The sequence below is a fragment of the Hemibagrus wyckioides genome, linkage group LG02, assembly GCF_019097595.1.
Source record: "Hemibagrus wyckioides isolate EC202008001 linkage group LG02, SWU_Hwy_1.0, whole genome shotgun sequence".
Lineage (NCBI taxonomy): Eukaryota > Metazoa > Chordata > Actinopteri > Siluriformes > Bagridae > Hemibagrus > Hemibagrus wyckioides.
Genome location: NC_080711.1, coordinates 20,384,288 through 20,456,376, shown reverse-complemented (window position 1 = coordinate 20,456,376; position 72,089 = coordinate 20,384,288). Strand labels below are relative to the sequence as shown.

The 72,089-nt window shown below is 38.8% G+C and overlaps 1 protein-coding gene and 3 long non-coding RNA genes across 4 annotated transcripts; all 4 read right to left on the bottom strand.

Moving 5' to 3' along the window:
• Positions 1 to 23,019: 23,019 nt before the first annotated feature.
• Positions 23,020 to 30,107, bottom strand: LOC131365175 (uncharacterized). The gene is made up of 4 exons (XR_009206565.1): positions 29,719 to 30,107; positions 24,992 to 25,309; positions 23,981 to 24,662; positions 23,020 to 23,263 (listed from the first exon to the last, which is right to left on the bottom strand). It is a non-coding gene; the product is annotated as an uncharacterized LOC131365175 (long non-coding RNA).
• A 6-nt stretch (positions 30,108 to 30,113) lies between these two features.
• On the bottom strand, positions 30,114 to 38,699 carry LOC131370227 (uncharacterized). The gene is made up of 7 exons (XM_058417446.1): positions 38,653 to 38,699; positions 37,430 to 37,531; positions 36,157 to 36,179; positions 35,306 to 35,542; positions 35,006 to 35,107; positions 34,685 to 34,768; positions 30,114 to 33,339 (listed from the first exon to the last, which is right to left on the bottom strand). The coding sequence occupies exons 1-7, from the start codon at positions 38,697 to 38,699 to the stop codon at positions 33,236 to 33,238; spliced, it is 699 nt and encodes a 232-aa protein (XP_058273429.1). The 3' UTR covers positions 30,114 to 33,235.
• A 26,772-nt stretch (positions 38,700 to 65,471) lies between these two features.
• Positions 65,472 to 66,978, bottom strand: LOC131343307 (uncharacterized). The gene is made up of 3 exons (XR_009203132.1): positions 66,746 to 66,978; positions 65,943 to 66,059; positions 65,472 to 65,764 (listed from the first exon to the last, which is right to left on the bottom strand). It is a non-coding gene; the product is annotated as an uncharacterized LOC131343307 (long non-coding RNA).
• A 377-nt stretch (positions 66,979 to 67,355) lies between these two features.
• LOC131364053 (uncharacterized) lies at positions 67,356 to 72,057 on the bottom strand. The gene is made up of 4 exons (XR_009206417.1): positions 71,919 to 72,057; positions 71,027 to 71,144; positions 69,459 to 70,365; positions 67,356 to 67,655 (listed from the first exon to the last, which is right to left on the bottom strand). It is a non-coding gene; the product is annotated as an uncharacterized LOC131364053 (long non-coding RNA).
• Positions 72,058 to 72,089: the final 32 nt, after the last annotated feature.

Below are 72,089 nucleotides of genomic sequence, written 5' to 3'. Positions count from 1 at the left end.
AGGAAGTCTATGGACAAGTGAGACCAGGGTCAATGTGGGATCGGCAGTGCCTCTAACAGGCCCTCCGGTAGTTGGCGGCCCATTCGGGATTGGGCACATACTGAACATGATCGAACATACCCCTCTACGTCACTGCTGAGAATCTCTGACCTAGCAGCTGGGCAGTTCTGTGGATGCCTGGATGTCCCAAACAAGCACAGAGGGTACATACAACTTGGAGAGTGGACATGTTGGGGGAGGAGCTTCAGATGAGTGGGATCGTTCATTCTCCTCCAAAATGTCCCATTGTACCGGGGCTACAAGAACAGAAGGTGGGAGGATAGGTTCTGGGCATGCTGGTGGTTCGAGTGTCTCGTGGATTCTTGACAGCATGTCAGCTGTCCCGTTTTTGGAACTGGGATGATATGAGACAGAGAACAGGACAAAAACAGGGTGAAAAACAGGGCCCACCTGACTTGGCGCGGATTCAGGCGTTTGGCTTCACTGAGGTATATGAGGTTTCAATGATCAGTGAGATCCAGGAACGGGTGTTGGGACCCTTCCAACCAGTGTCTCCATTCTTCCTGATTCCCCATGTCGTGGTTGCTTTCTGCCGACATGAGTTTTCGGGAGAAGAAGGCGCACGGGTGCAATTTTCTGGAGTCTGGTTGGCATTGAGAAAGTACTGCCCCAATAGCACAAGTATGGGAGCTGAGGAAAAGCTTTGCTTTAGACTCTGGAATGCCACACTGGCTTGGTCAGTCCATCTTAGTTTCAGTGGTTTACCCCTCAATAAGGAGGTCAATGGGCTAGCTATGGAACTATAATTGTGAATGAATCATTGGTGCAGAAAACCTCAGCAGTGGTCGGCGGATTGATCAAACTTTTCCGGGAATGCAAAACATGGTAATTCACTGCGTGATGGCGGCGCTGGGGCTGTGGCAGCTGCTTGGTTCTGTGGCTGCTGCTGGAGCTGTTGGTTAGCGGCTTTCAGAGAACCCACTGCCTGGTAAGCACAGAGGAGAACTCCCTGTCGCCACAAAGCCGCTGTCCTGTAATGACTCGTCCGAGTCAGGAGTGTTAGAATCCATTCGCAGATCTTTATTAGAATATGCCCATTAGAATGCCCGAGTAAAACCAGAAATGAGTCCATGAAAGTTAATACTCGGGTGATGGCTCCCTCTGGTGTTCTGGCTTTGCCTGCACTGTGACAGGCACAAACACACATACAAAACCCAGACATTTTAGAGGACATTTGTTAGATGTCTCTGTGGTTGTCCTTTATGATAGTGACATTCATCCTGCCCATGTTCCTCCTTAAGTACATGCTACAGACCATAGAACAATCTAGACCATGTGCATATTTAAGTGTTATACAGTAACGCAAATAAATAAATAAACAAATAAATAAATAACTCAGATGGCTTTTATTTCAGCATTCACATATACAGTACATAGGATTTACAAATTGGGTTTACATGTCAATAATATAATTGTAATTAATATAACTATATGTATTATTATATTAAATATTTAATATTACATTAAATTGTTGCCATGACTTTAATAGTAACATCAAAACATTACATTGTGGTTAGAACATTAGAAGTAAAATATAACATTTTTTTCATGTTTTTTTACATTTTTTTCATGTTTCAGTCTGGATAAGACAGAGAGTTCTTATAGAGAAGATCAGTCTGCCTCTTCTCATCCTTGTCCAGGTTTACAGAGCTTCCTGCCTGGTCCTGATTTTTGGATGGAAAAAATAATCCTCTGGTGATCAGCTTTAGACATTAGATCAGTTTTAAACATTCAGTTTCCTAGTTGTTCATGCTCTTCTGTTTTCACATGTTACATACTTTATTTTTCAATATGGATTTTGGTAATATACTAATATACTAAAAGCTAACAAGTACTGAAGTCTTACTTTCTGGTGTCCTCCATTTCCTGTAGATTCTGGGGTAGATGTATAATGTTCCCACTAACACAGACAGCAGGATGATGACCTCGAAGAGCCACACAGACACAAACACAATCATGGAATCTGAGAGAGAGAGAGAGAGAGAGAGATTTCATATGTTTTTGCTTTGGTTAGTTTTTGTCTGTGAGTAATCATTTGTCTCAGAGAAGGAATTAACAAATACAGCCATATGAAGACCCCAGAAAACTGCAGAACCTGAAAGACTGCATGCAACTGGTCATATCATGAAATCAGAAACTGCTAATCTCCTGGAATTTTCACACAAACTCAAATATAGATGAGACAAATACAAAATTTAAGCTCCAACAACATTAATAGCCTAGATTTTTTTTTATTGTTTTTTGTTGTTAATATGTACATGTCTGCATTTTTAATTAGATAAAGCCTCATTTGCATGAATAAAATAGAAAAAGCAATCTTAAGAGAGACTGTAGAGTGGCTGAATGTTTATGTTTTATATATTTATAAAATATCTAGTTGTAACTAGAAGTTGTGTGGTCTTACCTTCAATGTTCACCTGGAGAGTATAACTGCCTTTACTTCTCCCATCTACATCAAAGATGTTTAAAGTGTATGTTCCAGAGTCGTTCCTCTCTACACTGGTTAGTATCATAGTTACTGCCATCTTGGGAGATGTGGTGTTGGTGGGGAACTTTGGGTTTTTCTATATCTAAAAATTATACTAGTGGTCTTTAGGTCAAACCCATCCTCTCAGGGCATTTGCAGTTGCAGATGTTGTCCCACAGCTACATAACACTGATTCCTCTGAGTAAATCTACAGACAACATGATCCTGAATCAGCGAACCTGCAGAGGAAGAAAAAATCATCTGCGTTCTGTTAATATTATTGGACACTGAAACACATCTCTGAACTGTGTAAACTTCTAATTTGTGTGTTTATGTTCTCTACTGAAACAGCTAATTGCTGAATTTTATTTGGAAAAAATGGCAGAGAAACAATATTGACAAATAGGTGATTTAATGAAAAATAAATGATATTTCAGAACACTGAAATGAAAATTTAAACAATATAGATGATGTACCATTTGCACAAACACATATAATGTCCAATAAAATATATACTGAATGTTGGAGAATCATATTGTAGTAACATATTATCTTTAAATATTGTGATTAGATATTTTTGTTAAATTGCTTTAGACTCCTTAAAGTGATGATGGAAAGCATTAGGATCAATTCTGTATTTCAACATGTCATTTTTAAAATGTATATTAGACCATTCACTGCATGTGGAACTGATTTTCTTAGGATTTTTTGTCCTGCAAATATCATTTGATTCATGAAAGCATTCAGAAAAGATAAAACTATGTATTTTGTACCTTTGAGTGCTCATTAAAAGTTGACCGATATGATGGATATTGGTGGGGTTAGTCAATATGTCTATGATAGTGGAAGGGATTAGACAAGAGTGTCTGTGGGCATGGGTGGGGTTAGTCACTAGTGTCAGTGGGAGTGGGAAGGATTAGGTGTCTGTGGAAGTGAAAGGGGTTAGTCAGAAGTGTCCTTGGGAGTGGGTGGAGTTAGTCACTAGTGTCTGTGGGAGTGGGTGGGGTTAGTCTCAAATGTCTGAAGGAGTGAGTATGGTTAGTCACAAAAGCCAGTGAGAGAGGGTGTGGTTAATTACTAGTGTCTGTGGAAGTGGCTGTTGTTAGTCACAAGTGTCTGTGGGCGTGGGGGGTGGTTAGTCACAATTATCTGTAGAAGTGAGTGAAGTAAGTCACAAGTGTCAGTGAGAGAGGGTAGGGTTAATCACTAGTGTCTGTGGGAGTGGGTGGTGTTAGTCACAAGTATGTGTGGGAGTGGGTGGTGTTAGTCACAAGTGTCTGTGGGAGTAAGTGGGGTTATTCAAGAGTGTCTGTGGCAGTTGGTGTTGTTAGTCACTAGTGTCTGTGGGAGTATGTAAGGTTAGTCATGAGTGTCTAGTAGATGTGTAAAGATAATTACTCAGTAGTGTCTATGGGAGCGAATGGGATCAGTTAAACTTTATAGTAGAGCAATGAGGATAAATCAAAATTTGTGGAGTATGGAATAAAATCACTGTCAAAAATAATCGCATGTAATTCAGAACATTTGTAATTTTAATTTACTCATGCGTAATTTAAAAGTATTGTATGTAGTTTTGTCAGAGTTGGATTCCAAAATCTACCACCACGACAGTTTACAGATACGAAATTTTGCGTGTTTGTTAGAGTACAACTCCAAAATCTATGACCACGACAGTTTACAGACACAACGCTAGTTTTCATAACACCTCTGTTACACACGACATGAGAAATTACGCCCACGAAGAGCAGTGTGTTCAACCACTGTCAAAAATACGTCATTAAGGCCACATGCACAGGCATTACTACCCGAGGGAAGATGAATCGATTCCACGAAGCGTGCAAACCACTGGCACCTCTATTACAAAGATAGTTTAACTATAGTAGGTAAGATTTGCTCTCAGGGATCACAGTACTTTTTGTAGAAAATCTAATATTCATTGTGATTACAAGCAATATAACAGGGTATTGAACTGTATTCTAAAGGCCTTTGTACTGTTGGTCAGTAATACAGTACCCAATGTAACTGAAGCTCTTCATTTACCTTCTTTTATAATAAATGGGCAAGATTTTATTAGGTGTAGCCTGACAAATAAATTAATAAGAACTCTATTGACCCAAGATAAAGTTCCAAATCAAGTCGAAATAATGTGACTCCCATTTTTCCCAAGAGCTCTATTTTTAAATTAAGAACCATGTATCTCTCCTTTCCCATACCCAAAGCCAACACTTTAAAATTTAAAACGATATCTATATCTTTAGAGTTTCTTAGATACAGATTTAATATAGATCACAATAATTGTACCTTTTCGACATTCGAGTGGCTTAAAGTTTCAATCAAGCTGTCTTCTCCCTTTTCTAAACATGATATAATTTTTGTTTTTTTAATGGAAGATGTACATACTTAATTTGTACTGAATATTATTTTCATTTTGGGCAAATTCTATATTCATAAATGTAAGTGCCTTAAAACAAAGCCATTGTTTTCTGTTTTTCAAAAGGAATTTTGGATGTACTATGAATCTGTAAGATTGTTAAAATGTAAAACTGGAAGAATACTGTTTAGTTTATTGCAGAAATGTAAACTTTTAGAAGACCCTAGTGTGTTATTCTTTTTCTTTTTTTTCTTAGTTTATTTTCATTTTGATTGCTGCTCTGTTCTTAAGGATCTTCTTATGATCTTGTATTGCCTCATTGTATTTGTGTTTTTTGCAATAAAAAAATCGATTCATCTTCCATCGGATAGTGTGTAACAGAGGTGTGAAAACTAGCACTGTGTCTGTAAACTGTCATGGTGGTAGATTTTGGAATCCAACTCTGACAAAACACAGAATTACATACAATACTTTTAAATACTTTTTCAGAACGTTTCCCAATCAGAATCCAAGTGGGTGGATAAGACCATCCGCGACGCTCTGAGAACTCGCACTGCTGCCTATAATGCGGGACTTGCGTCGGGTGACATGACCTCTTTCAAGGCTGCATCATACAATGTGCGGAAAGCGGTGAAGGAGGCGAAGCAGTGCTACGGGAGAAAACTAGAGTCACAACTCCAACAGAGTGACTCTAGGAGCCTGTGGCAGGGATTAAGGACAATTACGGACTATAAAGCACCAACATCCGGTATGATGAATGCGGAAGGGACTCTGGCAGATGAGCTGAACACCTTCTACGCCTGCTAAAGCTAATGCTACAGATTCAAGATTCAAGATTTAAGAAGCTTTATTGTCATTTCAACCACATATAGCTGACGCAGTACATAGTGAAATGAAACAACGTTTCTCCAGGACCTGGTGCTACATAAACATACAACAACAAAGTTCAACACAAAACAACACCACAGAGCTAGGACAGAAGATTGTCATTAGCCACGTAAAGTGCACAGTGTGCAGCTAGGTGCAAACAGAGCATAGACAAGACAGTCCAAGAGACAATAAATACAAGAAAGACAACACAAAAGAACACAGGACACTTAGCGCCGAAAAAGAAAGAAAAGAACATGTGTGATGGAATGTAAGTGAAATAAGATAAGATAAAGTGAAATGATGTAAAAAAGTATTGTGCAAAAATATTGTGCAAAAATACACAGCAGCGGTTGAGGTAGTGCAAATAGAATAAACATAAATATAACTATAGCAGCGGATGACAGGTAGAGGTAATGCAGTAAGTAATGAACAATATAAATTATGTGTGTGCGTGTCCACACAGTTGAGAGAGTGTGTGTGTATCTGTGTGTGAGAGACACAGAGAGTTGACATACAGTTCAGTCCTGAGTGAGAGTGTGTGTGTGTGTGTGTGTGAGAGAGAGAGAGAGAGTGTAGAACAGTTCAGTCCCGGGTGTTGAGGAGCCTGATGGCTTGAGGAAAGAAACTGTTACACAGTCTGGTTGTGAGGGCCCGAATGCTCCAGTACCTCTTTCCAGATGGCAGGAGGGTGAAGAGTGTGTGTGAGGGGTGTGTGGGGTGTGTAAGAGTGTGTGTGAGGGGTGTGTGGGGTCAGCCACAATGCTGTTAGCTTTGCGGATGCAGCGTGCGGTGTAAATGTCCGTGATAGAGGGGAGAGAGACTCCGATGATCTTCTCAGCTGTCCTCACTATCCGCTGAAGGGTCTTGCGATCCGAGACGGTGCAGTTCCCAAACCAGGCAGTGATGCAGCTGCTCAGGATGCTCTCGATGGTCCGTCTGTAGAACACAGTCAGATTGGGGGAAGGGAGATGGGCTTTCCTCAGCCTCCTCAGGAAGTAGAGGCGCTGCTGGGCTTTCTTGGTGATGGAGCTGGTGTTGAGTGACCAGGTGAAGTTCTCCTCCAGATGGACACCAAGGAATTTGGTGCTCTTGATGATCTCCACCGAGGAGCCATCGATGGACAGCGGAAAATGGTCACTCTGTGCTCTCCTGAAGTCAACAACCATCTCTTTAGTCTTGTCGGTGTTCAGGGAGAGGTTGATGGCTCTACACCAGGCTGTTAGCTGCTGCCCCTCCTCTCTGTATGCTGACTCGTCGTTCTTGATGATGAGACCCACCACGGTCGTGTCATCGGCGAACTTGATGATGTGGTTGGAGCTGTGCATTGCTGCACAGTGGTGAGTCAGCAGAGTGAACAGCAGTGGACTGAGCACACAGCCCTGAGGAGCTCCAGTGCTCAGTGTGGTGGTGCTGGAGATACTGTTCCCGATCCAGACTGACTGAGGTCTCCCAGTCAGGAAATCCGGGATCCAGTTGCAGAGAGAGGTGTTCAGGCCCAGGAGACTCAGCTTCTCAATCAGCTGCTGAGGGATGATTGTTTTGAATACTGAACTGAAATCTATGAACAGCATACAGCTAATGCTAATGGCTGTAGACAGGAAGAGAATGCCAACACCAATGCGTTCATCATCTCTGAGCATGACGTGAGGAGAGCCTTCAGGAGAGTGAACACCAGGAATGCAGCAGGACCAGACGGAATCTCAGGTCGAATCCTCAGAGCCTGCGCTGACCAGCTAGCACCAGTGTTCACAGACATATTCAACCTCTCCTTAACCCAGTCGGCAGTCCCCATGTGCTTCAAAGAGTCCATCATTGTTCCTGTCCCGAAGAAACCCCATCCTGCTTCCCTCAACGACTATCGCCCTGTAGCGTTGACCTCAGTAGTGATGTAGTGCTTTGAACGGCTGGTCAGAGACTTCATCATCACTTCACTTCCAGACACACTGGATCCATTATAGTTCGCCGACCACCCAAACCGCTCAACCGATGATGCCATTTCCCACCTCCTTCACACATCACTCACTCACCTAGACATTAGAAAGGGGAATTATGTTAGAATGCTGTTTGTTGACTACAGTTCAGCGTTTAACACTATAATCCCCTCCACACTCACCACCAAGCTGGAGCACCTGGGACTCAGCCCATCTCTTTGTCAGTGGATCTCCAGTTTCCTAACTGGCAGACCACAGGCAGTAAGGATGGGCAGACATGTCTCAGCCACAATCACCCTCAGCATTGGAGCCCCTCAGGGTTGTGTTCCGAGCCCCCTGCTGCACTCTTTGTACACGTGTGACTGCATGGCCACTACCAACTCCACCAACATTGTCAAGTTTGCTGACAACACCGTTGTGGTCAGATTGATCTCCAACAATGAGACGGCCTACCTGGAGGAGATTAAGACTCTGGAGGACTGGTGCCGGCAGAACAACCTCCACCTTAATGTCAGCAAGACTAAGGAGCTGATAGTGGACTTCAGCAGAAAGCAGGAGAGGAACTACCAGACCCCTGTGATCAACAACAGCCCAGTAGAGAGAGTGGATAGCTTCAGATACCTCAGTGTTCACATCACACAGGATCTGTCATGGTCCTGTCACATCAACACCGTGGTGAAGAAGGCCCGACGGCATCTCTTCCACCTCAGATGCTTGAGAGACTTTAGACTGCCTGCTAAGGTGCTAAGGAACTTTTATTCCTGCACCATAGAGAGTAACATCACCGCCTGGTTCAGGAACAGCACCATGCAGGACAGACGAGCTCTTCACAGGGTGGTGCGATCAGCTGAGCGCATCATCTGTACCGAGCTCCCTGACCTGCACTCAATCTACAACCAGCGGTGCTGGACCAAGGTCAGGGAGATCGTGAAGGACCTCAGCCATCCCAACAATGGACTTTTCTCTCTGCTGAGGTCTGGGTAGCACTTCCGCTTCCTGAAGGCCAACACTGAGAGACTGAGGAGAAGCTTCTTCCCGCAGGCTATACGGTCTCTCAACCAGAACCTCACATAGGACTCATCTGATTAGACCTACTATGTTCCTACACTCATGTTGGAACTCCAACCAACCACAATGGATATTGCACATTACAGGAATGTGGCACACAATAAACACACAATGCACATCTGCACATTTGCACATTCCACGACTGTGCACACAATACAACACATAACATACATGTTGCACAGTCTGCTCCCGTTTACATACAAAGAGGACTTTTGCACATCTGCACTTTAAAGACAATACCACTGCTCTCATCACCTCATTCCACTTCGTGACCACCCAGTACTGCTGCTGTCTGCATCTTGGTCACTATTGCACACTACACACTTCACTCTATATAATTCTGCAATACTTTTGTACTGCTGCTGTCTGCACCTTGGACACTATTGCACTACACTCTATTCACTTTACACTTTATATAACTTTATATAAATTTATAATTTTACATAACTTTGCATCACAGCTGTTGTATTTTACACTTCCTGTATGTACATTTTACACTTTTACACATATACATATTCTTATTTTATATACATATTATATATACATGCCCTACTTTATTTATATTTATTATATTTTATTCTGTTTTTTTATTCTATTATATTTTTTTGCCACTGTTAACTTGTTTTTATATTTTTATATTTCGTATTTTAGTATAATTCGTACTCTTATTTTTTATATTTCGTATTTTTGTATTTTATTTTTATATTTTTTATCTTGTCTTTTGTTCTGTCCTTATTCCTTTTCCTTTTCCTAGGGTTACAACAGTCGTGTAAGCATTTCACTGCATATCATACTGTGTACGATTATGTATGTGACTAATAAAATTTGAATTTGAATTTTGATTTAAATTATGCACAAGTAAATTAAAATTACACACAAATGTTCTGAATTACGTACAATTATTTTTGACAGTGACTTCATTGCATAAAGGAGCAGGTGGGATTGTTGAAACTTGTATATCTGTGTAAAATTGTGTTTTTATCTTCTCTAGTTGATTTACTTATTTACTGGATTTTTTTTTTGGGGGGGGGCAGAAAAACAGTATTGATAGCATCAGTGGTTATCTGATAAATAAAAAATATTTCAGCAAACTGTTATTTTTCACTGTAAATTGTTTTTCATTTGAAATTAGCATTTTTCCTCACAATCATCCAAAGACTAGAATTTTAATTATATACAAAGCATGAAAAATGACACAATATGGATGATCCAATATTTGCATAAACATATAATAATTCAATAAAATACAATCTGAATGTTGTATAATCATAATTTACTTTGCGATCCAGTATTTTTTTTTGTCAGATTGCTTTAGACTGAAATGTAGATCAAATGTCTGGAACAAAAAAAAATCTCTGCATCATCCACAGAGACTTCAACGGAGCAAAACTAACTCACAAACTACCAAAATACAAGCTGCATATTAATTTTCCCACCAGAGAAAATAACTCAATCATTGCTACACAATTCTTAAACATATCGCTAATTACCCTGGGCAGCTCTAGGACACTCTGATCAATGCTTACTTTATCTTATTCCAACCTACAGGTAGAAACTTAAATCTGCTAAGCCTCGAAACAGTGAAAAGATGGACCAGAGAGGCAAAGCAGGAACTACATGACTGCACCAATTAGAGTGTTTTGTAGCTGCAACTAACAATCTGGATGAACTGTCTGACACTGTGACATTTTACATCAATTTCTGTGAAGAGATATGTGTGCCAACCAAAACCATCTGCATATATAACAACAACAATCCATGGTTTGTGTTAGATTAAAACAACGTCACGGCCGAAATCCACAATAATGTCGTTTGAACAGTTGATATTGAGATATGTCTGCTACTGATGCTCTGTAAAGCCTTCATAACGGCTCTAATCTGAGGTGCTGCTAATTGGTGATTTCTGAGGCTGGTAACTCTAAATGAACTTCTCCTCTGCAGCAGAGGTAAGTTTTGGTCTTGCTTTACTGGGATGGTCTTCATGTGAGCCAGTTTCATCATGGTGCTTGATGGGTTTTGCAAATGCACTTGGCAATACTGTTCTTGCAAGAACTATTCCAGAACACCTGACCTTCGTGTCTTAAAATAACAACTGACTGTTTTTTGTTGTCATTACATATGGATTACTTAAGTCCATGTGTGTTATTTCATAGTTTTGAAATCTCCAGTATTGTTTTAGAATGTAGAAAATAAATCCCATAACAAAAAGCATTGAATTAAAAGGTGTGTCCAAACTTTTGACTGGTAGTGTACATCCAGTATACAAACAGTCAGCACTGGCACTCCCCAGGGATGTCCCTCATAAACAGCTGACCAACATGCAACATGCTTGTTACACAATACTTTACATCTACATATACTATACTGTAAGAAGTGTCACTCACCACTTATATGTTACACACATTATTAATGCACTACTATGAATTATCTCACTTTATATACATTTATATCCTGTCTCATAATCTGTATATTGCAGACTTTATTTATAATTATTTTTTCTGCATAATATATCTGTACTTTTGAGGGACCAATTCCTTGTGTGTTTAAAAACATTTGACCAATAAATCTGATTCTGATATGGGGACAGGCAGGATTAGTCAAGGCTGTCCTCAGGATTTGTTGGGACTGGACAGAATTTTTTTTCTGGTGTGGGTGCAAGTGGGGTCTTTTACCAGACATTTGGCTGTTATGCCTCAGTATTCACAAGCTGCTGCATTGGAATTTTGTTCATCAAATCATTCTTTATAAAAGACAGACTCACCAGGACATTGGTGGAGTTCAACGGTATTGTGGTCACGGCTGACGTGATTTTCTACATGGCAGGTGACTTTTCCTTGATGGTCTTGTTCCAGTATGACAGTGCTGGTCCTGTTCTCCAGTTGAGGGAGTGCGTTAAAATCAGAAGTCCAGTTGAAGTGGAGGTTGTCTCCATCAGCAGAACAGCTGACTTTCATGACTCCATGGGGAAAGCAGCTGTATGACACTTCCACTGAGGACACCTGAGCTGCAGATTAAAGATAAACAACTTAAATTAAATCACTAAACACATAAAAATGCCAGAAATTACAAACACAGCAACATAAACTTTAAACAGAAACAGGGAGAGGAATTATGACTTTCTCTTGAGAGCCTCTTCACTGTCTAGTAAAGATTTAAAATGTAAAATCAAAAACCGAGATTTTTTGCTAAATTAAGTATGTACATTTCTGTATTTTTACTTAGATGGAGCCCCATTTACATAAATAAATATTAAACTATAAACCAAAATCTTAAGAGAGAATGTAGTGTGGATCAGGGGTCTCTAACACGTCAACCCACTTTTAAATAGCTTGCCTAATAGTTCATAGACTATGTACAAATTGATAAAATCAAAATGACTCAATAAACACCCAGCCCTATTATATTCGTCTGTATGTGCACACACATCACACAATTTAATACAGCCACTGATCAATTGATTTTACACACAACTAGCACCAAGACCATACATGGAAGCATGAAATATTTTGTATAAAGGATAAAGAAAACACATGGCAGATCCATTCAATTTGAAAGCTACTGGGGATTTGACAGAGTTAGGAATAAAGCTGCAAGCTGCCCAAGCAAAACTGTTGAATGAATCTATCCTGCTACACGAAGATGCAGGACGAGTGTGCTGTAGACATTTCTTATTAGTGCAGGTGGTGTTTCATAATATTATTTTATGTGACTGCCATAAAATAGTATTATTTAATAACAGTCTAATACAATTCCCAATATGAAGTCCAATACAATTTCAGGTCTCTCTTTACAAAATTAATATTGCCTTCAATATCAAAGGTGTTCCCTTATTTATGAAAAGAGTCTTTTTCGGTCTTGCTGAGGCCATCAGGGTATGTGCCAGAGGACGTGTAAGTAACAATTTGCTGATAAATAACAGAATTGATGTGAATGAATGTATTTTGACAATAATAACTGATTTTTTTTAAAGTTCACACAAAAATAGCTTAGCCAACTGTTTTGGTTTATAGCAATAATCTATGTAAATAAATGTTACTAATAATATAACACAAGCACCTCTTGGCCACCTTAATTTTGTCAAAGAAGCTCTCAGAGGAAAAAAGGTTGGAGACCCTTGGTGTGGATAAATGTTTATATTTTATATATTTATAAAATAACTTGTGTGCTGTGTGATGTGATTAGAAGTTGTGTGGTCCTACCTTCAATGTTCACCTGGAGAGTATAACTGCCTTTATTTCTCCCGTCTACATCAAAGATGTTTAAAGTGTATGTTCCAGAGTCGTTCCTCTCTGCACTGGTTAGTATCATAGTTTTATTATCATTAACACACTGCCATCGTGGGAGACGTGGTGTTGGTGGGGAACTTTGGGTTTTCTATATCTTAAACTTAAACTAGTAAGCTTTAGGTCAAACCCATCCTCCTGGGGCATTTGCAGGTGCAGATGTTGTCCCACAGCTACATAACACTGAATACTCTCATTAAAACTACAGACAACATGATCCTGAAACAGTGAACCTACAGAGGAAGAAAAATCATCATCAGATTTCTTTTAATATTGTTGCACATTCGAACACACCTGTAAACTTAAAAATTGTGTCTTCTCCAAGTGATTATTTACTTTTCATTTACTAATTTTATTTGGGAATAAAATGGTAGGAAAAACATTATAGCACAGATTATTAAAGGATAAATGAATGATATTTCAGCAAACTGTTTCTCTCAAGGAGCATTTTTTCCCAAAACAACATCCAAATTTTAATTATATACCACGTAAGTAATCAAAATGCAAAATGACATAAATAGATGATGCACCATTTGCATAAACACATAAAATAATCCAAAAATATCAGCTATTGTAGTATCTTATTGTAGTAGAATACAGTCTTTAAGTAGTGTGATTAAATATTTTTGTCAGCTTGCCCTAAGCTGCACTGTGAAACCTGCATTTGCATTAGACTCCTTTAAAGCTACTTGTTAACACTGATGATGGAAAAGAAAAACCTGCACAGGGTTAAGAATTAGAATCAGAGTTATTATATATTAAAATCTATATTCTGCCATTTAGTGTATGTGGATCCTAATTTCTTAGGATTTATGGATTTATGTTTGTTTTTGTTTTTTTAATAAAAATAAATTGATTGATGAAGTCATTTACAGAAAATAACAACATTCTCTACATTTCAAGTGCAGGAAGTATTCACTAAAAACCATGAAGCTGAAACTGTACAACTGCACATGTAGTAAGTAAAAGAATCATGCATTATTAGATAATAAACCTACCCATGGCAACTTGGGTGTAAATCAACAGAATCCCAGTAATGATCAGTATTCTCATTTCTTCCAGCAAACAGTTCTCTATCTGTACTTGATCTGCACTGAGTGATGAACAACTACAATAGCAAGATGAAGCTCCTTTCACAGCACTAATAACACTTTACTGAGAAAAAGAGGAAGTCCTGTGCACCATCTAGACCCCTTGAGTTGTACGCAAGCAACTTGGAAGTTACCAAGCACCACTGTGGTCTGGCTGTTTTGTCTGATGATTTTTTGTGCATTTTTTGTGCATTTTTTGTGCATGTTTTCTCCCTGTGTCTTAGTCTTGCTGCTGTTGATGCTACCATGTCCCTCATCCTTTTCCTCGTGTTTGTTTTCTAGTCCTAGTGTTCATGCTTTGTTGTTCACGTTTTTATAAACAGAAACCGCCTTTGTTTGTTAATACTATTTATACGTTTAAATAAATGTAATGGAAAAAAAACAATGCAAAAAATTCTTCTTCCTTTTCTGGTATCATTTTACAGAAAACAAAAAGGAAATGTGCTGAAGTCTTATACAGTGATAGATAATACAGTATATCAGTAATAAAATATACTTATTTGGCAATACATATTAAATTTATTTTAATAAATAAAAATAATAATTCTAATAAAAATATATTTAAATTAAATATAATTTTAATAAATACAGCCACTTAAATCAACACCCCTGAAAGTTATGCATCATATAAACTGAAAATCTATTTACAGCTGAACAATACTAGACATATTTATCATTTCTATCACTCACATGACATTAAAAAAAGGTAGAAAGCAACCTTACAAAATTTTGACACATGTTGGTTTAAAAAAACTGAGCAACTGAAACAAGGTGTGATCTGCTCAGGAAGCTGCAGCTTTGTGGGTTCAGCATTTAAAACTGCAACAAGAAACTTCCTTTTTACTTTCTCTTCAATAATGAAACAATTTTTTAATCGAGTCCCAAAAGCCTTACTTATGATTAAGGACCATGGTGATAGCGCAAGTGTGTCCACAGGTAGGAAGAGAAAACAAGAAAAAACAACAGCAAAACTTATATATAAGCCTTTATTTCTAAACAAAAATAAAGATATTTGTTAAGATATCTTTTTGTGCTGTGAGTACAGAATCAGTGATGAGTGTTCTTCATTAAAATAAATAAATTAAAATAAATTAAATTAAAATAAAACTATGAACACTGTTTCATTGTGGAAAAATCTTAAACTGAGGCATTTAAATTTAAATAGCAATAATAATAATAATAATAATAATAATAATAATAATAATAATAATAATAATAATAAACCCATTGGTGGTCAATGATTTGGAGTCTGTAATCATTGCATCTCACACACACAAACACACAGAGGAAAATTTAGCATAGCCAACTGACATGTTTTGGGAGGTCAGAGGAAACCACATGGATGCAGTGAGCACATGTAAAACTCCACACAAACAGTTACCTGAGTTCTAGAAAGCAAGACGGACAAACCATTGTGCTGCTGTTCAGCCTGAAAAAATCTGCAATTGGATAACCAGATACTGAAATAGTTTCACTGTAAGTGGAGTTTGTATGGGTGGAATGTCATCAACTACCAGAGCAAAAGGCTATGTACAAAGGAAAAATAAAAATCTATGTTAATGCTTCATCCTGAAACAGACTGAGATTGTGTCACTCACTGACTGTGCTGGACCCCTGAGTACACACACTCTTCCTGTACTTTGGACACTTTGCTCTTCTTTTGTGCAGGAGTGTTAAACACCAGCTCTCCGTACTGCACCTCGTCCTCTTTCTTCTTCTGGTTGGAAGTGACCACTGTGCCGTACTCCACACCCTCGTACTGCACTGGGGACCTTGAACCACAAGACAACACCACACAGAGAAATCACAGATGAAATTAAATTTATTCATGTACATAGTATTAAGCAGGCTTTTAACTTGTCCCTTGTTTTAACTAATAAAATGGTAGTTGTCATAACTGTTTCTAAATTGCTTAATTATGCAATTATCTAATGAAGTGGCAGCAGTACCAGGCATGCAAGTCATGTAAAAAGTTATTAGTTATTTAATAGTTATTTTAATAGTTATGTTATAGGTAATTCTGAGGAAGTTTTAGCCCAAATGTGGTGCTGAATATGTGTTTGTGTAAACAGTCTGATATTGATGGAGAGTGAAGGTGACTGGTATGGAGGGCAGTAACCATAAACTGCTTCTTCTGTTCTTAATCCAGGTTTACAGAGCTTCATGATTTGTGGAAGGAAATGACACGTAGGTCACCTCTGCAATTACATCACCACAGAAGCATTAGAAAGCTACTCATACTCTCCTGTCTTTACATTTTGACATACTTGTACACTATATTGCCAAAAGTATTCGCTCACCTGCCTTGACTCGCATATGAACTTAAATGAGATCCCATTCCTAATCCATAGGGTTCAGTATGACGTTGGTCCACCCTTTACAGCTATAACAGCTTCAACTCTTCTGGGAGGGCTGTCCACAAGGTTTAGGAGTGTGTTTATGGGAATTTTTGACCATTCTTCCAGAAGCGCATTTGTGAGGTCACACACTGATGTTGGATGAGAAGGCCTGGCTCTCAGTCTCCGCTCTAATTCATCCCAAAGGTGTTCTATCAGGTTGAGGTCAGGACTCTGTGCAGGCCAGTCAAGTTCATCCACACCAGACTCTGTCATCCATGTCTTTATGGACCTTGCTTTGTGCACTGGTGCACAGTCATGTTGGAAGAGGAAGGGGCCAGCTCCAAACTCTTCCCACAAAGTTGGGAGCATGGAATTGTCCAAAATGTCTTGGTATGCTGAAGCATTCAGTGTTCCTTTCACTGGAACTAAGGGGCCAAGCCCAGCTCCTGAAAAACAACCCCACACCATAATCCCCCCTCCACCAAACTTTACACTTGGCACAATGCAGTCAGACAAGTACCGTTCTCCTGGCAACCGCCAAACCCAGACTCGTCCATCAGATTGCCAGATGGAGAAGCGCGATTCGTCACTCCAGAGAACGCGTCTCCACTGCTCTAGAGTCCAGTGGCGGCGTGCTTTACACCACTGCATCCGACGCTTTGCATTGCACTTGGTGATGTATGGCTTGGATGCAGCTGCTCGGCCATGGAAACCCATTCCATGAAGCTCTCTGCGCACTGTTCTTGAGCTATTCTGAAGGCCACATGAAGTTTGGAGGTCTGTAGCGATTGACTCTGCAGAAAGTTGGCGACCTCTTCGCACTATGTGCCTCAGCATCCGCTGACCCCGCTCCGTCAGTTTACGTGGCCTACCACTTTGTGGCTGAGTTGCTGTCGTTCCCAAACACTTCCACGTTCTTATAATACAGCTGACAGTTGACTGTGGAATATTTAGGAGCGAGGAAATTTCACGACTGGATTTGTTGCACAGGTGGCATCCTATCACAGTTCCACGCTGGAATTCACTGAGCTCCTGAGAGCGACCCATTCTTTCACAAATGTTTGTAAAAACAGTCTGCATGCCTAGGTGCTTGATTTTATACACCTGTGGCCATGGAAGTGATTGGAACACCTGATTCTGATTATTTGGATGGGTGAGCGAATACTTTTGGCAATATAGTGTATATGGACTGTTGTGCTTATTTTCTAAGCTAGTATAAAAGTCTCCCTATCAAATATTCTCTGTGTTCTGTAGATTCTGGTGTAGATGTTAAATCCTCCTACTAACAGTGGCAGCAGGATGATGACACGATGCAGACACAAACACCATGAAACCTGAGAGAGAGAGAGAAAGAGAGAAGTTGTGGGACATCACAAATGCGTGCTTGCTCCTGTTGTACCTGTGGCCTCTTTCACTCATTATGCATCCGGTCAAATTGTAGACTTGATTGCTTTATCACATTATTTCTGAACTGTTACACATCACTGTCTGTGTTTTGTTAACGTTTTTGGCCAATAAGCAACTATTAGTTACTTATTATCACAGGAAGGAAATTAGCACAGACTAAAGAGGAACTACATGAAATAAGAAACCTACCAGTATTAGACTGAGTGAAAGAAAACTGGTCTCTGCATAAAAAAAAGAAAACAAACATGTAGGCCTAGATTTTGATTTGTAGACATAAAAATCACCGGCTCATGAAACTTTTTTTGCATCTTATGAGAGTCCCAATTCTGAGGTACACCTCCAACTTCCATCCATTTGATCCTTAAATCTTGAGCTTGACATTTTCTATCTTTCAGATGCAGCTTCAATCAAGACTACTACAGTTAGAAATGTCAATTTTAGTCACAGTAGTCAATTTCCAATACCTTGTCTTGTCTTATAGTGGAGCAGTAAAAAAGCATTTTCTGTCCACTTGTCACATCATACAAACCTGAAAGGTATGATAAATGTCTATTTAATTGATATGATGTCATCATGTTAAAAGGTAAAACATATGCAATGATCTATGTAAAACTGAATCTACAGAAAACTGAACTATGTAAAACATGCAATATGTGATATAAATGACTAAATATACATATTTACCATATTTTTGCTTTTTTCCCCATAGTGTATTCCATTAAGTGTGCATTTGTTTATTCCTTTATTTTTTCTCCCACTGGTGCACTGGTATTGGAATGTCCTGGATTTATTAAATGACTTGTTAATGTAGTCGTGTGCTGTGTGTTGTGACGAGACCTGATGTGGTCCTACCTTCAATCTTCAGCTGGAGATTTTATTATAAAATGTTTTAATATTCCCATCTGCATTGTTGATGACTAAAGTGTATTTCCTAGAATCTCTGCTTTCGGCGCTGTTTAGTATCATAGTTTAATTTTCATTAAAATCTGCCATCTTGAGGAATGTGGTTGGTTAATCTGGGTATTTGGATACTTGAAAATAAAATGATTGGTAGATTTATTGTCAATCACTATTAGGAAAAACCTGTCCTCCTCAACCATTTGCAGGTGCAGACGTGCTGCATAACACTCAGTAAATACAGAATGTGTAAATCTACAGACAACAGTATCCTGAAACAGAAATCCTGCAAAAACAACAAGACAAATCAATTTGGACACTGAAACAAACCACTGTGGCACTTAAATAGCATGCAATTATTATAGGAAAGTTTTCAAAGAAAAAGAATGAGCACATGTATTCAGTAAAATCACTAAAAGCCATCTTAAATTATGTTTGTGCATTTATTCCCTGCATTTTCTCTACATTCTTTAATGGAGACTCAAATGTTCTTGTTAAAATACATATTTATACTTTTTCCTGATGAAGTCAACAAATCATGGAAAAAAGAAATTCCACTTACATTCCTAACTCCAAAATAAAACAAAATAACAAAAATGACAAAATAAAGCTTTTTATATCAGTAATATCACTGTCCTGAGAATTAGAGGAAGTACTGTCGTATTTTTTTTGGGTTATAACCACTCCCTTCCTGTATATGAAGTGACTGGGCAGAATGTTCTTCAATACCTCTAAAGAACTCTTTACTCTTTTTTTCCCCGACAATGAACAGCTATCAGGAAATCAGGAAAATGTGCTTCTTTATTAGCGTTAGATGTTAAAATGTGCATGGCCTTGCTCCCTTGATTTGTCAATGACTCATCACCATCACTTGGATCATTTGTAAGTGTAAATATTCATGCTTATGTGGGCGGTTTAAAGATAAATACCAGGTTGTGTTGGTTTCATCACAATCACAGATGTTGGATCATGATATGATCGTGTCACTGCAGTAACCTGCGAAGATTAGTAAACCATGGTCTCTTGAGCAGGAACCTTTCACATGGGACTCAGTGCACAAGATGGTGGACAGTATGAACAAGGTACTAACCCATTGCAGGGCACAAACATGCACATACACAACTTAGACAGTTAAACAACTTAAACAATTAAAAGGAAATAATTTTTTTCAATGTCTCTGGTCAGTCATTGCCCTTATTTTTGCTGACATTAGTCCTGCCACTGTTCCTCCTTAACTGTATGCTATGGTATATACAGACCATAGCAGTGGTGGACTGGGCCAATAATTCAGGCCGGGAATTTGATGCCATCCCAGGCCACATTTGCTGCTGCCATCACTGCCACCCTATTCAAGTAATCCACCTGACTGCTAATCTTGTAGGCTAACCCTATTAGTTGATGCATCAGGCAACTAGACCAATTATAAATTAATAAAAAGGCCTAAATGAACCCATTCCAACATTCTCCTACCAATATACTCACTCTCCCTCCTCTGAACATGTCCAAACCATCTTAACCTGGCCTCTCTAACTTTGTCTCTGATGTACTTGTTCCTAATCCTGTCCAACCGTGTCACTCCCAAAGACAACCTCAACATCTTCAGCTCTGACTCCTGTCTCTTCCTCAGTGACACTGCCTCTAAACCATACAGCATGGCCGGTCTCACCACTGTCTTGTACACCTTACCCTTGATTCTCGCTGATATTTTTCTATCACACAAAACTCACCCAGAATACATCATCTATACTACCACACAAGAGACAAATATAAAATTGGCTTACACGTTTACACAGATACACATTGTTGAAATATATATATTCTTTATGTATTTCCAGTGATCATATGCATGTGTATGTAGGTTAATTTTTATTTATTAAAAAAATAAAATCTTGACCCTTTAACACTTACACTCTCTATTCTACTATGATTTTTTATTTATTGTATAAAAAATCTTGACCAACTAACACTAGCACTCTCTATTCTATCTACTTTTTATTCTTTTTATTTATTATAATAAAACATGTTACATGTACTGAGTTTGACTACATGAGACTTGTCACAGCACAGCACTTACATATTGTTGCTTGTTGGTTCGATTTTTTCTGCTGCAAGTTGTTTTGCATAAAAGTGTCCGTCTGCCAAATGAAGACACCAAAAGTATTGCGAGAGCAACTCTTTGAGAGCACACTCTTAAGTCACTCTCGCAGTACTTTAGCCTCATATACAGATCGGTCTGCCCAGTGGTCATTTCCTGATTCGTAGATTGAGCAGTCCATCAATTTCCTAGCAGGGGCAGGCCAGAATAACCGTCAGGTCACCGGGAAATGTCCTGGTGCTCCCGATGGCCAGTCTGCCCCTGAACCATAGAACCGTCTGGATCATGTGAATGTTTAGATGTGCTGGATTAAAAAAAAATGCTAAAACTATTTGAGTACAACTTAAACAAATTTTATTTTAGCATCGATACATACAGGACATATGACAGAATTTACATTCCTAAAATATTTAATATGTTAAATTGTTAATATGTTTAATAGTAACATCAAAGCATTACACTGTGGTTAGAATATTAGAAGTAAACCATAAACAAAATTAGCACTCAGTAAGGAATCTGCATGAATCATGAGGCTGATTTAGTTTTTGAAGTCTAGATGTGGACTGAGAAAGTGAATTTATTGTCTCTGATAAGCATCTGTTATAGTTATATTTTCAGTCTGGATGACAGGGAAAGTGATAGTTGCCCATATAGAGGAGATCAGCCACTATCTGTCTCTTCTAATCTTTGTCCAGGTTTACAGAGCCTCCTGGTCCTGATATTTGGATAGAAAAAATAAAGCTTAGGTGATCAGCTTTAGACACTAGATCTTACATATTACATACTTTATATTTCATTATGGACTTTGGTAATAATTGAATTTTTTAAGCTAGCAAGTATTAGCCTTACTCTTTGGTATCCTCTGACCGTAAAGAGTCACGTGAACACAAACTCAATCATCAAATCAGAGAGAGAGAGAGAGAGAGAGAGAGAGAGAGAGAGAGAGAGAGAGAGAGAGAGAGAGAGAGCACCATCCACTTTAATAGGAACAACTGGAAATATTTGGCAGCAGCACACCAGGTAAAACACTTCACTTAATATCACTTGATGATCTTTGTGACTTTTAACCATGGCATGAACTTTGGACTGGATTAAGTACTTTAGAAACTGCTGCTCTCCAGGGATATTCACACACAACAGTCTCTAGAATTTACTCAGAATGGTGTGGAAAAACAAACAATAAAGCATCATGTGAGTGGAGGCTGAAAGATCTTGTTTTTGCAACTGTGATAAGAGATGTAGAGTTTAGAGTGTAAGTTTATGAAATTCCCAAACCAGCTCATCTGGTACCAACAACAATATCACAGTGAAAGTCACAGAGATCAAACACATGTTTGGCTGATGTACTGCATGAATGTGTATAGGTGTTTCTAATAAAGGTCACGTTGCAAGTAAGTAGGAACCTGCTGGACAACAGTGTTAGTAATATTTATTATTAATCATTAATACAGTGTAGGGTTATTTACTTTTTAAAAAAAAAAAAAAAAAAAAAAAAAAAAGGCTCACCAGTACATTCCGGCAGTTCAGTGGAATTGTTATGACTGACGTGATTTTCAACATGACAGGTGACTGTTTCATTATGCTTTTTATCCAGTACAAGAGTTGTCATCCTCCAATCGAGTGATTGATTCAGATGTCCAGCTAAAGCGGAAGTTGTCTCCATCAGCAGAACAGTACACTTTCCTGACCTCAGGGAAGAAGCAGCTGTAGGACAGTTTCACAGAGGACACCCTGGCTGTAGATTAGAGATAAACACCCCAGGATGAATAAATAAAGATGCCGTAAGAAATAAACACATAATAAAGTAAAAAAATGTAAGAACAAATCAGAAACACAGCAAGATAAACTGAAATATAGATGTGATTAATAAAAATTCTATCATCATTAAAAGCCTAGATTTTTTTTGTTATTTTGTTGTGTATGTACATGTCTGCATTTTGAATTACATGAAGTCTCATTTGCATGAAAAAAATATATATATAATTAAAAATCTTAACAGGGACATTTTGTACATTCATAAAATAACTTGTGTGCTGTGTGATGTGATTAGAGGTTGTGTGGTCCTACCTTCAATGTTCACTTGGAGAGTATAACTGCCTTTACTTCTCCCATCTACATCATAGATGTTTAAAGTGTATGTTCCAGAGTCGTTCCTCTCTGCACTGGTTAGTATCATAGTTTTATTATCATTAACAAACTGCCATCTTGTGAGATGTGGTGTTGGTGGGGAACTTTGGGTTTTTCTATATCTTAAAATGAAACTAGTGGTCTTTAGGTCAAACCCATCTTCCCAGGGCATTGCAGTTGCAGATGTTGTCCCACTGCAACATAACACTGATTACTCCGAGTAAATCTACAGACAATAGGATCCTGAAACACCAAACCTGCAGAGGAAGAAACAAAATCATCAACATTCTTGTAATATTGTTGGACACTGAAACACACCTCTGATCTGTGTAAACTTCAACACTGTGTCTTTGTCTTCTCCAAGTGATTTACTTATTTGTTATATTTTATTCAGAAAAAAATGGCAGACAAACAATATTGTTAACAGCACAGGTGATTTAAATATAAACAAATGCTATTTCAGCAAACTGTTGTCTTTCACTGAAAATTGTGTTCCCAATAATATTAGCATTTTTGCCCAACATCATCCAAAGACTAGAATTTTAATTATACATGAGTCATGAAATATGACAATATAGATGGTGTACCATTTGCATTAATACAAAAAAATCCAATAAAATACAACTTGAATGTTGTAGAATCATATCGTATCTACTGTCTGTAAAACGTCTGATTGTGGATGTTTAAAGAGAATTACTTAGTGTCTGTGGGAGTGAATAGAATCAGTTAAACTTTATGCGAGGAGCAATCAATCTTTGTAAAGGAGCAGGTAAGATTATTCAAGACTGTACATGGGGACAGGCAGGATTAGTCAAGGCTGTCCTCAGGATGTGCTGGGAACGGACAGAATTTTTTCTGGTGTGGGTGCAAGTGAGGTAAATTTTTACCAGACATTTGGCCATTATGCCTCTGGATTCAGAAACCACTGCATTGGATTTTTGTACATCAAATAATTCTTTATAAAAGAGACTCACCGGGACTGTAACGTCTGGGACCCCCGCCCTATGCGGGGCTCGACCCCAGACGCCCGTGGTGTGTGTGCGCACGCCAGCACACGGTGTAATGAGACCCATGCGCAGGATTCAGCGAAGAACTGCTTTTATTACATTTAAGACGCGACATAGGGAAACAAACGTAACAAGACATGGCGTGGTTAACTAAACAAAAAACTAAACCTAGACATGGAACCTAGCAAACAAAACCCCAACAGAAACCACGGTACAGATAACAATCATGGACAAAGACACAAACACAAGGATCCCTATTTATAGGGGTAGACATTAGGGCTAATGGGATACAGGTGACAATCAGGATAGGAATAATAGGAAGGGCGTAACAAGAGACACACAAAGAAGCAGGCTTCCAAGGTTCACCTGCCAGCGCCCTCTCTGGGCCTGGCAGGGAACTGTCCAGCTGTTCCTGACAGGGACATTGTTCAATGGTATTGTGGTCACGGCTGACATGATTTTCTACATGGCAGGTGATGTTTCCTTGATGGTCTTGTTCCAGTATGACAGTGCTGCTCCCCTTCTCCAGTTGAGGGAGTGTGTTAAAATCAGAAGACCAGCTGAAGCGCAGTTTGTCTCCATCAGCACCACAGTTCAATTTCACGACTCCAGTGGGCAAGCAGGTGTAAGACACTTTCACTGAGGACACCTGAGTTGCAGATTAGAGAAAAACACCTCAGAATAAATTACTAAACACATTATCAATGCAAAAATGGAAGATTTTAACAATATCAAAAACCCCAGATTTTCTTTTTCAAAAATTAAATACGTAATATGTATTTCAATTCTAACATCATTAATAGCCTAGATTTTTTGTTGTTTGTTGTTAATATGTACGTCTGCATTTTTATTAGATGAAGCCTAATTTGCATGAATTAAAAAAAAAATCTTGAGAGAGAATGTTTTATGTACATTCATAAAATTGCTGTGTGATGTGTAATGAGCTGTGTGATGTGATTAGAGGTTGTGTGGTCCTACCTTCAGTGTTCACCTGGAGAGTATAACTGCCTTTACTTCTCCCATCTACATCATAGATGTTTAAAGTGTATGTTCCAGAGTTGCTCCTCTCTGCACTGGTTAGTATCATAGTTTTATTATCATTAACAAACTGCCATCTTGGGAGACGTGGTGTTGGTGGGGAACTTTGGGTTTTTCTATATTTTAAAATTAAACTCTTGAGCTTTAGGACAAACCCATCCTCCCAGGGCATTTGTAGCTGCAGAGGTTGTCCCACAGCTACATAACACTGATTCCTCTGAATAAATCTACAGACAGCAGGATCCTGAAACAGTGCACCTGCAGAGGAAAAAAAAAACATAATCAGATTTCTGTTAATATTATTGGTCACTGAAACACTCCTCTGATCTGTGAAAACTTCAAAATGGTGTGTTTATCTTCTCCATGTGATTTACTTAGTTGTTGGATTTTACATCATTCAATGTCTTTAAATGTAATAATTTTCAAAGCATGAAAATTGACACAATATACACTGCTTAAAAACATTAAAGAAAGACTTTAATATCAGAGTATTGCAATTAAACTCCTTGGATATTGATCTGGTCAGTTAGCAGAGGGGGTTGTTAATCAGGTACAGCTGCTTTGGTGTTAATAAAATTAACAACAGGTGCACTAGATGGGCAACAATGAGACGACCCCCAAAACAGGAATGTTTTTACATGTGAAGGCGGCTGACATTTTTTCCCTACTCATCTTTCCTGACTGTTTTGCATTTGCATTTACAAAAGTTTTGCATTTGGCTAGAATCAGTGTCACTACTGGTAGCATGAGGTGATACCTGGACCCTACAGAGGTTTCAGAGGCAATCCAACTCCTCCAGGATGGCACATCAATATGTGCAAGGATGTTCCTGAGACAGTGGTCCCTACATTATATTGACCAGCAGGTTAGCTCCACATCTTTCCAGGATACACAGGGGTTTGGTAAGGGAGGAGATGACAAAGAACAGAATCTCCTTGAAATGTAATAGTCCGACTTGGAGGGTCAGCGGGTTTGTCTCTCGCGTGACAAGGCCCTTCCCAATGGGATGGTTGTCGACGGCCGTCACTCGTAGAGGAATCTTGCAGGGTAGGAAGATGAAGCTCCTCCACGAGGTGGTGGTCAATTAGGTTGATGGCCGCACCAGAGTCCACAAGGGCTGAGACCACAACAGAATACTGAGCATTGTGCAACATCACTTGTAATGCCAAACATGAGCACCAGTAGTTCTCCCTCACCTTAGATGTTGCAGGCCTTTCTGGGCAGGCCAAGACCTGGTGGCCCGGACCTCCAGAGTAGAAATATAGCTGGAGGTGGGCTCAATGCCATCACTCCTCACTGGACACACGGATGCAGCCTAGCTGCATCGTCTCCGGTCCTTCCTCCCTGGAGCTCCGATACTCCTCCTGAGACTGAAGTTCAGTGTGTGGTCAAGGGCTGTGGCGTTGTTGGTGCAGGAGGTTGTCCAGGTGCATGGCGCTGGTGATGTACCCAGATAAGGAGGTGTTAATGTCTGCTACTTTAAAGCTCTGTAAAGCCATCATAACAGCTCTAATCTGAGGTGCTGTTAATTGGTGATTTCTGAGGCTGGCAACTCTAAATGAACTTCTCCTCTGCAGCAGAGGTAAATTTTGGTCTTGCTTTACTGGGATGGTCTTCATGTGAGCCAGTTTCATCATGGTGCTTGATGGGTTTTGCAAATGCACTTGACAATACTGTTCTTGCAAGAACTATTGCAGAACACCTGATCTTTGTCACAAGGAACAATACTTCACATCCAAGTGTAGTAGGCACATTGTTTAAATGTCTGTGAACCTGGAAGTGTTCCTTTGCGGGTAGCACTAAAAACTCAGGCGAGGGCTCCCTCTGGCGGCCTGGTGTCTGTGGAAATGTTACAATGGAGGAGAGCTGTAGAAGGTCCTTAACCCATCAGCAGGACTGGTATCTGCTCCTTTGTGCAAGAAGGAACAGGATGAGCACTGACAGAGCCCTACAAAATGACCACCAGCAGGCCACTGGTATGAATGTCTCAAACAATCCAAAACAGACTTCATGAGGGTGGCCTGAGGGCCCGACATCCTCTAGTCGGCCCTGTGCTCACTGCCTGGCACCGTGGAGCTTGATTGGCATTTGCCAGTGAACACCAGAATTGGCAGCTCTGCCACTGGTGCTCTGTGCTTTTCACAGATTAGAGCAGGTTCAAACTGAGCACATGTGACAGACATGAAAGGGTCTGGAGAAGCCATGGAGAACATTATGCTGCCTGTTACAACATTCAGCATGACCGGTTTGGTGGTGGGTCAATGATGGTCTGGGAAGGCATATCCATGGAGGGATGCACAGACCTCTACAGGCAAGACAATGGCACCCTGACTGCCATTAGGTATTGGGATAAAATCCTTGGACCCATGTGGGGGCCATACAAACTACTGAGTACCATTTTGAGTTGCTGCAATGAAATTTCAGCAAAATGGACTCTGCATCATTTTTTCACTTTAATTTTCTACAGTCTTTGACTGTAGGTTGATAATTTTCATTTCCACCAAACAATGTTGCATCCTTAGACTACTTTTAAAGTACAGTATCTCACAAAAGTGAGTACACAACTCACATTTTTGTAAATATTTTATTATATCTTTTCATGTGACAACACTGAAGAAATGACAACTGCTACAATGTAAAGTAGTGAGTGTACAGCCTGTATAACAGTATATATTTGCTGTCCCCTCAAAATAACTCAACACACAGCCATTAAAGTCTAAACCATTGGCAACAAAAGTGACTACACCCCTAAGTGGAAATGTCCAAATTGGGCCAAAAGTGTCAATATTTTGTGTGGCCACCATGATTTTCCAGCACTGCCTTAACCCTCTTGGGCATGGAGTTCACCAGAGCTTCACAGGTTGCCACTGGAGTCCTCTTCCACTCCTCCATGATGACATCACAGAGCTGGTGGATCTTAGAGACCTTGCACTCCCCCACCTTCCATTTGAGGATGCCCCACAGATGCTCAATAGGGTTTAGGTCTGGAGACATGCTTGGCCAGTCCATCACCTTTACCCTCAGCTTCTTTAGTAAGGCAGTGGTCGTCTTGAAGGCGTGTTTGGGGTCATTATCATGTTGGAATACTGCCCTGTGGGCCAGTCTCCGAAGTGAGGGGATCATGCTCTGCTTCAGTATGTCACAGTACATGTTGGCATTCATGGTTCCCTCAATGAACTGTAGCTCCCCAGTGCCAGCAGCACTCATGCAGGCCCAGACCATGACACTCCCACCACCATGCTTCACTGTAGGCAAGACACACTTGTCTTTGTACTCCTCACCTGGTTGACGCCACACACGCTTGATACCATCTGAACCAGATAAGTTTATCTTGGTCTCATCGGACCACAGGACATGGTTCCAGTAATCCATGTCCTTAGTCTGCTTGTCTTCAGCAAACTGTATGCGGGCTTTCTTGTGCATCATCTTTAGTAGATGATTCCTTCTGGGACGACAGCCATGCAGACCAATTTGATGCAGTGTGCGGCATATGGTCTGAGCACTGACAGGCTGACCCCCCACCCCTTCAACATCTGCAGCAACGCTGGCTGCACTCATATGTCTATTTCCCAAAGACAACCTCCGGATATGACACTGAGCATGTGCACTCAACTTCTTTGGTCGACCATGGTGAGGCCTGTTCTGAGTGGAACCTGTCCTGGAAAACTGCTGTATGGTCTTGCCCACCATGCTGCAGCTCAGTTTCAGAGTCTTGGCAATCTTCTTATAGCCTAGGCCATCTTTATGTAGAGCAACAATTTTTTAATTTTTTTTTTTCAGTTCTTTGCCATGAGATGCCATGTTGAACTTCCAGTGACCAGTATGAGAGAGTGTGAGAGCGATAACACCAAGTTTAACACACCTGCTCCCCATTCACACCTGAGACCTTGTAACACTAACAAGTCACACGACACCGGGGAGGGTAAATGGCTAATTGGGCCCAATTTGGACATTTCCACATAGGGGTGTACTCACTTTTGTTGCCAACAGTTTAGACATTAATGGTTGTGTGTTTTTATTTTGAGGGGACAGAAAATTTACACTGTTATACAGGCTGTACACTCACTACTTTACATTGTAGCAGAGTGTCATTTCTTCAGTGTTGTCACATGAAAAGATATAATAAAATATTTACAAAAATGTGAGAGGTGTACTCACTTTTGTGAGATACTGTACATGTTAACACTGATGACGGAAAAAAGCCTGGATAGAGTAAAGCATTAGGATCAATTCTGCAAGTCAACATATAATTTTTAAAATATATATTAGACCAGTTACTGCATGTGGAACTCCTGATTGTCTCTGGATTTTTTGTCCCACAAATATCATTTGATTCATGAAGGCATTCACAGAAAAAAAACCTATATATTTTGTACTTTTTAGTGCTCATTAAAAGATGATCCCAAGATGTCTGTGGGAGTTGGTGGAGTTAGTGAAAAATGTCTGTGTGTGTGGGTGGGGTTAGTCAAGTGTGTCTGTGCCTATGTAAATATAAGTACTCAGTAGTGTCTGTCAATAAGGATACATCAAATGCTGTGAAGGAGTATGTCGGCTTATTGAAGACTGTATATGATACAAGTATTTATGTAGGTTGGATTAGTCAAGGCTGTCCTCAGGATGAGTTGGGATCTGTTCATCAAATCATTCATAATAAAAGACAGACTCACCAGGACATTGGTATTGTGGTCACGGCTGACGTTATTTTCTACATGGCAGGTAACATTTCCTTGATGGTCTTGTTCCAGTATGACAGTGCTGGTCCCGTCCTCCAGTTGAGGGAGTGCGATAAAGTCAGAAGTCCAGCTGAAGTGGAGATTGTCACCATCAGCAGAACAGTTCACTTTCATGACTCCAGTGGGCAAGCAGCTGTATGTCACTTTCACTGAGGAAACCTGAGCTGCAAATTAAAGATAAACACCTCAGAATAAATTACCAAACACATAATCAAACCAAACACATTGAAGATCAGAAATACAGCAACATAAACCTAAAACAGAAAGAGGTGGAGGAACAATAAATCTATTTCTTGAATATGTATTTTCTTAAAAATTAAATTGTGGACTCAGTACTTTATATATTAACATGACTTACTATAGATTTTCTAATTAAAATCCTCAGCTTTACATTTTCTACAGTATGTTTACTTCAGATTGTCTAATCTAAAGGCAAAGCAATAGAGGAAGAAATGATAATTTTAATCATGTCAAATAATTGTTATCAAATCTCAAAAGTGTTTAACACAAAAAACTTTTTTTTTGTCCCTCACACCCACCACATTATCAAAAACCTAGAAGTTCTGAAGGATCTCCACCAATATATAATATATATTGTTGTTCCGATAAATATGTATATTTCTGCATTTTAAAAAAGATAAAAAAAAGATTAAAAAAGATAACCTGATAGAACCTGTAGTTTGTATGATTGTTAAATCTTCAAAAATTTATAAAATACACTACTCACAAAAAGTTAAGGATATTCGGCTTTCAGGTGAAATTTCAGGATGCACCTAAAATGCACTATAACCTTTACAAGTGAACTTAATTTGACCTTCTCTACACTTTTGAATGCACATGTCCAACTGTTCAGTGTTTCAGTACTTTTTGCATAACTTGCTGTTCTCTAACAAGGTGCTTAACGGCAAAATTCACAACTGGTGTTTGATCCATGAATCAACCAATAAATTTTCTGGTTCAGTTAGAATTGGTATTTAAACAGTCCTCTTCATCATGCTGTTCACATTTTGACATCATGAGACCAAGACCACACCTAACAATTGATCAACAGTACCTCGCCATTGCGAGGCTTCAAACAGGATGTTCTCAGAGGGAAGTGGCCACTGAGCTTAGAGTGTCACAGAGTGTCATCAGCAGGTTGCGAGAGAGATACAGAGAGACTGGAAGAGTCACAGAAAGGCATAGAAGTGGACGTCCTTTGGTCACATCCCACGTTGATGACCGCTTCATTGTGAACAGTGCCCTGCAGAACCGGATGATGAATGCCACTCAACTCCAGGCACATTTAAGGGAGGTGAGAGGCACCCAAGTGTCACGTCAGACCATTCAAAACTGTTTACATCAGCGTGGTCTGCATGCTAGACAACCTGCAAGGGTACCTGACCACACCACCAGGCACAGGCGTCATTGTCTTGCATGGGCCAGAGAGCATTTACGCTGGACGAGGGACCAGTGGGCCTCAGTGCTGTTCTCTGATGAAAGTCAATTCACACTGAGCAGAAATGATGGCCACCAGTGATGTTGGAGATATCAAGGAGAGAGCTATGCATCAGCCACTGTTGTGGTGGTGTTACAGTCTGGGCAGGTGTGTCTACTCAATACAGAACTGCCCTACATCTTGTGAATGGTACAATGACAAGCGAATACTACCTGAATAACATCATTAATCCAGTCATTGTGCCCCTGCATGAACAACACAGGCCTAATTTCATCTTCATGGACAATGCTCCAGCTCATCGAGGTCGCATCATTAGGGAACGGCTGCTGGAGGCTGGGGTACCTCAAATGGAGTAGCCTGCACTTTCTCCAGACCTGAATCCCATAGAAAACCTATGGGATCAGCTGAGTCACCGTGTAGAGGCTCGTAACCCTACACTTCAGAACCTCAGTAACCTGAGGGCCGCCCTTCAAGAAGATGGAATGCCATGCCTCAGCAGACAATAAGTCGACTCGTGAACAGCATGAGATGTCGTTGTCAAGCTGTAATTGATGGTCAAAGGCAAATTATTGAGACATTGACATTTTTTGTTGTGGTATACCCACCACTGTTGTTGGCTTTTGTTTCAATAAATTGTTTGAGTTGAGGAAATCACCATTGCACATTTTCCATAAATTTCACCCAAAAGCCAAATATCCTTAACTTTTTGTGAGTAGTGTAACTTGTAGTGTGATGTGATTAGAGGTTGTGTGGTCCTACCTTCAATGTTCACCTGGAGAGTATAACTGCCTTTACTTCTCCCATCTACATCAAAGGTGTTTAAAGTGTATGTTCCAGAGTCGCTCCTCTCTGCACTGGTTAGTATCATAGTTTTATCATCATGAACAAACTGCCATCTTGGGAGGCGTGGTGTTGGCAGGGAACTTTGGGTTTTTCTATATCTTAAAATTAAACTATTGAGCTTTAGATCAAACCCATCCTCCCAGGGCATTTGCAGATGCAGTGGTTGTCCCACAGCTGCATAACACAGATATTTTAAGTGACAGATATTTTAAATCAAAACCACTGAAAGTTTTAGCCACCATATAAACTGAAAATCTATTTACAGCTGGACAATATTAGACATTTTGATCATTTATTTCACTCGCATAACATTTTTTAATACAAATGGACACTTCTTATGTACAGCTCTTTTATGAAATAGAGTTCAGAAATGTTGGTTTTAAAAAAATTGAGCAACTCGTCTGATCTGCTTAGGAAGCTGCAGCTTTGTGGGTTCAACTCTTAAAACTGCAACAAGAAACTTCCTTTTTATTTTGTCATCATGAAACAAATTTTAATCGAGTCCCAAAAACCATACTTATGATTAAGGACCATGGTGATGGCACAAGTGTGTTCACAGGTAGGAAGAGAAAACAAGAAAAAACAAAAGCAAAACTTATATATAAGCTTTTCTTTCTCAACAAGAATAAAGATATTTGTTAAGATATCTTTTTGTGCTGTGAGTACAGAATCAGTGATGAGTGTTTTTCATTAAAATAAATAACTAACTATGAACACTGTTTCATTGTGGAAAAATCTACAGACTTAAAATGGCAACTGATGCATTTAAATTTAAATAGCAAAAAAAAACCTGCTGGTGGTCAATGATTTGGAGTCTATAACGGTCCTCTGCAATGCCTCACACACACACACACACAGGGGAATTTAGCATAGCCAGTATACCAACTAGCATGAAAAAAATCAGCACTTCTTCTTCTTCTTTCAGCTTCTCTCAACAATTGCAAAGGATAGATAGTTTCACTGTAAGTGGAGTTTAGTTTGTATGGGTGGAATGTCATCAACTTCCTCTACCAGGATGATCAGAGCAACAAAGCTATGTACAAAAAAATAAACATAAAAATCTATGTTAATGCTTCATCCTGAAACAGACTGAGATTGTGTCACTCACTGACTGTGCTGGACCCCTGAGTACACACACTCTTCCTGTACTTTGGACACTTTGCTCTTCTTTTATGCAGAAGTGTTAAACACCAGCTCTCCGTACTGCACCTCGTCCTCTTTCTTCTTCTGGTTGGAAGTGACCACTGTGCCGTACTCCACACCCTCGTACTGCACTGGGGCTGAACCACAAGAAAATACCACACAGAGAAATCACTGATGAAATAAAATGTATTTATATACATAGTATTAAGCAAGTGTTTAAAAGAGCTAAAGAGCTTCCATTAGTGACTTTGACTGTAGCAATATCATTTCATTGACTTTGGCTAGGGCATGATTTTGATGCCAGATGAGATGGTTTGACTATTTCAAAAATTGTTGGAGAGTATGGCATCGGGGGCATGGTTGAGTGTTGGCTGTGGGGGCAGAGGAAGCAGGGTGTTATTACTGCAAGTGTACATATGTGTTACTTATGTGAGAGCTGAGAAGCACAGAACTGTGTGTGTGTGTGTGTGTGTAAAAATGCAGATATATCTTTATAATATTGAGGTCACAATATTACATATAAAGCTATACAAGTTATTTATTACTTCAGTTCAATTCAATTTTATTTGTATAGCGCTTTTAACAAAGAGCATTGTCTCAAAGCAGCTTTACATAAGAACAAAAAAAGAAAACAACAAACATATAAACAGACAAACAGTCCTAGATGTTATCCCAAGTGAGCAAGTCTGAGGGGACTGAGGCGACCGTAGCAAGGAAAAACTCCCTTAGATGGTATGAGGAAGAAACCTTGAGAGGAACCAGACTCAAAAGGGAACCCATCCTTATTTGGGTGACAGCGGAGAGTGTGATTATATTGTGCATTTATGTATAGCATTTATGTATAGTCAATTGTGTGATGCCGATACAGCATATTATTATTATTATTATTATTATTATTATTATTATTATTATTATTATTATTATTATTATCGTCTTCACTGGGAAAATATCCAAACATGGATTCATTCACTTAAAATGAACACTTTCTGCATCTACACCTAGCTAATTTCTAGTGGTTTCCAGGTTTATTTACTAGTTGGCCAAATGATCTAAAAGCTCTGTCTGAGGTCTTGCTGAGTTAGGGCAAACACTCATGTTAAAAGATCCTGAGTTTATGTTAAAATTGGTGTAGAATTCAGTCAACAGGGGCAACAGTTCAAACTAATCGACACTGCAGAGACTGAAGTCACTCTTTTATTGCACTTTTATCTAAATACATTTCTACATAATCTGCAGATAAGTCAGATACCATGGTTCAGATTAAGAGAACATCTATTAGCTGAAATGTAAAAGAACTTATCAGACAAGGTTAACTAACTGACACTAATAACACAACAATAAACCGCATTAAACATTTCAGATTTCTTTATTGTATTATGAATCGATATTGATGAATCTGTCCTGAAGTGTATTAAACCCATGAAAGACATTTGGTTTAATCTGGTGCATGTATTATTAAAGTGTGTAAAGTCTTACATGTACTGGGTCTTGTCTCTGCCCTGTTCATGACCATATGGGTGACCACTGCATACACAAGCTCCTTGTTGTCCTGAGAAAGGGCTGTCAACAAAACACACATCTATTAAACTAAATAAAGCTAGAGAAAATTACAAAAGATTCAGAAATATACTCAATGTCCAATTTAAATATATTTTATTTATAAAAAATAAAAATGTGATCATAAATAAGTGACTTGATTTTTGCCAGATAGGCTGATTTAACATTCAGAACTAAAAAGTTAATTTGACAATTGAATGATTTTGAGCAAACTCTGTGAAAACACAGATCCCTTCTGACCTTTTGTCCTTAGGCCTTGTCTCTTCTTGTAGATGCAGAATGCTAAGACAGCTAGTGTAATGAGAATCACACAAACCGAGCTCAGGATAGGGAGAGTGAGATCTACAAGAAGAAAAGACAAAAACATTTCAGTTATTTAAGGTGTAGATATGTGAAGAGTAATTCAGGCCATGACATTAAAAGCAGTGGTGCTGCTGATTAATAATGCTGCCAGGAATGTATTATTGTTACTGTCACTGTTACTTAATTTATTATTAAAAAAAAAAAAACAAACAAACAAAAAAAAAACCAACAACTCACCAGTACATTTATGGAGTTCAGTGGAATTGTCATCACGACTGACGTGATTTTTTACATGACAGGTGACTTTTTCATTATGTATTTTATCCAGTACGAGAGTTTTGTTGTTGTCCTCAAACCGAGTGATTGAATCATAGGTCCAGCTGAAGTGGAGGTTGTCTCCATCAGCAGAACAGTACACTTTCCTGACCTCAGGGAACAAGCAGCTGTAGGACAATTTCACTGAGGACACCCTGGCTGTAGATTAGAAATAAACTCCTTAGTAAGAATTACTACATACACCATGAAAGTTAAACTGATAATCAAACAAAAATGCAAGAACACAGCAACATAAACTCAAATATAGATGTAACAAATAAATATTTAAGTTATAACAAAATTAAAAGCCTAGATTTTTTTTGTTGTTGTTTGGTTAGAATGTACATGTCTGCATTTTTAATTAGATGAAGCATGAATATTTGCATGAATGAAAATTTAAATATAAAAAGAAATATTGAGAGACACTATTGTGTGGTCAACACACACTTGTAGTGTGCTGTAGGTTGTGTGGTCCTACCTTCAATGTTCACCTGGAGAGTATAATTGCCTTTACTTCTCCCGTCTACATCATAGATGTTTAAAGTGTATGTTCCAGAGTCGCCCCTCTCTGCACTGGTTAGTATCATAGTTTTATTATCATTAACAAACTGCCATCTTGGGAGACGTGGTGTTGGTGGGGAACTTTGGGTTTTTCTATATCTTAAAATTAAACTAGTGGTCTTTAGGTCAAACCCATCTTCCCAGGGTATTTGCAGGTGCAGATGTTGTCCCACAGCTACATAACACTGATTCCTCTGAGTAAATCTACAGACAACATGATCCTGAAACAGCGAACCTGAAAAAAAAAGAGATCAACATTATGTTAATATTATGGCACACCTAAACATACCTCTGATCTTTGTAAACTTCAAAATCTTCTCCAAGACATTATTATTGTTATTTGTTGGATTTTTTAAAAGGCAAACAAACAATATTGAAAATGATATTTCAGTATACTGGTGTCTTTCACTAAAAACAGTTTTACAAATGAAATTAACATTTTTCCCCAGCATCATCCCAAAACTAGAATTTTAATTATATACAAAGCATGAATGATGCATAGATGATGCACCATTTGCATGCACACACACAAAAACAAGAAAATGCATATTGAATGTTGAATCATATTGTAGTAGCATATTGTCTTTAAGTATTGTGATTAGATATTTTTTGTCAGATTGCTTTAGACTCTTTTAAAGCTAAATGTTAACACTGATGATGGAAAAGAAAAGCCTGCACAAGGTTAAGCATTAGGACCAAATCTGTATGTAAACACATAACTTTTAAATATATATATATAAGGAAGGTGTTAAAAGGCTGGCTATCCATCGATATTGACAGCGGCGGTGGCTTGTTGCTCGGCTGGGTGTCATTCTGGTGAAAGTGTGCTGGCTTGAGCAGGGACACATGGAAGGAGGGCAAAATGCGGTACGAAGGCGGGAGTTCAAGAAGATAAATGACTGGGTTTTCAACATGGTACTTTCAATTTTAGGTTTTGTGTTGACAGTCAGACCTGCTGGCCCACCTGGAACCTGGGGTGTGGGTGTCTGCGGTGGTCGGCCTGGATGTATTATCATTGTATGGCCCTCTGCAGCTGAACATGGGTGCTCTCCCAGACCTCCTGGCTGCGGAAAATCCAATCATCCACAGCCAGCACATCTGATAGTTTCCCCTGACCATGGGAACAGGGGTGGTTGGTAGTCCAAGGTACACTGGAATGGAGAAAGTCCCATCGTTGAGTGTGTGAGGGAATTCTGTGCAAACTCTGCCCACGGGACGAACTCAGTCGATCAATGCTGTTCACGACTGCAGTAAGACCACAGGTACCGGCTGATCTCCTGGTTGAGCCGCTCTGTCTGCCCATTCGATTGTGGGTGGTAACTTGAACTAAGACTAATATTGATTCCCAGGTGCATGCAAAATGCCCTCCAAACCCGGGATGTGAACTGTGACCCACGCTCAGATATGATGTCTTCCGAGAGCCCATAGATGTGAAAGACCTGGTTAAACAAGATTAAACAAGATATTTCTGTGGTCTGTTAGTACCAGGCCCCCTCCAGCCAGTGGCGCCACTCCTTCAGTGACACTTTGATCGAGAGCAGCTCCCAGTTCTCCACATCATAGTTAGCCTCCACTGGGGTGAACTTCCTGCAGAAGTATGCACAGGGGTAGATCTTCCCAAGATTCAAAGTCAAAAGCAAAGTCAAAAGAGCTTTACTGTCACTTCAACCATATATAGTTGATGCAGTACACAGTGAAGTGAAACCACGTTCCTCCTAGACCAGAGGTGCTACACAGAATGAAAACAAAGTACAGTTGACGCAGACAAACATAGAACTAATCTATTCCTACAAGGTGCATTCTTTGCAAACTAAACATACAACATAAGTACACAAGACAGATGACAAGACAAGACAGTGCAAACATACAAGACATATAATGCCAACTCTTGTGCAAAAAAAAAAACAAAACAAAAAAACAGTGTTAACAGTGGGTGCAATTTCAGATAGAAACAGGTTAGGACAGTGAATGTATATGTAGAAGTAACAAAGTAATTTAAGTTAGAACAGATACATTTAGTTAAAGTGACCAAGTGAACAGTTATAAATATTTAAAAGTATTTATAAAATATTTAAAGTGTAAACAAGATCAATGTAAGTGGCGTGTGCGTGTCTGTATGTGTGTGTGTCCAGCCCAGTTCAGTTCTATTTTGAGACCAGCTCTCTCTTGTGTATGTGTGTGTGTATGTACAACACCATGTACATACACACACACACACCACACAGTCCAGTTCTCTATTGAGAACGGTTCTCAGTTGTGTGTGTGCGTGTGTGTGTGCATGCATGTGTGTGTGTGTGTGTGCGTCCGTGTCCAACTCAGTTCAGTTCTCCGTTGAGATACCCGATTGCCTGAGGGAAGAAGCTGTTCAACAGCTTGTGTGGTTGTGTGGGTCCGAATGCTTCGGTCCCTCTTTCCGGATGGCAGGAGGGTGAAGGGTGTGTGGGGTCATCCACAATGCTGTTTGGAGTAAATGTTTGTGATAGAGGAGAGAGAGATTCTGATGATCTTCTCAGCTGTCCTCATTATCCACATTCTCGATGGTCCCTCTGTAGAAGGTGGCCAGGATGGGAGGTGGTAGATGAGCCTTCCTCAGCCTTCGCAGAAAGTAGATGCTGCTAGGCTTTCTTGGTGATGGAGCTGGTGTAGAGTGACCAGGTGAGGTCCTCTGCCAGGTATACACCAAGAAATTTGGTGCTCTTGGGAATCACCTGAGGCTTTCATGAGCCAAGTCGCACATTAGTGAAGCTCCACGCATGTAGCCCTTTTTTACTGTTGTTCGCCTTCTTTCTTACAATCGGGGTAGTTTTTTCTGTTTGCCACTGGTTTGTAGATGTCACACAATTGGAAACTCGCTTATCCTTCACCATCATCCTCGCCAACTAAGAAGAAATCTAAACCAGCAATTGTGGCAGGCCGAGCAGATATGGAGGACAACATGGCGGCCACTATAAAGCGGTTTGAGGACATTCTAAAATCTGTATTAGCAGCAATGCGCACCGAATTTGTCTCTCACATGACTATAATCCAGAATATGTGCTCTAAAGTTGAGTTTTTAACCGGGGAACAGAGGGAACAAAAGAGAGCAATCAATGAACACACTAGCCGTCTGGAATCCCTCAAGCAACAAGTGACTGATCTTCAAGACCGCAGCAGACGTAATAATCTCCGGCTGCTAGGATTACCTGAAGGGGCCGAGAAAGATGACAATGAAGCAAGACATCACGGTCCCGTAAAAACAAGTGACGGCGCAATGCTGAACTTCTTCCCTGACTTCTCTCCTGCTACGGCAAAGAAGCGGCGCTCCTTCAGTATAATACGGAAGGAATTGAAAGAGGCAGGCCTGCAGACCTTTCTTCGGTATCCAGATACACTGAGGATCATCATGAAACACGACGAGACCAAATTAATGCATTCTCCAGATGAAGCACATCAATTCCTATGCTCGATCCCCGGTCCTCACTCTCTTAGGATGGACGTGGCACAAGGGCTAGATAATACTGAGTGACTCCACTCCTAATTTACTCATCCAGAGCTTAATGCGACAATCGTCTACTGGCAGTTTCTTCATGTAAGGAAATTTGGTATCACTAATGTACAGTTTTCAATATACATGACCTAACTATTTATGGTTACTTCCTCGGTATAGAGAGTATATACACTTTATTTAAAAGTTCTTATTTTTGTACCCCACTTTATTACTCGGTCGAATTTGAGGTTATTCTGTTCTCTCATAATAGGGCTAATGGTGGTGTTCTAGAGTATCATACGGGCTGTCATGTTACTGTCACGGATTGAGACAAGGGAGGGTGGCAGCCTGGGGTTTGTTTCCACCCCAGTTTGTAAAAGTTCTGTGGGGTGGGTTTACGGTGGGTTGTTGGGTTTGTCGGTAATGGAGGGTTGGGTCAAAGGTAGACTTATAAGAATCCATTTGCAGTGGCATTATTTTGTCCCATTGGTTAGGTTCACTTATTTGTTTGATAGTTATGACTGAAATGAAGATGCTGAGTTGTAATGTTAATGGTTTAAATGGCCCCCATAAACGTACAAGTTTTTTAGAGCTACTGCGTCGAAAAAAGATTGACATTGCTTTAATCCAGGAACCTCATTTGCAGAAGGATGATGTTCACAGATGCAATAATAAGTACTACGAGGTGGTCTCTTTTGCTGCGACTGACAATAAATCTAAAGGTGTTTTGATAATCGTTAGAAAACATTTAAATATTTCCATTTTAGAAGTGGTGATAATGCTATAAGAATAGCTTATATGAAGACTATGGTTGGGAATAGGAAGATAGCATTTCTCTCAGTTTATGCACCATATAGCCCGGATCCAACTTTCTTCTCCGAATTATCTACCTATCTCACTGATCTAGCAGACTTTGAGGTAGTAATGAGAGCAGATATGAATGCCGTAATGTCCAATGACCTTGATAGATCTGGTGACAATTTTTCTTACTCCCAGATTGCATCTACCGAGCACCTTAACCAATGCATAACCCCTTTTGCACTAGTAGATTTATGGCGATTATTCAACCCCTCCCAAAAAACATATACATTTTTCTCAGTTAGACACAAGTCATATTCACAGATTGACTACATTTTTGCTTCCTCTTCCTTAACTTGAATGATACTTGAAGTTGATATCTCTCCTCTATCGCTCTCAGACCATAGCAGTAATTTCTTGAAACTTTCAATTATCCAGCGTCCTTCACAAGCACCCAGATGGTGCTTTAATACTAATTTATTAAAAGATGATTTTTTTGTGAACAGTTCAGAAGTAAACTATGTGAATTTATTGATATCAATTAAGGCTCGGTAGATGACCCACAGAATTCAATCTCAGATCATTAGAACAGACAAACCAACACACTTTCTCTGAGCGTACGGCAGCTAAAATTGAAACTATTAGGAAAGAACTTAATTGATTATATAGAGATAGAGCCGAATTTCTTATTCAAAGATCCAGACAAAATTATTACTTTCAAGGTAGCAGACCTAGCCATTTACTGGCTCTAAGACTACGTAATAGTGAAACATTTGCTAATATTACAGCGGTGAAATCTCATACCGGTGAGGTTCTGACTGACCAGAAGAGCATAAATAACACTTCTCGTTCCTTTTATTGTGAACTATATAGCTCCAACTCTAAATGTGAACCCACATCCTATACCTCCTTTTTATCTTCTCTTAATCTTCCACATCTGTCAGAATCAGATTCTAAGTTTTTAGCTACACCTTTATCACTTACTGAATTAGAGTCATTGATCAAAGTTATGAGCAAAGGGAAATCCCCAGGCCTAGATGGCATACCAGTTGAGTTCTATTTGACCTTCTGGTCTGATTTGGGTCCACTTGTGTTAGTTATGATGCAATATTCGATAGATCAAGGATCCTTTCCATAAAACATGAATATGGCCATTATATCTCTTCTGTTAAAAAAAAGAAAAAGACTCTACTTTATGTTCTAGTTACCGCCCACTTTCTCTAATAGGTACAGATATAAAAATTTATGCAAATGTTTTAGCCTGCCATTTAGAAGGCTTTATATCTAAACTTGTTAACTGACCAAACAGGGTTTATTAAATCGCTCTGCTTCAGACAATCTGCGTACATTACTTCACATAATCTCCTCATCCGAACAGTTGATTTCTTCCTCTGCTATTCTCTCTTTAGATGCAATGAAAGCTTTCGACCATTTGGAGTGGAACTATTTATGGGCAGTGCTAGATCACTTAGGATTTAGCTCTAACTTTATAAACATGATTAAAATCCTCTATGTTAATCCCTCAGCCACCATTCTTACTGGCCAGATAAGTTCACAATCATTCCTAATTGGAAGAGGCACCCATCAGGGCTGCCCTCTTTCACCTCTACTGTTTGCCTTGTCTCTAGAACCTCTTGCTCAAGCTGTGCGTCAGCCAGAACTTATACTTCCTATATCTGTTAGTAACACTTCACATCATATATCTCTATTTGCAGATGACATATTGCTATTTTTAGACAATCCAGTTCTATCAGTCCCCCACGTTTTAGTTCAGTATTCTATCAGGGTACAAAATTAATTGGACAAAGTCATGTCTGCTCCCTCTCAATTCTCGGGTTGGATCTGCAGCATTCTCTGGTTTTATTCCGGTGATGCATTCCTTTACATACTTAGGTGTAGATATCTATCCGTCCCTGCAAGATATTGTCTCAAAAAATTTGAATAACAACCTGACTAGAATCACCTCAGATCTTGCAAATTGGACACATCTTCCTACTTCTGTCCATGCAAGGATATCTGTTATTAAAATGAACATCCTTCCTCATGATAATTTTTATTCCTCTATGATTCCTTTACCCCCACTGGCTGGCTATTGAAAAAACTAATCTCTCACTATATTTGGAATGGTAAATGCCCCAGAATCAAATGATCTATCTTTACAGTGCAGGAGATCAGATGGGGGCTGGTCCTTTCCAAATTTTAAATTATACGCTGACTCCTTCACTCGCCGTGCACTGTCAGCCTGGTTTAAGCCAAATGTGTCAACTTCATGGTGGTCTATTGAAGAATCTCTTGTTCTCCCTCACAATATAGAGCATTTGGTTTTTGCTGGTGTCTCTCTTAGACAATGTAAACTACGCTTTGGCCCCATCATAACACATTTTATCACCACTTGGAGAACAGTGACCAGAAAGATAGACCCAAACTTGAAGTGGCATCGCCATTCACCTTTGTTTCATAATAATAATTTCTTATCAGGTAAAAACCCATTTTACTGTCCACAATGGATTACAGGTAAAGTGAATTCCTTTGGTGACATTTATGATGACAAAGGTCTGAAATCATTTCAAGATATTAAGGCCCTCTTTAATCTACCAGGAACCTCCTTTCTCATGTACCTTTGCATTATGTCAGCGCTTCGTGCATATGGAGTTCCCTGGGATGCACAATTGCCTGTACATCCCTTGCGGAAAGTATTTCTCCCCACTGATAATTCTATTATTTCAGCCTCAGTTATTTACTCTTTTCTCCTCAAAAACTCATGCAAACCATTATCCATAACAACTAATCATAACAACTGGTCTAAGGACATCAGTGGCGATACACAAACTTTATCCTCTGATCAAATTTGGGAAACAATCATATCATCCTCAAAAAACCCCAATCATCAGATGACCCATTGGAAATTACTACATAGACTCTATCTGTCCCCTGTAAAACTCTTTTATATGCATGTGTTATCCTCCCCAAATTGCAATTTATGTCCACAGAGGGCACTCGGTACCTATTTTTTTGGGGAAAGTTCTACACTTTCTCTTTTCTAGTCTCAGCTTGCTCATGACATATCATTTTTAGTAGAAAAGGATGTGGTTTTGACTCCAGACCTTTTTTTCTTAAATAACTTTTCTGAACTGGCTCTGTCTTCACAACACAGAAACTTACTTTTAGCTGCTCTTACTGTTACAAAGAAAATGTTAGTCACTCGCTGGGTTCCTCCCCATTTAATGACTAGACGTATATGGGCCTATCTCTGCTTGACATTGTCTCTATGGAACTATCAACAGCTCGCATTCATGGAGCAAAGACAAAAACTTTGCAGATCTGGAGGGTTATTTTTGAAACTGTTAAATCCTTTGTTTCCTCTTTTTGACATATAAGTTACTTTGTATTTATGTATATATTATTATTATTTCTATTATTGTTTATTTCTTTCTTTCTATTCTTTTTGTGATTAAGCATTTGTACTTTTTTCCACTGGAATCTCTTATGCTTTCTTAGTACAGTATAAGTCTACTGGGAGGGTGGGGGTTATGGCTACAGCCTAAATTGATGTGTTGTATTCTGTGTTATACTGAACTATTTCCTTAATAAAACAATTGTTCACAAAAAAAGAAATTTGGTGCTCTTGACGATCTCCATGTTGGACCCATCGATGTTCAGTGGAGAGTGGTCACTCTGTGTTCTCCTGAAGTCAACAACCATCTCTTTTGTTTGCTCCATGTTTAGAGACAGGTTGTTAGCTTTACACCAGGCTGTGAGCCACTGCACCTCCCCTCTGTATGCTGACTCGTCATTCTTGCTGATGAGACCCAACACTGTCGTGTCATCTGCTAACTTGATATGATTTGAGCTGTGCATTGCTGCACAGTCGCGAGTCAGCAGAGTGAACAGCAGTGGACTGGGCACACAGCCCTGAGGAGCTCCAGTGCTCAGTGTGGTGGTGCTGGAGGTGCTGTTCCCGATTGGGACTGAGGTCTTCCAATCAGGAAATCCAGGATCCAGTTGCAGAGGGAGGTCTTGGTGTTGTTCTGCACACTCCCTGAGCACTCTACCAGGAATGGTGTCTGGTCCAGCAGCTTTCTGTGGGTTAACTCTGAAGTTTTTCTCACATCAGCCGTGGTGAGACAGAGCACATGGTCCTCTGGAGGAGGGATGGTCTTCTTTGCTGCCATGTCATTTCTAGCCTCATCCCAAGCATAGAAGTCATGCAGCTCATCTGGAAGGGAGGCATCACTGTCACAGGCAGGTGGAGCTGGCCTGTAGTTGGTGATGAACTGGATGCCTTGCCACATGCACCAAGTGTCACCGCTGCTCTGGAAGTGGCCATGGATTCTCTGGGAGTGTGCGCGCTTTGCCTCCCTGATGGCTCGTGAGAGTTTGGCCCGTGCTGTTCTTTTGTTCAGCATGGATGATAGCTCCCTGGCAAGCTATCACCACCTGAAGATGGGCATACTACGCTGGATCCACAGATGGCAAAGTATTCTGTAACGCCTCTCCGGCGGCAAGTTGTTTAGGATCCATGTGCAGAGATAAATCCACAAGCACAATTCTCAAACCGTGAATAACAAGAAGAACTAAATAATAATGAAGAAGCTCTGTCCATACGTAAATATGATATATGCTTGCATTTTAATTAGATGGAGCCTCAATTACATGAAAATGTTAAAAATTAAAAATAAATATTAAGAGAGACTACAGTGTAGATGAATGTTTATATTTGATATATTTATGAAATAACAGTGTGCTGTTTGATAGAGGTTGTGTGATGAATGCATGAATGAAGCATGAATATTTGCATGAATGAAAATTTAAATATAAAAAGAAATATTGAGAGACACTATTGTGTGGTCAACACACACTTGTAGTGTGCTGTAGGTTGTGTGGTCCTACCTTCAATGTTCACCTGGAGAGTATAACTGCCTTTACTTCTCCCATCTACATCAAAGATGTTCAAAGTGTATGTTTCAGAGTCGTTCCTCTCTGTGCTGGTTAGTATCATAGTTTTATTATCATTAACAAACTGCCATCTTGGGAGACGTGGTGTTGGTGGGGAACTTTGGGTTTTTCTATATTTTAAAATTAAACTAGTGGCCTTCAGGTCAAACCCATCTTCCCAGGGCATTTGCAGTTGTAGTGGTTGTCCCACAGCTACATAACACTGATTCCTCTGAGTAAATCTACAGACAGGATCCTGAAACAGTGAACCTGCAGAGGAAGAAAAAAGATCATCAGCATTCTGTTAGTATTATTTCACACTGAAACACACCTCTGATTTTCTTGCCTGTGGAACTCCTGATTAGGATTTTAGTCATTAATCAAATGTAATTTGATTAATGAAGGCATTCACAAAAAAAAAAAAAAAAACTACATATTTTGTACTTTTGAGTGTTCATTAACAGAAGTGTGGGTGGCGTTAGTCTCAAATGTCTGAAGGAGTGGGTGGGATTAGTCAAGAGTGTCTGTGGCTGTGTAAATAGAATCATTCAATGGAGGAGCAACAAGGATAAATCAAACTTTGTGAATGAGCAGGTGGGATTGTTTAAGACTTTATATGAAGACAGACAGGATTAGTCAAGCCTGTCTTCAGGATGATTTGGTTTCTGTCTTTTATGCCTCTGTGTTCACAAACTGCTGCACTGGATTGTTGTCCATCAAATCATTCTTTATAAAAAAAATAAAAAATAAAAAAAAAGACAGACTCACCAGGACATTGGAGGAGTTCAACAGTATTGTGGTCACGGCTGACATGATTTTCTACATGGCAGGTGACTTTTCCTTGATGGTCTTGTTCCAGTATGACAGTGCTGGTCCTGTTCTCCAGTTGAGGGAGCGCAATAAAATCAGAAGTCCAGCTGAAGTGGAGGTTGTCTCCATCAGCAGAACAGTTCACTTTCATGACTCCAGGGGGCAAGCAGCTGTATGACACTTTCACTGAGGACACCTGAGCTGCAGATTAGAGATAAACACCTCAGAATAAATTATTAAACATATTATCAAATCATAAATAGAAGATCAGAAACACAGCAACATAAACTCAAACCAGAAAGAGGTAGAGGAACAATGATGTTCAGCAAACACAGAGGAAGACTTTTTATATACAAGCCATAAAAAGTCTATTTCATGAATATACATTTCCTTAAAGATTAAATTGTGGACACAGTACTAAATATCCCAAATTGACTTACTGTTGATTTTCTAATTAAAATCCTCAACTTTACATTTTCTATGTTTACTGTTTACTTCAGATGGTCTAATCTAAAATCAAGAGAATAAAGTTAGAAATTCCCAATTTAAACACATCAAACAATTTCAAATGTTTAGATGAAGCACATCTAAAAAGTGTTTCTTAAACTTTTTTTTGTCCCTCACACTCACCACATTATCTGAGTCCTGAAGGCGTGCGACCCATATATAATATAATATATATTGTTATTCTGATAAAAATGTACATTTCTGCATTTGAATAAGATGGACCCACATTCAATTTAAAAAAAATTAAATTAAAAAACGAATCTTGCCAGGAACTATAGTGTGGATGAACGTTTATATTTTATATATTTATGAAATAATTTGCAGTGTACGGTCTGATGTGATTAGAGGTTGTGTGGTCCTACCTTCAATGTTCACCTGGAGAGTATAACTTGCTTTATTTCTCCCGTCTGCATCAAAGATGATTAAAGTGTATGTTCCAGAGTCGTTCCTCTCTGCACTGGTTAGTATCAGAGTTTTATTATCATTAACAAACTGCCATCTTGTGAGATATGGTATTGGTGGGGAACTTTTGATTTTTCTATATCTTAAAATTAAACTAGTGGCCTTTAGGTCAAACCCATCCTCCTGGGGCATTTGCAGGTGCAGATGTTGTCCCACAGCTACATAACACTGATTCCTCTCAGTAAATCTATAGACAACATGATCCTGAAACAGTGAACCTGCAGAGGAAAAAAAAATCAACAGCATTTTGTTAATTTTATCACACACTGAAACACACCTCTGATCTGTTTAAACATCCAACCTATTTAAATGTTTTAAAAAGGCAGAAAAACGATATTGTTAAGAGCACAGGTGATTTAAGAATAAATAAATGAAATTTCAGCAAACTGCTTTCACTGAAAAATGTTTTCTCAATGAAATTAGCATTTTTCCCCGACATCATCCCAAAACTTGACTCATGTCTCAGCATGGATGCTGAGGATGACTCAACAGCAAAGAAAGAGAGACCATCTGACAAGGAAGGCATGCCAACAACATGCTTAGTGCCAAGGCACACAAACGGTGGTGAATCCGGAAGTGAGCACTGCAAGTCTGCAGATGTGGAAAATAGGATGAATGCGCAAGACCCTGTGGAGCTTGAGCCATACAGCCATGGGGTTCAGCACATTGAAAATATGAACAGACCAACAAAACATGGTGCAATTTCCTGCACCATGGAGCTGAGGTCTCTAAGGGGCTTGTCAATGGCAGGAGCTGTAACAAGAATTGTGGGGCTGAGAAAGGGGCATAACAGTGAGTGCCCCAGTCCAGCACTCTCCTGCTGGTCCAGTCGATATGGGGGTTGTGTTTCCAGAGCCATGGGAAATAGAACATAACAGAAGAAGCTCTGCGACAGCCACATGTAAGGGCTTGGTGCGGTGAAGTGCTTGGTCCAGACCATGGCCATCCAGGGCCCAGACCTGAAGTGCTAAAGGTAGGGGTTCAGTGTAGACACCCAGTTGACGAGCCAGCTCCTCATCTAGGAACTCAGAGTCTCCCCCAGAATCCACAAATATGGCTAAGTCATAGACCCGGTCCTTAACAGTAATAGCAGGCCTTAAGCATCAGTCTGGAGGAGCCTAGCTCGCCGCTGACTCCTCGTTTTATTGAAGGTATTATGGTAGATTTGAGTGTGATTATCATGTTATACAATGCACTTGTACGTAAAAAATGATTAGGTTTATGTCAAATGTACAAAGCCAATGCTTGTTCAAGTTTCTGAATAAATGTTCCAAAGAATTGGATAATGAGACGTGTAACATTTTGTTTGTTTTCTTACGTGTGTTGAAAAGAACTGCATACCTGAACTTAACAGGTTATGGGCCCAGGGTTAAAAACCAAGCGAGCATTTTGAATAAGTCTCACACAACGTATTACAAGATATTGAATAAAACTAACAGTCTAGCTTAGTAAAAGAAGTATAATTAGCAGCATTTGTTTGATGGAGCCAAAGATAAATATGACTTTGGGAAACCAGATTCCTTGGCTGCTTACAAACTAGAATATAATTCTGAAAGAGCATTATTCGGGGAAAAGCAAACCATCATCACAGCCCTGAGAGATGCAGGAGAAGCCATGAGTCATAGGCTGACAATAGTTATGATTCTCAATGGAATACCAGACTCTTTCAAGCTGCTAACTCTCCACATAACACAATATGAGGACACTGTTACATTCAGAAGATTATGGATCTACGAGGAGTTAGAAAAAAATGAAAAGAACAGAATCTAAAGATAATGTGATAAAAGTACACAAGAGACAGAGACATGTTACACACTAACAACAGAAAAGATGAAGATACCAGCATGACATGTTACAAATATGGAATAAATGGACACAAAGCAAGAGAATGTTTTAGAAATGTGTGGTGCAGTCATTGTAAAAATTGTACACATGCAGAATCCGTGTGAAAGAAAAAGGGAGAACAGGTTGGTGCCAGAAAAGCTGCATATGAACAATATTAAAAGGTGGTAGCAGGTTTGATATACAAGATTGTGGAAATTTGTATTACCTATTGACTGCTGAAGAGAATGTTGACCATTGTAAATTTGGGTCATTGTAACTATGAAGATACAAGTTACAAGGTTTAGTGAGAGGTATACAGATAAAAGGGACCACAGTCAAACCAAATCAGTCATGTGAAGTGTGTACACAGGGAAAATTCACTCAGACAAGAAATAGGGAGCCAGACAGAAAGGCAAAGAAATCCTTAGAACTAATCCACACTGACTTAGCTGGCCCCATGACAAAATCAAGCACAGAAGGGTACAGACATACACAGTCTTTTACAGATGTCTACTCAGGTACCATGTTAGTGTATTTTGTAAAGTCTAAGGATGACAAGTTACAAGCCACAGAAAAGTTCCTAGCAGACATAGCACCTTATGGAGAAGTCAAGTGCATCCATTCAGATAACGGCACTGAATTTATGAGTTGAGACTTTCAGGCACTGTTAATGAAAAATAGGATGAAACGTCTACACCTTATTCGCCCCACCAAAATGGCACAGCAGAAATTCATGATCAATATGTTCTGCTTATGAACAAGAGAGGAGCAAATTAGACTCTAGATGCGAGCAAGGTATTTTCATTGGCTACAACAAAAACAGCCCAGCTTATATAGTGTACTATCCTAATTCAGAGAAGGTCCAAAAGGATAGGTTGGTGAGGTTCACAGCTTGGACAACTAAAGAAAGGGAAACACAAATACCCAAATCACACACACAATATGGAGATGTATATCCTAAGATCAATAGCAGTGAAAGAAGCGTTGAGGAAAAGGTGAAAAATGTACCAGGTCAAGGTATTCAAAGTGGTGTTTCTGAGACTTTGCCTGAACAGACTGAATGCACACTGCAATCACTGTAATCAGAAGGAACCAACCAAGAGCCAGGAGAAGGCCAGCTCATCTCCTGGAATTTGAGACTGAGGATATGGAGGACAAGCTCCAAACATGCATAGACTGTTGTTATAGAGTAGCGTGCAATATTCCTCAAACCTACCAGGAAGCCATAATATCACCCAAAACAAGGCAAAGGAAAAATGCCATGGACAAAGAGATGTGATCACTAGAGGACAAGAAGACATTCATACTCACTCAATTGCCACCAGTTGAAAAAAAAACAAGGCCAGATTCGTCGCAAAAGGTTACAGTCAGAAACAAGGAATTGAATATAAGGAGACATTCTCACCCACAGCTGATATGACAAGTATGAGAATGGTCATGCAGGTCAGGCAGCACAGGAAAATTTAGTTTTTCACCAGATGGATATTAAGACAGCTTATTTGCATGCACAGATTGACTGTGAAATTTACATGGACCCAAAAGGTTATGAGCAAGTCAGAGTCAGAGACAGGTGAAAAGCTAATATACAGGTATACAAATTTCTTTATGGCCTAAAACAATCAGGCAGAAACTGGAATGCAATGGTACATATGCTGTATGTTTAATTGAGAATGGTTTTAAACAGAACCCAGCTGACAACTGTGGCATAATGAAAAGACATAATAAAAAAACTATTCTGATAATATGGGTTGACGACCTGATTATAGCAGTTAACAGTGAAAGTGTTCTGGAAAGCATAAAGGGGATTCAAACTGAAAGATCCAAAATGAAAGACAAGGGGAGGTTGAAATATTTCCCAGAGATAGATTTTGTACAAGCAGAAGTTCTAGTTAAAATGTCACAGGAGAGATATGTGAGAAAAATACTCGACAGATCGATTTGAGATGCAAAATTGCAAGTCTAGAGAAACTTGATGTGAACAGAAACTTGAGCATTCAGAAGATGCTGAAAGAATGAAAAAGCCAAGAAAGTACAAGGAGGCAGTAGGAAGTTTAACCTACTTGTTCACTTGCACTTGACCAGATATATGTTTTGTAGTCAGTAAATTATCCCAGCACTTTGCTGAACCAACAAAACAACATTGGAACACAATAACACATGTTCAGATACCTCAAAGGTACAGCAGAACAGGGATTATGAGAAATGACACAGAGAAACTAGGTTTCAGAGTGTATAGTGATTCTGACTGGGCATCAGATGCAACAGACAGACATAGTACTTCAGGATACTGTGTCAGTCTTAGCGAAGGAAGCTCTCTGATCTCATGGAAAACCAGAAAACAGCCAACAGTAGCACTATCTACTTGCAAAGCTATGGAAGTATAATAGTGCCAAAATTCCTGAAAGCAAAATAGCATATTGAATCACATGAACTGAATAAAAACTTGGACCAGGGCTGTCACTAGGGCTAATCATCATCAATAGGGCTCGAGCCCCGAATGATTTTAATCTAGCCTCGAATGTTTTATCCCGAATTTTGCCACCGGAGTGTAGAGGAATTAAATAAATGTTGATTGGTTTAGTTGAACAGCTGTTGGCGTTTACTGTACACGATTGTGACTGACATATCTCTCTCTCTCTTTCTCTCTCTCTATCTCTCTCACACACCCACACACACAGGCCAAAATACCACGAGAGTGTATGTCATACACCTATCGGTCTGTACAGCGCCGCTTTCACACCACATGACTAAAACTCCTTACAGCCCTTGAGCGCAACAGCAATAAAAAAACTGTTAGAAAACTTATTATTGAGATAATAGCCTAACTTTTAATTTTTAATGTTAACACAGTTGATAAAAGTAGGCTAACAAATGTATGTTGTGACACAAAGGAGGACCACTGTCTTTGATTATGAAAACCCCTGACATATAGGACCCTTTTGAATATTATTTCATATATATGACGTACAAAAGCCTTAAATTAAATAAGCCTAAAGATAGATCTAAATAAAATATAAACTGTTAAAGCGCTAAGACATTACAGTCTGAACATCATGAATTTCTATTCATGATGTTAAATTAATGCAGTATTTAAGTTAAAATACAGACATGGCTTAGGTGAGCAATGGGCCAGAACAGACTCGGCTGTTCTGTCAACAGAAAAAGGAATTCTCAGCATTATAAATACTAGTATGGTAATTGACCGTTTCGCTCAAGTCCAGTCTCGGAGATACTCTCTGATGATTCCACCCTCAAAGAAATAGGATAGAAAAGTCACCAAGAGCATGAAGTAGACAAGATACAAGCAGCAAGACAGCTGAGAGAATGAAAGATGAGAGAACAATAAGAGAAGAGAGGCTGTAAAAAATAAAGAAACACAATAATACATACAGTAGTGGCAGCATAAATAAGGAATGAAATTAAAGGTGCAGGTATAATATAGATTATTGTAAAATAATAATAAAGTGTAATAAAGAATCTACACAGCACTGCTTCACACTCAAGCTGTAAAAGAGATAATATTGCATGTGTAAGAGAGAAAATGTAATGAATTTAATGGACTCCTTTTTACTAGTAAGACTCTGAAATGATGGGAGAAGTCAGAAATATTATAATAAAAATGTTTATTATTAAACATCCTTATTAAAATCGGCAATCCATTGCTCTTCCTGTAATAGCCCGGACGTTAAGAGCTGAATATTTTGACCTGAATTTGTTGACCTGAATTTGAAGGCTCGTATTTTGTCGACCTGAATATTAATGCCTGAATTTTTTCAACCTGAATTTTAATACTTGAATTTTTTCAACCTGAATTTTAATACTTGAATTTTTTCAAGGACTTGAAAATACTTGAAGTAATGAAGTTTGTATTTTTTTTTTTTTAAGGATTTTTTTCATTCGGATCAAATTGCAAAGCAGAAAAATTCAAACTTCTTTTTTGTGACACGTTTTTATTCAGTTCATGTGATTCAATATGCTATTTTGCTTTTAGGAATTTTGGCACTACTATACTTCCATACAAAGCCTGAGTAAATGTCCTTAGCATCAGCCATCCAGGAATGTATCTACTTAGAGCAGCTACTCAAGGGTATGGATACATACCAATAGGCACAAACAAAAGTGCATGAAAACAACCAAGGTACAATAGCTCTAGCCAGAAACCCAGTTTATAAGCACATATATAAAGGTGCAAGCACACTGACACCAAGTACCACTTCATAAGGGAAACTGTGAATGATGGCAAGGTAATTTTGGAATACTGTCCTACAGAGAAAATGGTTGCTGACATTGTGACAAAACTAGCCACTAAGCTAAAGTTTAAGAGGTTTGCTCAAGACATGTTTGGCACTTAAAATTGTAAAGGGTGTATGTTTACATTGTTTATGTGAAAGAGAAGCTTTATTTGTTTTGTTCTCAGGTAACTCAATAAGCTAAGAGCAAGTGGGGTATTAATTATTGCACTTATGCTCAATATATTACAGCATCAGCCAAACTACCTTTTGTTTTATTGAAGTTAATAGTGTTAATGTTGGCTGTACAGAGACGATGCTTGTTCAAGTTTCTGAATAAATGTTCCAAAGTGGGTAATGAGACATGTAACATTTTGTTGAAAAGAACTGCGCACCTGAACTTAACAGCACCATTTGCATAAACTCATAAAAAACAATAAAAAAAATATATCAGATGTTGGAGAATCACATTGTAGTAGCATGTTGTCTAAATATTGTGAATAGATATTTTTGTCAGCTCGCCCATCCCTAAGCTGCTCTGTGAAAAGTGCATTTGCTTTACACTGTTTCGAAGCTACCTGTTAACACTGATGAGGGAAAAGAAAAACCTTCACAGGGTTAAACATTAGGATCAGAAGTATTATATATTAAAATGTATATCAGATCAGTTTTCTCAAGATATATGTTTTCTTTTACAAAAATATAATTTGATTCTCAGAAAAAAACAACATTCTTTATTTCTGAAGTGCAGGAAGTGTTCACTAAAAGACAAGCTGAAACTGTCCAACTGTACATGTAGTAAATAAATGAACCATGCATTATTAGAGAATAAAACCTACCCATGGCAATGTGGGTGTAAACCAAGAGGACTCCAAAAATGACCTCTATTCTCATTTCATCCAGATAACAGTCTGCTTGATAGAGATCTTGGTACTGAGTGATGAATGACAACAGTAGCAAGATGAAGTTCCTTTCACAGCACTATATATACTTTACTGAGAAAAACAGGAAGTTCCTAGGCCCCATGACTAATTATACCCCTCGGAAGTGGTAGAACACCACTGTGGTTTGGTCATCTTGTTCGAGGAACTATTTCTCCTGCTCATACTTACATGGTCATACATGGTCTATAAACCTCTCACAACAGCCTGGTCCTTTATAGGTATCATCATTGTTGTGTTTTCCATTTCCCCCATGATCATACTCACCTGTGTTGGATTATCCCTTTATTGCCATCAGTTAAGTGCCTGTTTTCTCACTGCATCTTGGTCTTGCTACTTTTGATGCCACTGTGTGCCTCATCCTTGTCCTCATGTTTGTATCTTTTCAGTCATCGCCTTGCCAGTCCTAGTGTTTTGCTTATGCAGGAGGGGGATAGCTGGTGTAATGAGCTTCAGGTGTGGCTAACTAGTCAAATGACTGAGAAAGTATAAGTAGTGGTTGTGGCAATGCGTGGGAAGTTTGGTTTGTTTCTGAAGTTATGCTTAATGTGCAGCCTTTTCTCCCCCTTACACCTCTTCATACAGAGATGTGAGTTAATTGTGTGACCTTGTTTGTGCTGAATGTGTGTGATATCATCGCACAATTGTCCTGCCATTTCTTAGGGTGATTAATTGGTGTTTCCACACACCATGGGAAAGTGGGGCGGAAAGTATTTACTGTTGTGGTACCTCCTAGGGGCTGATGGCTGTGTATGAGTGCTACATAACTGGTAAATTGAAAATGCTTATTATTAAAGTTGATTTATGAGATTTAAGTGGTTGGTACTCTACATTTTATTTGTTGCTGTGGGTAATACTGCAGCAGACTTTCGTTAAAGTATGTTGTGTCTTGATGCCTTTGTATATTTAGGTAACTGGTAACTAACATGTATGTTTTTGTTTTTTTTTAAAGGGGCAGGCCAGTCACTGTTTCTTGTTTTAGTCCTATGTCCTGTGTTTATTATTTTTTATTGAATTGTTTTAAGTGTTGTTCGTGTTTTGATTATCTGTGTGGTTTCCCTCCTCAAATTACTTGTTACAGCGCATTTTGTGGTCTTGGACAGGGCTGGGCCTGCATTAACCTGGGCCTCCTCTGGTGTAGGTGATCCCTGTGGGGAGGCACAGGCTGTGTGGTGTGTGTATTAAACGGTTTTCACTGTAGTGGTGAATACAAGATATTTTGGTTTCAGTGCATGCTGTGGGTGTTCTTTCTTTCTCTTACAGGTGGTGCATGTGAGCAGGCCCAACCCTTCTCAGAGTCTTGAGGAGAGTTCTTACTGTTATGGATTTTTACTGTTGACACCTAGATGTTTTAGTGTTTTTAAATTTTGAGGGTCCATGCTAGGACTAAAGTCCTGCTATTTTTCTACATCTTGAGTGTGATCTTTTTGTAACAGAGTATTGTGACTTGGGAAGGCTCCTCCTGCCTTTATTAGGAGGTGGGGTAGTCAACTTGTATCTCTGATACAACAGGTTATCCTGGTTCAGTATTAAGTTCTTTTTGTACATAATTACAATCTACCTTTTGTTTATTAGTACTACACATCCATTTAATCATGAAATCCTGATTTTGACATTCTTATTTCAGATATATTAATCTTAATAGGACCTGTAGGTAGGAATAAATCTATACTGATATATCTATATCTTATATCTATTATTATTACACTCTTAACCCAAATTAGTTGACTTTACTAGGAAATTGCGTGGAAACCCGTTGCACTAAACCATTTTAGTTTTTTCACAGAGTGAAACTAAACAGGTTAAGTTGTATTAACAAAAACTTTTTAGTGGGTGCAGCAGACAAATCAAGTTTGCATTAGTAGTCTTTACTAAAAATTAGTTCATTATTTTTTTAGTATACATTTTATAAAAATACTATTACATAATTGATTTTAGGTAGTGATAAATGTTATATTTAAGTAAAGCCTTATAATTAAGAAATACTTAAATTTAAGAAATAAACAGCACTTCAATGTTTTTATTGCTGATAAAAAAAAAAAAAACAGGTAGCACATCAATCTACTCAACAAAGACAAGTAACATTTTCTGACATGCAATTCTTTTGCTTGTTAACTGTGCAAATTGTTTACAGGAACATGAACACGCAGTATTCAACATACATATCCTTCTGAATGACTAGACATGCATTAAAACTGGCTAAGCTTTAAAACTTGAATCAAGTCTCTAAAACCTAAAGATGACCACTGTACACAGCTTTTGGGAAGTCGTTAATGTTTTCCCTCACAACTTCTCCCTCAATGATGATCTTAACTGAGGCTGGATTGAGATGCAGAGAAGATGTGAACACAGCACCTTCATGCTCAACAAGGAGGATTCCAAAGTCAAGGTGGGGGAATGAGTGATCATCAAAAGAGTCCTAACAATAGAGCCCATTCAATACATTACTCATTAAATAACTATCAATAATGTTAAACAAATAGTCTGACAGACACATGAGGAAATCTATGAATTAGTCATGACTGCTGTAGCAACTCTTCATTAAAAGGGTTAGTTCATCCAAAAATGAACATGTCACTCACTTATTTACTCCCATGTCATTACAAACCCATAAGACAGTTCATCATCAAAACAGAAATAAAGATATTTCCTTCTTTTGATTCATATGAATTTATTTTATTTTGCCTTTATGACCTTTATAAACATTTAAGTTGAGGTTACCTGGACATTTAATATAGGGACAGAAAGGTGTCAGGCTTCATTGAAAACTTACATTTTGTTCTGTAGATAAACAAAAGTCTTATGGGTTTTGATTGACATGTAAATGTGAGTAAATAATGACAATGTTAGAAAAAGGGTTGAAAGACCTGTGTTGCTCAATGCTTTCATAGAATTCCTGCTTGAGGTTCTTTCCCACAATCCTGTTGAACTCAGAGCATTATATTTCAAAACTACATTAAACTGTGGTTGGAGGCACTTGTATTGTGTGTGAGAAAAGACACTCATACTCAACCCTTATGCTGTCCCAGATGTAGATGAAATAATGAAAGTGAACACGATGGTAATCCATACAAACCCACAAGACACTGATTCATCTGTCCATCTGTGGTTGTGTGGATTGTGTTCGCTTTGCATGGTTTTTAAAGTGTCAGCTTTGGGGGTCTTGTATACTTGCATTATATGGACTCAGAGATTAACTATTTGTGTTCATCTGAAGAAAGTCATCAGGGAAAGCATGAAACTGTGTAAATGAGACTGAACAATGACATCAAATAATAATAGAAAGATAAGTTATAACACTCTTGAACATACCTGATCCTTCGTAAAAAGAGCGGGCCAGCGTTCCACCATCTGGGTTATGGCAGGCTCGGTCTCCACCTCCTCTTTTCTCCTTAGTGCAAATGTAAGGTCCATCTTCTCTTTCACAAGTTGTGCATTTGGTGTTCTTTTCTGCATTTCATCGACCAAGATCTTGCGTGCATCCTCAAGGCCTGTCTGATCAAATCCGTCTGGAAAGTTGGGTAAGTAGTTGAGTTCGCCTTTTTTTGCCTTCTTTATATTTTTGTTAGCTGGTTCTCCTGGGCTTGAATGCCCTCCACGCTTACCAGCATTTACCGCAACATCATGGCATCCTGATTGTCTGCGCTTTGACCTATAATTAGCCATTTTATATTTCAAACTGTTTTTCCAACCACTGCAGCGACTGGTTGAGCCTTTTTCCTGGAGACAGGGATGCTTGTTTATCAGTGCTGCTGCAATGTTTTCAAACTGAGCATTGTTTGGGTATGCTGTGAAGCCATACATGCTCTCTGCCAATCTCTCAAGGATCTCATGTTTAAGATCTTTTGTTACTTTAAGGAGTGTTCCATCCCTAAGATACAGCAGATTTGCTTGCCTGAGTCTATATTCGACAGAGAAATTTGGGACAACAAATAGCTCTGGCCACTGTGCTTGTCGCTCCTGAGACGATTTCTGAAAGGATCTCTGTATCTGCTGTACTGTGGCTGTCATCTAAGCTTTCTGCAGATTCTGAAAGAGGAACCAGCTGAAGTACAGGGATGACTTTGATTGTTGCTTTTTTCTGGGAGATCTGCAATATCTGACAGATTGCATAGTTCGTAATTAAATTCAGGATCTTTGTACTGGATACTGAAGCTGTAATGAAGTTCCAGCAATTCTTTAATATTGGTTATCAATTCCTCCACTGTAGCAGGCCTCCTATTTAGGGTGAACTTTCTTATATCTGCCTCAGTGAGAATGACCCTTAATGTCATCTTCTGGTCTGCCATCTGCATCACAAAAAAAGCTTGTTAAAATATGCATGTTCTCATTAACAGATGAATATGAATTTGCTAAGCAAAAAGACATAAAGGGGAAGGTTAAATTACATAAATATTTCTGACAGGTGTATTTAAGAACAGTTTGGCAGTATCTATGTAAAAAAAAAAATGAAATATGACCATTTAGGCTGCATCTGTTACACTTATTGCTGTTTAACACAGAATTTAGCGCCCGAGTGTCACTATTAAATTGTCTCCAAATCTGTATGCTGGAAGAGGGAAAACATCATTAACCTCATTTAGTTGCACTACAGACAGAGAGGGGTTAGTGCTGTCACAGAGCTCAAACGATCTGAAATGCTCATGATACCATGCAGTCATCTCTTTGCAGACAAAGAGGATCTTTGCCACAATCTTTTTGATCTGCTTGAATTTAGGGAGGCCTGCACAAAAACCAACAGAGAGCATCATATCAGCACAGTATTTTATTCCGTCTATGGAGACTGAAGATGCAACAAGAACTGATGCAAGCTGAGGAACTCTCTGGCAGAAAATTTGTTGGACATTCTCAGGGTAAGATGTGATTGATGACGAAGTTACCTTGTCCATTTCAACTGCTGGCTTAAAAAATGAGCTTGAGTCTAAAAAGTAAGCAATCATGTCCTGATGCTTAACAGCCAGTGTAAGAGCTACATTTCTGAAATTGTGTGCATTACGAATTACTTCTTTAAAAAACTTATGCTTTCCCTCAAAGCGCATTGTCCAGACATCTGAAAGTGGACCAAATGCCTTAATCATCTGAGGGTAATGCTCAATGAAGTGGTGTTTTGGGCGTAATCTGAAATCAGGAAATGTAGTTTGCAGCAGTTCCCTGTGTTCTGACACTTTGCAATCAAGAAAATGGATGGACTCTTCAGTGTGTTTTGTTGCTACCAACAACTCAACAATGTCTTTGAGGAGCAACAGAATGCTCCATGCATTGTCTCCTTCAGGTACTTTATGGCCAATAAGAAGTGGGAGGAGTCAGATTAGAGCCCAGTTCTCATGACCATTTCCACCTATGGTCCCTTTGGTTGAGAAGCCATGGACAATGGGTGAGGCTGGTCTGTGGAGTCATTAAAGGCATATGGAAATGTTTTGATAGCATGGTTCAATGCTTCTAAACTGAAATAATTCTTAGAAATCATGTCTGAAATGCAAAGTGATAACAGGAACAATGCCTTCAAAAAGGTCATGCAGAATGTCAGGGGGGTACCCATGAACAACATGAAAATGCTGCAGACTGCCTGTCAACACACATTCACCTTTTACACCACACTGTTTAGCTAAATTGGGATCTTGACATACCTCCTGTACGTGCTGGTTGTGACTTTCTTTTGTTCTGGGTTCAAAGCTGCCTGAAGAGACTTCTGTGTCTTGGATGTCACTCCTTGTTGCCAAGCAGAACCTGCAGAACTTGTCCACTGCAAAGCTCTCGAAGAATCCTGCCAAAGAATGAGCAGCCAAGTTATCAGCAGCCACATATAAGATTGTACCTTTAATACAAGCTCCCAGCTTCTCAACATATATGTCATGTTGCTCCAAATAAACCAGATCTTTAATGAGAGGATGGAAAATTTTAGCATAGCCAAATTCTTTTACATCAGACGCTTTACACAAGAGAGCAAGTTGAATGGAATGCAGTGTAGACCTGTATTTTGATGGCAGATTAGCTAGCACCCAATATACCACATTCAATTTGTGTTTCTTTTTTGACATTCCTAAAGGGTTGGGCACTTCAAAATCATCTGTGTAGCGTCCAACAGCAATTCTGAACTCCTCCCCTTTAAGCAGATTGCTTTCTTTACAGTTTGAACCATCTCTGTATGTACTGTACTCATGTGGCACATGCTTGTGTAGTGGAAGAGCTTTGTCTAAAATGTCTGCCCTGTTCAACATTTTCTGGATCATTTCATTTATTGGAACATATACAGTACTACACTTTCTTTCTTTACCAATAATATACTCTACTGGCCTAACCACTGTAAAATTATTGCTCAAATATGCTGCTCTCCTTTTAGTGGTTGATAAGGAAAATCTTGTTATGACATTGCTGTCTGAGGCAGCCCTGACTAACTGTCTCACAGTTGAATCATCTATATTTGTATATTGTTTGGGAATTTCTTTGAGTTATGCAGCAGTGGCTGGGACAGTTCACATATCTGTACAAGCTGTTGTATTATCTCTTGTATGGAACTTTCTGGAATGTGAAGCACAGTATGCATCTTAAAAAAAAGAGCTGCAAGGTTGTGCTCCAACTGCTTCCCTAAATCATGAACCTCTTCATTGGTGGAATCGTCACTGTCCTCTAAATCAGAGGTGTCATTTGGAGGCATACAGTAAGTTCTACTTGGGCCATTTCATCAGCTACATTAGCAGACTGAGAGACTAATTCTGGCCTGAAAATCCTCCAATTCTCTGTTCTGTGTTTTCTACTTCTATGTGCATTAAATGTAGAGTACACATTAGTATGGAAGTTACAATCTTTAAATGGACACTGGACTCTGTGATTAACTTTTAAATGTGTATTGTACAGGTGAGTGAACAAATCCCCTTCTGTGCAGGGTGCAGAAAAATCACACAACTCACAGTGAAATGTTACTTGGCCAGTTTCACACAGTTGAGCATTGTGGGCTTTCGAGTGAATCTTAGACAAGTGCACCTTAAGTGCATTAATGGAGTTAAATGTGCACAAACAATCTTGATGTAGGCAAGGAAATGGAACAGTTCTGCTGTAGCGTCCATGTTTTAACCTATAATGTTTTAATAGGTAGCCCCGTTTGTCACATATAAATTCATAAAACTTCCACTTCCACTGTATATTCACATGAACCTGTAAAAACAGAGCATAAGAAAACATTTAGGAAAAGTTGCAGATACAGTTCCACTGTAAAAGTTAATTAACACCTAGTAATGATCTCATCTTTAAAACAGTTCATTAAGTTACTACTACTCTATAAGAAAAAAACGATCATGTGAAACTTAAAGCAGAAAATTTTACATATTAGCTTAATACACAAAAGTTAGGGTTAGCCACATGCAAGCATGTGTGCATGCATGGACCCGTGCTGATATGAACCGACAGAAAAAACATATGCCAACAAAATACACACGTTGTAGCTAAACTGTGAACATACAAAAACACACTGAATAATGTTACAAACTATGACCTTATGGAAATAGCTAATTTAAAAGTTAACGTTATAGCTAAACTGTGAAACGAAAGAAAAACAGTGTCTACCGGCACAACAAAGAAAGATATGCACAGATAATACTCTTTATACACTCACCGATTCACGTTGCTTTCAAACATTCACGGTAAGGACGTAGCATCAGCCCAAACTCTTCAGGGATGCAGCGCTCCTTCAAAAAGCCCCTCCCTCTTCAAAAACGTAACATACTGATTGATGTCTTCTTAACATGATCAGTGGAGTCAATTTTTCGTCGGAATAGTGCAAACAACTAATATGATTTAGCAGTGACAATTTTTTTTTAAAAAAACATTAAAGAATAAGCAATGGCCACTTAAAATGTTTTATTAAGCCAAAATCCGGGTTTAGAGTATATTAATAATAATAATAATAATAATAACAAGGTAAAAAAAATACTTTAATCAACCAGTGATGAATGATTCTTTATTTATTTATTTATTTATTTATTTATTTATTTATTTTTAGAAGCAAGCACTGCAATTGCTCTTCACCAGGCACACAAGCTGGGAGACCATCATTTGCTTACAGAAGTTTTTTTGAAATCTATATTTACACGTTAATAATAATAAAAAAAAAGAAACAGACATTGCCTTGGCTGACTCTGCAGCAGAAAAAAAACGTTTCTGCCCAGTTAACAGGGGTGTAAAACCTCAGGCATTTCTGGAAAGCACGATATCACACAGTCATGAACATTCTCACATACTGGGTTTTCTGACTGTCCTGTTCATGGCTGTATGGTTGACACATACACAAACTCCTTGTTGTCCTGAGAAGGGGCTGTCAACAAAACACATCTATTAAACTACGTAATGCTACAAAAGATTGGGAAATACACTCACTGTCACTAAATATACATATTTAGCATATTTTTCCCCTGTAGTCTCTTCCCCAAAATGTGCATTTTAAAGCCATGAAAGGTTTATTCCTGTATTTCTTTCTCCATTTGGTGCACAAATGTGCTGTGTGTTGTGATTAGACATGATGTGGTCCTACCTTCAATCTTCAGCTGGAGATTATGAAATGTTTTAATATTCATGCCTGCATCAATGATGACTAAATTGTATTTCACAGAACCGCGGCTTTTGGCATTGTCTTGTATCAGTTTTAACAGCCATTTTGAGGAATTTGGTTTTGGTTGGTGAAGGTGGGTGTTTGGCTTTTTGAAAATAAAATGATTGGTAGATTTATTGTTGCTCACTATTAGTAAAAACCTGTCCTCCTCAGCCTTTTGCAGGTGCAGACGTTGTCCCTGAGCTGCATAACACTCAGTAAATACAGAATGTGTAAATCTACAGACAACAGGATCCTGAAACAGAAAACCTGCAAAAGCAAAAGACCAATTTGGACACTGAAACAAACCACTGTGCCACTTAAATAGCATGTAATTTATATAGGAAAGTTTTCAAGGAAAATAAGTACATGTATTCAAAAAAATCACTAAAAAACAACTTAAAAGAGAAGTTCTCTCCCAGAACAAAAATTTACAAATAATTTGCACACCCCCTTGTCATCCAAGATATTCATGTCTTTTTTTTTCTTCAGTCGTAAAGAAATTACATATTTTGAGGAAAACATTTCAGGCTTTTTCTCCATATAGTGGACTTTAATGCTGCCCGCGAGTTTGAACTTCCAAAATGCAGTTTAAATGCAGCTTCAAGGGACTCTAACCAATCTCAGCGAAGGAAGAAGGGTCTTATCTTGCAAAACAATCTAGCTTTTTCTTAGAAAAATTAAAAATTGTATACATTTTAACCACAAAAGCTCGTCTAGCTGTGTGAACTAGTTGGTGAGTGGACGAATACGTCGTCATGAGGTGCTATACAAGGAAGACAGAAGTATGTGAGTTCCGGCGAAAAGGAAGGAACGTAGGAATGGAATTCTGACGTAAGTCGAGGACCCCCTGTACTATGTAACCACATCCGAAGGTCATGCGTGATGTAGGCAGAACTACAGACCCAGTCTTTACTAGTGTGGAGAAGGAGGACCGCTCTGAAGTTGTTGCATGTGGAATGACCCAATGTGTCTTTATGTACTATATATGTACCTTTTTGTTAGTAAAGAGTGTTTGACTTATTTGCACTTCCTTGGTCTTTGCACGTTCGCTTTGTAAACAATGGGTCTGTAGTTCCGCCTATGTCACATGTGACCTTTCAACGTGATTACGTAGTATGTAGCGTCGCAGAACTACAGCAAACGTGCAAAGACCAAGGAAGTGCAAATAAGTCAAACACTCTTTACAGACGTAGGTTTTTCCATACAGTAATTCGGTAATGCTGAGTTCACACTGCATGATTTTAGCCCCGATTTTCAGTCGCTGACTGGTTTTGCAAAATCGCTGACAAATGCCCAAAATCTGAGCTCGTGCACACGAGTGACAATCATGCAGTGAATTACCAATGACATGATCTGAGTGCATCACTGATGTCCGTGAAATATTTGGCATGCTAAATATCCGGACCTGTCGGCGACTGAAAATACTGCAGTGTGAAAGGAGTTCTGACTGAAAAATACCTCAGTGATGACCTACAGCCAATGAGAGAGCAAGTTTATAGGTTTATATCTGGAAAAAATGTCTTAAATTTTGTTATATCAGAATAAATAAGATTTACAATAGCCTCAGAAATAAAGCAGAAACATTTGCTTGACCAGCCGCAGCAGCACATTGCAAAATTATTCATTTGTTCAGTTATGCAGAACGCACAATCTTTGTTCCTCACACAAACCATTTGGATTTCCAGCCTCGCGCAAGAACTCTGATCTCGAGTGCAATCTTGCATTATTTATTTCTCACTTAGGTTCGGTTGTGAAAAGTAGTTTGTGGACCAGACAGAGATGTCTGCGATTCTTCCTATTGTGAAGTCATGCAGTGTGTAACCTCCTGTCGCCGATCCATCATGCAATGTGAACACAGCATTGACTGAATGCTCCCCCAAATAGTTGTGCAGTGTGAAAACAACAGTGATCCGAAAACTTCATACCATGTGAACTCGGCATAAGTCTGCAAGCTAACCCACACTAAAATGACCCAAAAACAATCAATCTCAACCCCCCCCCACCCCCTGGACCGCTGCATTTAAACTGCATTTTGGAAATTCAAACTTATGGGCACCATAGAAGTCCACTATATGGAAAAAAAATGTTTTCCTTAAAAAAATCCCTTTACGACTGAAGAAAGACATGAACATCTTGGATGACAAGGGGGTGAATAAATTATTTGTAGATTTTTGTTCTGGAATTGAACTTCTCCTTAAAATAATGTTTGTGCATGTGTTCTATGCATTTTCACCACATTCTTTAATAAAGACTCAAATGTTATGTTAGTATAAAAAATATATTTATTCTTTTTCTTGATGAATTGGAAAAAATAGATTCTGTTTACATTCTTACGATTTTTATTCCATTAGGCATAAAAGCAGAAACCTACCCGAGGAAACTCCTGTAAACATCCACAGGATCCCAAACAGGATGTGGATTTTCATTTCGTCCATATTTCATTCCAGCAATAAACAGCTATCAGGATATTAGGAAAATGTGCTTCTTTATTAGTGTTAGATGTTAAAATGTGCATGGCCTTGCTCCATTGACTTGTCATTGATTCATCACAACTGGGGCTTGGATCATTTGTAAGAGGAAATATTCACACTTATGTGGCCGGGTTGCAAGATAAACACCAGGTTGTGTTCAAGGTACAGTACTGAGCCATCTCAGGGCACAAATACACACGCACACACACCCTGGACAGGTCAGACATTTTAAAGGCCATCTGTTTGTTGTGTCTGTGGTCAAGGCCCCGTTTTGGTAGTGATATTCTTCCTGCCATTGTTCCTCCTTAACTTTATGATACAGTATATTCAGACCACAGAACCGTATAGAACATGTGAGTGTTTAGGTGTGTTAGATTAAAAAATACTAAAAGTATTAGTAATAACTCAAACAGAATTTATTTCAGCATTCACACATACAGTAGATATGACATAAAAATTGAATTTACATTTCAAAATATTTAATACATTAAATTGTTGCCATTATTTTAATAGTAACATCAAAGCATTACATTATGGTTAGTATATTAGAAGTAAAACATAAACAAAATTAGCACTCAGTTTGTCAATGAATCTGCAGGAATCATGAGGCTGATTTAGCTTTTGAAAGTCCAGATGTGGATTGAGGATTATTTTCTCTGTTAAGCATCTGTTATAGTTACGGTTACATTTTTCTCATGTTTCAGTGAGAGTGATGACTGTTCATATAGAGGAGATCAGCTACAGTCTGCCTCTTCTAATCCTTGTTCAGGTTTACAGAGCTTCCTGCCTGGTCCTGATTTTTGGATGGAAAAAATAAAGCTCTGGTGATCAGCTTTAGACATTACATCAGCTTTAAACATTCAGTTTTCAAGTTGTTCATATTCTTGTTTTTACATGTTACATACTTCATATTTCAATATGGACTTTGGTAATATGTAAATTTTCCAAGCTAGCCAGTAATAAAGTCTTACTTTCTGGTGTTCTCCGTTTCCTGTAGATTCTGGGGTAGATGTGCAATGTTCCCACTAACACAGACAGTAGGATGATGACCTCAAAGAGCCACACAGACACAAACACAATGATGAAATCTGAGAGAGAGAGAGAGAGAGAGAGAGAGAGAGATTTTTCTCATTTTTTTGCTTTGTTTTGGTCAGTGAGTAATCATTTCTCTCAGGGAGGGGATCAGCACATGTGAGGATACCAGACAACTGCAACTGGTAGTAAAGTCAGTACTGAGAGCCTGGGCTAATTAAAAAAAAAATCTGGACAGTTGCATGTTATATGTAAACAGAACCATAACCATTCTATAAGTAAGTACACACAATGTTCATATTATAGGAACAACGGAAAATATGTGAAAAACATCATTTATTATTAATTTAATGATCTTTGTGACTTTGTGACAGTCTCTAGAGTTTGCAAAGAATGGTGTGAAAAACAAAAAAAAAGCATCCTGTGGTAACTGAAACATCTAGTTTATACAAACATAATAAAAGATGTAGAGACTATTGTGTGTATTCCCACACAATCTCCAGTTTATGAACTTCCCAAACCAGCTCATCTGGTACCAACAACAATGTCACAGTAAAAGTCACAGAGGTCAAACATGTGATTGGTTAATTAGATAACTGCATGAATGTGTACAGGTGTTTTCTAATAAAGTGGATGGTGCAGGTAAGTAAGAACCACTGGACAATAGCATTAGTGATTTTTGTTTTAAAAAATGAATACTGTGTTAGGAAAATTTATTATTAAAAAAAAAAAACAGACTCACCAGTACATTCTGGGAGTTCAAAGGAATTGTGGTTATGACTGACTTGATTCTTGACATGGCAGGTGACTTTTTCATTATGCTTTTTATCCAGTACGAGAGTTCTGTTGTCGTCCTCCAACCGAGTGATTGAATCAGAAGTCCAGCTGAAGTGGAGGTTGTCTCCATCAGCAGAACAGTACACTTTCCTGACTTTAGAGAACAAGCAGCTGTAGGACAATTTCACTGAGGACACCCTGGCTGTAGATTAGAGATAAACACGTCAGGATGAATTGCTTCAAATGCCTTTAAAAATAAACACATATTCAAACCAAAAATGCAAGAACAAATCAGAAACAGAATAACATAATTTCAAATAAACATGTGACAAATAAAAATTTAACTTCTAACAACATTAAAAGCCTAGATTTTTTGTTGTTTGATGAATATATATGTTTGCATGTTATTTAGATTAAGCCTCATTTGCATAAATAAATATTAAAATATAAAAATAAATCTTGAGAGAGCCTATAGTGTGGATAAATGTTTATATTTTATATTTTTTATGGAATAACTTGTGTGCTGTGTGATGTGATTAGAGGTTGTGTGGTCCTACCTTCAATGTTCACCTGGAGAGTAGAACTGCCTTTATTTCTCCCGTCTACATCAGAGATGTTTAAAGTGTATGTTCCAGAGTCGCTCCTCTCTGCACTGGTTAGTATCATAGTTTTATTATCATTAACAAACTGCCATCTTGTGAGATGTGGTGTTGGAGGGGAACTTTGATTTTTTCTATATTTTAAAATTAAACTAGTGGTCTTTAGGTCAAACCCATCTTCCCAGGGCATTTGCAGTTGCAGATGTTGTCCCACAGCTACATAACACTGATTCCTCTGAGTAAATCGACAGAAAACATGATCCTGAAGCAGCAAACCTGCAGAGGAAGAAAAAATCATTAGCAGTCTGTTAAAATTATTGCACACTGAAACACACCTCTGATCTGTGTGTTTATCTTCTTCAGTTGATTATTTCATTTGTTGGAGTTTAATCTGAAAAAGAAAAAGGCGGCCAAACAATATTGATAACAGAACAGGTAATTTAAGAATAAATAAATGTTATTTCAGCAAATTGTTGTCTTTCACTTAAAATTGTTTTCCCATCAAATTTAGCATTTCCCCCATCATCATCAAAAGACTAGAATTTTGATTATATACAAAGCATGACAAATGACACAATATAGATCATGCACTATTTGAATAAACACATAAAATATCACAAATGTCTGTGGCAGTGGATGGGTTTAGACACAACTGTCTGTAGGAATGGGTGAGTTTTAGTCACTAGTGTCTAAGGAAGTGGGTCAGGTTAATCAAAAAAATGTCTGTGGCAGTGGGTGGGATTAGTAAAAAGTTGAAACAGGTTGGGTAAATTACAATTGTCTGTGGCACTGGGTGGGGTTAGTCTCAAGTGTCTGTGGAAGTGGGTGAGGTTAGTCACAAGTGTCCGTGAGAGTGGGTGGAATTACTGAAGATTGTCTGTAGGAATAGGCAGGGTTGGTCTGTGGATGTGTAAAGATAATTACTCAACAGTGTCTGTGGGAGTGAATGGGATCAGTTAAACTTTGTGAAGGAGCAATGAGGAGAAATCAAACTTTGTGAAGAAACAGGTGGAATTCTTTAAAACTGGGTATGAGTTACGGCTGTCCTCAGGATGTCTTTTTTTGTCTCTGTATTCACAAACAGCTGCACATGGACATGTATGAGAGGAGCAGGACAGTGGTGAGGTGTGCTGTAGGTCAGACAGAGGTGTACAAAGTGGAGGTGGGGCTGCACTGGGATTGTCTCTGAGCCCCTTCCTCTTTGCTATGCTGATGGACCAGTTGTCAGAGGAGGTCAGACAGGAGTCTCCTTGGACAATGATGTTTGCAGATGACATTGTGATCTGTAGTGAGAGCCGGGAGTAGGTGGAGGAAAACCTGGAGAGGTGGAGGTTTGCGCTGGAGAGAAGAGGAATGAAAGTCAGTCATAGTAAGACTGAGTACATGTGTGTGAATGACAGGGAGGGAAGTGGAACAGTAAGATTACAGGGTGAAGAACTGAAGAAGGTACAGGAGTTTAAGTACTTGGGGTCAACAGTCCAGAGTAATGGAGAGTGTGGGAAAGAGGTAAAGAAGCGAGTGCAGGCAGGTTGGAATGGGTGGAGAAAGGTGAGCAAGAATCAAGGGGAAGGTGTACAAGACAGTGGTGAGACTGGCCATGCTGTATGGTTTAGAGACAGTGCCACTGAGGAAGACACAGGAGTCAGAGCTGGAGGTAGCAGAGCTGAAGATGTTGAGGTTCTCTTTGGGAGTGACACAGCTGGAAAGGATTAGGAATGAGTACATCACAAGGGACAGCTCTTGTTGGATGTTTGGGGAACAAAGTTAGGGGGACCAGAGTAAGATGGTTTGGACATGTTCAGAGGAGGGAGAGTGAGTATATTGGTAGGAGAATGTTGGACATGGACCTGCCAGGAAGGAGGCAAAGAGGAAGGCCAAAGAGGAGGTATATGGATGTAATAAATGAGGATATGAAGCTAGTGGGTGCAAGTGTTGAGGATGCAGAAGATAGGGATAGGTGGAGAGAGATGATTCGCTATGACGACCCCTGAAGGGAAAAGCCGAAAGAAGAAGAAGATTCACAAACATCTGCACTGGATTTTTATTTATCAAATAATTCTTTATAAAAGACAGACTCACCAGAACATCGGTAAAGTTGAACAGTATACTGGTCACGGCTGAAGTGATTTTCTACATGGCAGGTGACTTTTCCTTGTGGGTCTTGTTCCAGTATGACAGTGCTGGTCCCATTCTCCAGTTGAGGGAGCGCGATAAAATCAGAATACCAGCTGAAGCGGAGGTTGTCTCCATCAGCAGCACAGTTGACTTTCACAACTCCAGGGGACAAGCAGCTGTATGACACTTTTACTGAGGACACCTGAGCTGCAGATTAGAGATAAAAACCTCAAAATAAATTAAACACAGCAACATAAACTTAAAAGAGGAAGAGAAAGAGGAACAATGACTATCTCTTGGGAGCTTCTTCACTGTCTAACAAAGATTTAAATTGTAAAATCAAAAACCGTAGATTTATTTTGTGAAATTAAGTGTGTACATGTTTGCATTTTTAATTAGATGGGGCCTCATTTGCATGAATAAAAAATTAAAATATAATAGGGAATCTTACAAAGACAAATTTTATATCTTACAAACAAAATTTATATTTTATATATTTTTAAATTAAATTGTAGTGTGCTGTGTGATGTGATTAGAGGTTGTGTGGTCCTACCTTCAATGTTCACCTGGAGAGTAGAACTGCCTTTACTTCTCCCGTCTACATCAAAGATGTCTAAAGTGTATGTTCCAGAGTCGCTCCTCTCTGCACTGGTTAGTATCATAGTTTTATTATCATTAACAAACTGCCATCTTGGGAGAAGTGGTGTTGGTGGGGAACTTTGAGTATTTCTATGCTTTAAAATTAAACTAGATGTCTTTAGTTCAAACCCATCCTCCCAGGGCATTTGCAGGTGCAGTTTTTGTCCCACAGCTACATAACACTGATTACTCTTATTAAATCTACAGACCACATGATCCTGAAACAGTGAACCTGCAGAGGAAGAAAAAAAAAACAGCAGCATTCTGTTAATATTATTACACACTGAAACACACCTTTGATCTGTTTAAACTTCAAAAATGATCTTCTCCAAATGATTATTTACTTATTTGTTCAATTTAATTTGGGAATAAAATGGCAGGGAAAACATTATAACAGCACAGGTGACAAACTGTTGTGTAAATCTTTCTATGAAGAAGTATTTTTTCCAAATACATCATCCAAAGACTAGATGTTTTTAGATGTATTATATGTAGAATTATACACAAAAATTATGCAAAATGACATATAATAGATGATGCACCATTTACATGAACACATAAAATAATCCCAAAAATATCACATATTGTAGAATCATATTGTAGTAGCATATTGACTTTACGTATTGTGATTAAACATTTTTGTCAGATGACCAATCCCTAAGCTACTCCATGAAAACTTATTTGTTTTAGACTCCTTTAAGGCTACATGTTAACACTGATGATGAAAAAGAAAAGAAAAACCTGCACAGGGTTAAGAAGTAGGATCAGAACATTCTCTACTTTATATGTACAGGAAGTATTCACTAAAAGACCATGAAGCTGAAACTGTACAACTGCACATGTAGTAAGTAAAAGAATCATGCATTATTAGATAATAAATCTATAAAACCTACCCATGGCAACTTGGGTGTAAATCAACAGGACTCCAAAAATGACCTGTATTCTCATTTCGCCCAGAGAACCGTCCTCTCTCTGTACTTGATGGAGATCTTTCTGCTGAGTGATAAACAACTACAATAGAAAGATGAGGCTCTTTCACAGCACTAATAACACTTTACTGAGAAACAGAGGAAGTTCTGTGCACCACCTAGGCCCCTTGACGTTTAAGCAAGAAACTTGGAAGTGGTAGAGCACCACTGTGGTTTGGTCGTCTTGTCTGAGTAAATATTTTTCACGCTCATACTTACATGGTCATACATGGTCTATAAACCTCTCACACCAGCCTGGTCCTTTTTTAGGTATCATCATACTTCCACATCTTTGTTGTCTCATCATTATTGTGTTTTCCATTTCCCCCATGATCATGCTCACCTTTGTGGGATCATCCCTTTAGTTCCAAATCATTTAAGTGCATGTTTTCTCATTGTGTCTTGGTCTTGCTACTGATGCTACCATGTGCCTCATCCTTGTCCTCATGTTTGTATCTTTTAAGTCAGTGACAGTCCTAGTGTTTTTGCTTAGTTATCCTGGTTCACATATTAAGTTCTGTTTGCACATTATAATAAATAGAATCTGCATTTATATCCACCTTTGTTTATTAGTACTACACATCCATTTAATCCTGAAATCCTGAGTTTGATATTTTTTCATGTTTATTTCAGATATATTAATCTAATACGACCTGAAGGTAGGAATAAATCGAAATTAATAATAATAATAATAATAATAATAATAATAACAATTAAAATGATGATGATTTCAAGGCAAAAAATACTTCAATTAACCATGGACGAACGATTCATCATTTATTTATTGATATATTTATTTATTTATAGAAGCACTTACTTCCGGATTTTTAGCCTTCTTAAGCAGCGTGTTCGCGACGCCACAACGCGAAGTATTGTTCATTGAATTTACCAAGCCGTGTTGGACTATTGCCACTTTATTGGGATTATCTGTGTATGGACTTTATTTCACGTTTACGGAATTACGAGTTTTGGTTTCGTGAGTTTCGGT

Coding starts and splice junctions, on each gene's coding strand:
- LOC131370227 (XM_058417446.1), bottom strand. CDS start 38,699: ATGCGTGGAGCTTCACTAATGTGCGACTTGGCTCATGAAAGCCTCAG. Junction 35,543..36,156: donor CGCTGTTTCAGGATCATGTT/GTCTGTAGATTT, acceptor TCTAATCTACAG/CCAGGGTGTCCTCAGTGAAA. Junction 33,340..34,684: donor AGAGACAAGACCCAGTACAT/GTAAGACTTTAC, acceptor GTTCAGCCCCAG/TGCAGTACGAGGGTGTGGAG.